At 41.3% G+C, this 60,948-nt stretch overlaps 1 protein-coding gene and 1 long non-coding RNA gene across 4 annotated transcripts; one reads left to right on the top strand and one right to left on the bottom strand.

Annotated features, from left to right (window-relative positions):
- Positions 1-750: 750 nt before the first annotated feature.
- Positions 751-23,352, bottom strand: LOC139475028 (uncharacterized). Its single transcript, XR_011654006.1, has 3 exons — positions 23,283-23,352; positions 7,860-7,986; positions 751-1,164 (listed from the first exon to the last, which is right to left on the bottom strand). It is a non-coding gene; the product is annotated as an uncharacterized lncRNA (long non-coding RNA).
- An 8,861-nt stretch (positions 23,353-32,213) lies between these two features.
- LOC139473826 (uncharacterized) lies at positions 32,214-48,813 on the top strand. Of its 3 annotated transcripts, none has more exons than XM_071256586.1 (7): positions 32,214-32,474; positions 35,871-36,000; positions 37,275-37,465; positions 40,534-40,652; positions 42,405-42,449; positions 44,882-44,992; positions 47,293-48,813. In XM_071256586.1, the coding sequence occupies exons 2-7, from the start codon at positions 35,879-35,881 to the stop codon at positions 47,386-47,388; spliced, it is 684 nt and encodes a 227-aa protein (XP_071112687.1). In that variant the 5' UTR covers positions 32,214-32,474; positions 35,871-35,878; the 3' UTR covers positions 47,389-48,813. The 3 variants fall into 3 exon arrangements, with proteins under 3 accessions (XP_071112687.1, XP_071112689.1, XP_071112688.1); XM_071256588.1 differs by having other exon boundaries at positions 32,214-32,479; XM_071256587.1 differs by having other exon boundaries at positions 32,214-32,530.
- Positions 48,814-60,948: the final 12,135 nt, after the last annotated feature.

Below are 60,948 nucleotides of genomic sequence, written 5' to 3'. Positions count from 1 at the left end.
GTGAAGTGTTTCAAAACATTTTATGATATTTCTAAAAAAAAGTGAAACGAACCTTTCAGTCAGATTACAACGATTTGAACAGTCTGTGATGTCTTCAGGAGAAGAAACATTTCAGCGTCATCAGCCATAAAGAAATCGAAGACGTTCAGTAGGCAAAGACGATTCAAAGTTCATCCGATTCCGTTAGTCGCCTTTTACGCAAGCTCAGTCGCTTCAACCCCATTGGTCCAGGACCCGTGAAGATTCCGGGGTAGAATAGGTCTTCAGCAACCCATGCTTGCCGTAAAAGGCGACTATGCTTGTCGTAAAAGGCGACTAACGGGATCGGGTGGTCATGCTCGCTGACTTGGTTGATGCATGTCATCGTATCCCAATTGCGTGGATCGATGTTCATGATATTAATCACTGGATTGTCTGGTCCAGACTCGATTATTTACAGACCGCCGTCATATAGCTGGAATATTCCTAAGTGAATCGTTAAACAACAAACAAACAAACAAACAAACAATGAGGCTGAATATATTAAGAAAATATAGTGTTGCGGCGTTAAACAACAAACCAACCAACCAACCAACCAACCAACCAACCAACGGTCCAGTGTCTCAGGAGCAGGTGGTATTTGGGCGGATCGCTGATAACGTAATGCAATGACATTATCCCATTCAGTCAGTTGAGCCATAAGGCAGTCACTCCTATGTGCATTTGAAATTGAATGAAAAGTGAAAGATTTTATAAAATACAATGTGGGTGGCATCTTTTATTTTCCATCAGACTGAATTGCTTAATACCATGACAATGAGACAGTAACTATCAAAAAAGGTGGTACGGGTCCAATCCGCCCGGAATTTGATGTATACGAAATGTACTTGCATGACAAAGACATATATCTATATATATATGAGCGTGGTTATTAGATACAGATTCACTTAGTTATAAAAGCAGAAGTAAAGTTAATGTCACACAACCGCGTCTCTCCAATCCTCCACCCGGCTGTAACGCTTTGCCTCGCTATACCGATCTCTGATCCACGTGGAAAGAGATCTTGTTCATGCAGAAGCATCGCTCGAAGGGGAAGGCACAGTATCCCTTCCTTAGGTTGATACAGGTGAGGTCGTCACAGCACTCGTCTTTCCAGGGGTTGCACTCGTTTATGTTGTTCAAACACTGAAACCAGAAAACAAATGTGTAGCATATTTTTCCGCTAAAAACGAATACTTAATTCAAACGTCAAAGCCAGAGGATATCTGAAGAAACGGAGGTAAGTGAGTGAGTATGGTTTAACGCCGCTTTTAGCACTATTCCAGCAGGGGCGGTCGGGTAGCCTAGTGGTTGAAGCGTTCGCTCGTCACGCCGAAGACCCGGGTTCGATTCCCGACATGGGTACAATGTGTGAAGCCCATTTCTGGTGTCCCCCGCCGTGATATTGCTGGAATATTGCTAAAAGCGGCGTAAAACCATACTCACTCACTCACTATTCCAGCAATATCACGGCGGTGTGAGTGAGTGTGAGTGAGTTGGGTTTAAAGCCGCTTTTAACAGCATTCCAGTTATATCGCGGTGTGTCAGCTTAATGTGGGAGGAAAGCCCGAAGTGATGCAGGTCTCAGACGTTTACCACTTCGGTGTAACCCACGAGCACGGGTATGGAAATCACGGCGGGGAACACCAGAAGATTCAATAGGCTTTAAAAGGAAAAATAGCGATGAAAATATATGATTGGATCACTGAAAATCAGTGATAACTCCAGGTGTTTTTGAACAGGGTTGTCCTGCTCTATGTTTTTTTTTCTTATTTAGTTTGTTTGTTGTTTAACGCCGGACTCCAGCTACCGGGACTTTTTCCAAAACATTTTGTGTTTACAATTCTGATAAACGTTATGCGTTCAGATTTACTTGTGTTAGTGATTATTCGATGCGGGGTAAATTTGACGTCTCTGAAACTACCAGCGTTATTTCTGAATGAAAATGCATCAAATACTCACTCACACCCGCAAATCTGAAACTGCAATGTGTAGCGACATCCCATCAAAAGTTTGGGTAAGCCCGTGGGGATTCAGAAGCATTATTAGTCCCGAATACACACATGCTTCACGGAGGGGTGGTCCTAAATACCCCATGCTGACAGACCACACAGAGGATAGGGTAGCTTTAAATACCCCATGTTTGACAGACGGCACAGAGGATAGGGTAGCCCTATATATCCCATGCTTGACAGACTATACAGAGGATAGGGTAGCCCTAAATACCCCATACTTGACAGACTATACAGAGGATAGGGTAGCCCTAAATACCCCATGCTTGACAGACTACACAGAGGATAGGGTAGCCCTAAATACCCCATGCTTGACAGACTACACAGAGGATAGGGTAGCCCTAAATATCCCATGCTTGACAGACGACACACAGAATAGGGTAGCCCTAAATATCCCATGCTTGACAGACTACACAGAGGATAGGGTAGCCCTAAATACCCCATGCTTGACAGACTACACAGAGGATAGGGTAGCCCTAAATACCCCATGCTTGACAGACTACACAGAGGATAGGGTAGTCCTAAATATCCCATGCTTGACAGACTATACAGAGGATAGGGTAGCCCTAAATATCCCATGCTTGACAGACGACACACAGAATAGGGTAGCCCTAAATATCCCATGCTTGACAGACTACACAGAGGATAGGGTAGCCCTAAATACCCCATGCTTGACAGACAACACAGGGGATAGGGTAGCCCTAAATACCCCATGCTTGACAGACTACACAGAGGATAGGGTAGCCCTAAATACCCCATGCTTGACAGACTACACAGAGGATAGGGTAGCCCTAAATATCCCATGCTTGACAGACGACACACAGAATAGGGTAGCCCTAAATATCCCATGCTTGACAGACTACACAGAGGATAGGGTAGCCCTAAATACCCCATGCTTGACAGACTACACAGAGGATAGGGTAGCCCTAAATACCCCATGCTTGACAGACTACACAGAGGATAGGGTAGTCCTAAATATCCCATGCTTGACAGACTATACAGAGGATAGGGTAGCCCTAAATACCCCATGCTTGACAGACGACACACAGAATAGGGTAGCCCTAAATATCCCATGCTTGACAGACTACACAGAGGATAGGGTAGCCCTAAATACCCCATGCTTGACAGACAACACAGGGGATAGGGTAGCCCTAAATACCCCATGCTTGACAGACTATACAGAGGATAGGGTAGCCCTAAATACCCCATGCTTGACAGACTATACAGAGGATAGGGTAGCCCTAAATACCCCATGCTTGACAGACTACACAGAGGATAGGGTAGCCCTAAGTACCCCATGCTTGACAGACTACACAGAGGATAGGGTAGCCCTAAATACCCCATGCTTGACAGACTACACAGAGGATAGGGTAGCCCTAAATACCCCATGCTTGACAGACTACACAGAGGATAGGGTAGCCCTAAATACCCCATGCTGACAGACTACACAGAGGATAGGGTAGCCATAAATACCCCATGCTTGACAGACTACACAGAGGATAGGGTAGCCCTAAATACCCCATGCTTGACAGACTACACAGAGGATAGGGTAGCCATAAATACCCCATGCTTGACAGACTACACAGAGGATAGGGTAGCCCTAAATACCCCATGCTTGACAGACTACACAGAGAATAGGGTAGCCCTAAATATCCTATGCTTGACAGACGACACACAGAATAGGGTAGCCCTAAATATCCCATGCTTGACAGACTAAACAGAGAATAGGGTAGCCCTAAATATCCCATGCTTGACCGACTTCACAGAAGATCGGGTAGTGACAATAGGCGACCTGGTTGAGTACAAACCTTAGAAATAAATATATGTATGAACTTTTTCAAAAACAGTATTTTTATGTCACAACATTCTTATGTCGCAACAAATAGCCTCCTAAAAGTATCATACAAATACAAATTCAAAGAACAAAACAGATATACACTCCCTATAAAAAGAAACGCACAGGTAGATTTTTAGTAAATTTATTGTATCTAATAAAGTCGATATATTTAATTTGATATCATAGATACAAATATGAAATTTTGGAGCTCTATAGTCACATGTTGTCGTTGAACAAAGGCATTGCAAACTGTTCATATAACATAAGGCTACAAGGTTGCGCTGAACTCAGTATCTCGTGTGACCGCCAGGGCAGCAATCACGGCTCTGAATCCCCTCGGCACTGACTGGATAAGTGTACGAATTCTGTCCTGCTGAATTCTGCACCATTCTGCTTGTAACGCGTTGTCAAGTTGTGGGAGTGTCTGCGGCGTGTTCTGACGTTGACGTACACGTCGATCGAGTTCAGAGGTGTTCGATCGGCTTGAGATCTGGAGATTGAGATGTGGAGAGATGTGGCAAGCCGTTGATGTTGGCCTTATGAAGGTAGTCTACCGTGACACGAACTGTCTGCGGTGGAGCGTTGTCCTGTTCAAACAGCTCCCTCTGGTTGTCAATGATTGGAAGAAGGTGAGGTTGAATTTGATTCATGTAGCGATTTGCTGTCAAATTTCCCTGAACCACAACCAAGGCAGATCTCGTGGTGTAGGATATGGCCCCGACACCATGACACTACCGCCAACGAAATTGTCGAATTTACGTACACAATGTGGGGCAAAACGCTCATTTCGATGACGATAAACACGTTGTCTTCCATCTCGACGGTGAAGAAGAAATCGTAACAACACTCGTCTCCAGTTTCTCAACTTCCAAGGCTGTAAGGTTGGCACCATAATTAACCAAAAGACTAGAGTCATCACATATTCGAATTTTCACAGCACCAAAGAAACGAGAAATGAAATAAAATGATTTCGTCTCAAACAACAACATTCGAGTAATTTCACTCTCTGCTGCTATTACGCGTAGAGAGGAAATAAAAAAGTCAGAATGGCATAAAAGCGAAACGAACACCTAATTCCCAAAGGATTAGCCTGGACTAAGCCGCTCAGAGGTACAGTGCGCTATGACCTTTATGTCAAATTGACAAGAAGGATGCCACGGTAACTGCAGGAAACTTCCAACGCAATACAACTTCCTCTTCGACGGAAATTGATCTTTCTCATTTATACGATATTATGTCTACTTTTATTTTTCGATTCTTCTGTGACCTTTCCTAGAAGACGACATCTACACACACAAGAGGGAAAAGACTACCTTATTTATCTGTCTATTCCTATTAGGCGTACCGTATTTGCGGCTGATGGGTTTTGTTCGTGTGGCTGCCGAGGGAGTGAGTGAGCATTGTACGCCGCTTTTAGCAATATTCCAGCAGTATCACGGTGGGGGGCACCAGAAATGGGCTTCACATGTGTCACCATGTGGGAAATCGAACCCGGGTCTTCGACGTGACGAGCAAACGTTTTAACCATTAGATTAACACACCGCCCTTGTGGATGTGGAAAGACTATGGGATGCACTTAACCGCAACGTGAAAACAATATTATCTTTGTATTTTATCATGTCTTGTTTTTTAAAAGCTTTCATGAAACCTCTATACTGAATGGTGCGATTTGTCCAGTATCCACGAAGCGGGTCTAGGTCGTGAGCTTTTACTTAACCTTTTTATGTAATGTCATGAAAAGTCAAATGTCCATAGAGGTTTTACTGAACATCTATATGTAATGTCATGATAAGACAAATGTCCATAGAGGTTTTACATAACCTCTATATGTAATGTCACGATGAGACAAATGTCCATAGAGGTTTTACTGAACCTCTATATGTAATGTCATGATAAGACAAATGTCCATAGAGGGTTTACTGAACCTATATATGTTATGTCATGATAAGACACATGTCCATAGAGATTTTACTGAACCTCTATATGTAATGTCACGATGAGACAAATGTCCATAGAGGTTTTACTGAAACTCTATATGTAATGTCATGATAAGACAAATGTCCATAGAGGTTTTACTGAACCTATATATGTAATATCATGATATGTTTGTATTGATAAGTCAAATGTCCATAGAGGTTTTACCTAACCTTTATATGTAATGTCACGATGAGACAAATGTCTATAGAGGTTTTACTGAACCTCATCATTTTGTAATGTCATGAAAAGTCAAATGTCCATAGAGGTTTTACTGAACATCTATATGTAATGTCATGATAAGACAAATGTCCATAGAGGTTTTACTGAACCTCTATATGTAATGTCACGATGAGACAAATGTCCATAGAGGTTTTACTGAAACTCTATATGTAATGTCATGATAAGACAAATGTCCATAGAGGTTTTACTGAACATCTATATGTAATGTCATGATAGGTCAAATGTCCATAGAGGTTTTACTGAACCTCTATATGTAATGTCACGATGAGACAAATGTCCATAGAGGTTTTACTGAAACTCTATATGTAATATCATGATGAGACAAATGTCCATAGAGGTTTTACTGAACATATATATGTAATGTCATGATAGGTCAAATGTCCATAGAGGTTTTACTGAGCCTCTATATGTAATGTCACGATGAGACAAATGTCCATAGAGGTTTTACTGAGCCTCTATATGTAATGTCACGATGAGACAAATGTCCATAGAGGTTTTACTGAGCCTCTATATGTAATGCCATGACAAGACAAATGTCCATAGAGGTTTTACTGAACCTCTATACGTAATGTCATGATCAGTCAAATGTCCATAGAGTACTTACTGAGTTTAGGATCTTTTCTTTCACCTTTTTACAGTGAGTGAGTGAGTGAGTGAGTGAGTGAGTGAGAGCGATTCAGATTTTGTATGGGCAATATTTGGGTTGATAAAGGACACTTGTCAGACTTTTGGTGAAGCTTGTGAACACAATTCCGATGGGGAAAGGGATGCTAAATTAAAAAAAAATAATTATTTAGGTATCAAATATTTACTCGTATGCATATGAAAGAAGTATAATCAGAAGTATAAAACAAATAATAGGTCGTGGGGGAATGAGCAATTCGCGACAATAGAGGATAATCAATATAAGGAACATCAGTAAGTACACGACCATTTGATATTCTGTCCCACAAAATAGGCTTGCAAAAAGTATGTATGTTTCAGGCTGTTGAAAAGAAAGAAATTATCGGCCAAAAAATACATTGTTGCAAGGTGTTTTAATAGAAACAATATATAGCCTCCTAGTTTTATTTTTACAAATATCTGATTGTGCAGGTGTAGTCACCATACAAAATTCCAGCCCCTTTAACGCCGTTTGAGTTTGTTTTTCTTCCGAATAGTTTTTATCAACAAATGTTCTTAAGGGCAATTTTTCTCAACCCTCTACACATTGTACACATCTACATACATAGATACACAGTATTTATTGTGAAACCAGGTGTAGAAGTACTACGTTTTTTGCATAAGCTATTGACATACAACAGAATTTTACAGCATTTATTTCAATTTAGAGAACGTAGTAATGTATCACTTCGTTTCTTAGCTTGTATCGGGAAGAAGTACTTTTGATCTAACATAGCCGGCGCTTATTAGAGATCCGGCGCTTATTGTGTTGCACGCTGCTTCGAACCCGGTGTTTATAGGGGCTGGCGGCTGATATAAACCTGGCGCTTAACCGAGGACATACGAGATATCCTGGCGTTGCAGCTAAATGATGGAGAAACGTCCAGATGGCTGCAATTCGAAGACGTTCACCGCATTGCCAAAACGCACTCGTATTTGTATGGTGCTGACAAACAAAGGAGGTGAGTCTGGTATACGACCCAACGATCACAGGATGCTGGCACACCCAAGGGACATAACTCTGCACAACGAATTGTGACAACTGGCGCTAAGAAATTGATATTAAAGGTATAATATGTTATTTTAATGCGTAGTCTCTGGTGTTGGCCTACCCGTTTCCCTTTGTTCCACTTCTGGGGGCGACACGTGACTGTGGCGACAAGCAACAGGGCTGATAAGACTATCAGTGTGAACTTCTTGGACTGCGCATGTCTGCCGAAACGGAACATCTTGTATTGTCTGGAAGAAGAGAGGAAATGGCATTTTCTGAAATAAATGCAACTAAGAGTGAGTGATTGACTGAAATCTAATTTCGTCATCGAATGTGCTTAGAAGAATGATAAAGACCTTCCTCTTCGTATATGCATTTTGAAGTCGAATAATGAACAAAAGCTCAAATATGTAGTCCTATCGCCTATTTCTTTTAAACTGTAGCATCTTCCAAGCGCCACGGAACAGCTAATAGGTGGGCATTATAGTAGTAGCAACATTAGTAGTAGTAGTGGTAGTGGTAGTGAAAGTAGTAGTAGTAGTAGTAGTAGTAGTAGTAGTAGTAGTAGTAGTAGTAGTAGTAGTAGTAGTAGTTTTGAAATTTAAAAAAAATTGCAGCAAAGAGTGTTTGGGTGATCCTGGCACAGTCAGTCTGGTTAGGTTCGTTATCGGCTCAGGGCCCTTACCCCCTCTACACGCAGCCCAGACAGCGAATGGGACTTCTCCCAGGAAGCGCTACCTTGTCACACCCATCCAGAACGTTTCGGAGAATGTGAAGACTCCCAAACACTGCAGCCTTCTGCATTACCCAGATTGTCAGAAGGGCTTTATTCCTGGTAGAAAACCCGGGTACTCTCCCAATGTCAGTCAACAGATTAGGAGGTACCAAACCCAAGGCACCGAGAACAATGGGGAGTCGGAAAACTTGGTACTTGGGATGCAGGCGTGACATTTCAAAAGCGAGGTCCGGATATTTGTCATGTTTTTCCTGAACCTTGTCAATCACATTAGTGTCCAAAAGGACAGAAAATTCAATGATATAAATGATTTCATTTGATTTGTCAAAAAGGACAAGATCAGGTTTGTTGCCCTGGATACGTCTGAGACTGTAAACGAGCCTATTCCAAAGAATTTTGTATTGATCATTTTCCATGACGCCCTCTACATATTCAGGGTCGTACCATGGATGGACCTCTGTGTCATAACCATAAGCATGGCAGAGACGGTAATAAAATGATCGAGCCACACCAACATGTCGCTAAAGATACTCTGTTTGTGTCAAAGCTGGGCATCCACTGACAATGTGTTGGACAGTCTCATTCAATTCATTGCATTGTCTACCTTTCATATTTACATTTTGATGCAAAATCACACATTGGCGGTTTCGAGTGGGAAGTGACTGGTCCTGGGCAGGAAACAGAAACCGTACAGACTTAAATAAAAAATGCAGCAAAAAGTAGGTTTGGGTGATCCTGGCACGGTCAGGCTGGTTAGGCTCATCATCAGCCCATGGCCCTTTCCCCCTCTACAGCCCAGACAGCGAATGGTACTTCTCCCAGGAAGAGCTGCCTAGTCAAACCCACTCAGAACTTCTCGGAGAATCTGAAACTCCCCAACACTGCAGCCTTCTGCATTACCAAGATTGTCAGAAGGGCTGTATTCCTGGTGGCAAACCCGGGTACACTCCCAATGTCAGTCAACAGATTAATATTATTAATAATTTTATTATTATTATTATTATTATTATTATTATTATTATTATTATTATTATTATTACGACTTATATTGTGGACCAGTGCTGGCATACCAGTGCGTAGCAACTTCTCCCAAGAAATGTCAAAGTGTAGTCACTGTGTAATGCTTCAGTGCAAATGAAACATTCCTTTCAACCATTCTGAGTACAGAAACTCGGTAAGAGCAAGGATACACGCCATTGCCAGCCATCCTACTTGATAAGCCTGCCATTGTTCCTGTACGCGGTTGTCTGAAATCCATACCTCCAGTTGGACACTCGCATTATTTATCAATATGTCTCCATTTTGAACACAGGATCAACATAACATCAACTGATCTGACCAGACGTGGTGTTTATCCCCCCCCCCCCCCCCCCCCCCCCCCACCTGCCCATAGATCACAATCCCGACCTGGTGTTGCTTGGGGGACGGGCAATCCGTGCTGATCAAAGCCATAGATCAAGGGGCCGGGCGCTGGGGAAATTGGTCTGAGATGTCGAGGTCTTGTTCTCCCCTCAGATTTAATGACAGCACTATCACACATATGCCTGGTCCTCTCCCTTCCAGCATCCGCAACCGTTATCAGTGAACCCGTTTGATTGCACTGTTTTATATGTCGGTCAAAAGTACAGTAAACTACGGTTATAACGAACACGCTTATAACGAACTGACGGATATAACGAACTTACTTTTTGGGTCCCGACTATTTGCTGTAGATATGCTGTATATATGCTTATAACGAACTACGGTTATAACGAATTAAAACTAAGCAGTCCCTTTATGTTCGTTATAACCGTAGTTTACTGTATAAATTATGCACATCATATTTTTTGCTCCAAATCAGGTCCAAGGCTCACGAGAACAAGATGTTTTGGTTCCCATAAAATGATTTTAAAATTAGGGAGGCTGTGTAGGTTTTATTTTGTTTAAGTGTTCATAATATGACATTGAGTATTTGCAGTAATACATTAGATTACAAAGGTTGGAGCTATCGGAATTATAGTAATCGTGTATCCAAGCCTTCGATTTGAAATGGGTTATTATTTCGATACGCTCTTTCGACTAGATCACTGTTTGTATTTCGAGATGCAATCTCAGCCTATTTTCATAATAGAAGCATGATCTTCATTGGATAGCAAATATAAAACGTCACCGCCAGACAAAAACCAGTCTCGATTATCTGACAAAACAGATTCCATTGGGCGTAAAACGCAAAATAGCGGTGAAAACTATATAAATGGATCGAGGCAAATCAGTGATGACACCGACCCGTGAAGATCCGGGGTAGAATAGGTCTTCAGCAACACATGCTTGTCGTAAAAGGCGACTATGCTTGTCGTAAAAGGCGACTAACGGGATCGGGTGGTCAGGCTCGCTGACTTGGTTGAAGCATGTCATCGATCCCAATTGCGTGGATCCATGTTCATGATATCAATCACTGGATTGTCTGGTCCAGACACGATTATTTACAGACCGCCGTCATATAGCTGCAATATTGCTGAGTGCGGAGTAAAACAACAAACCAAACCAAAAACTAGTGATGACACCAAGTGTTCGCGAAGAAAAGGCTACTCACTTTGCATAAAATAAAGTCCTCCCGTCATGCGAAGGCGGCATGTAAAAAACTGACAGCCAAGTTTGACAAGAAAAACTCTCTTTCAATTCAGAGAAGGAGAAAAAACGAAATAAAACCAAGAAAAAACATAGTATCTCACCCGATTGTCTTTTGATATCAAATATATCAACATGCGTCTTTTAATGTTTAAATATCCGAGGTTTCCAGATTACACATGCCTAGATGATAGTTGATATGTTTGACATCTAAAGACGCGGGTGAGATTATATTTATCATCAAAATGTAATTTTCCAACTATTTTAGTTTGTAAACAGTAATAATAGTTTCTTCAGCGCACAAAGTACAGCTAACCAGTCTCGGTGGCAGAGAGATTAGTGGTGTCATGGTAGTGATGTCTCCCGGGAGATATCGCTAAGCCTTGATCTCTTCCAGATATCTCCTGCTGAAGCCTATAAGATTGATCTGCCACCAGCGGACAAAATTCTCAAGGGCAACTGGCAACCTTCCTTATTTATTATATTGTTATAATTAGAAGTATGTTATTCGATATAAATTTCTTTGAAGATTTTTAATGCACGTATTTGAGATAGGGCTAAAGATAGACCCAATAATAGGGTTATAGCGTTCTGCAGATCATATACGTTTTGAATTATTATTTAAACAAATTCAAATTGTAATATATTTTTTTATGTTCATAGTAATTGTAAAACTATAGAGCCCTATATTTATCATACATTTTCACTTTTGGGCAACAATTAGCATCTCCCGGGACAAATATATCAAATTTCAAATTTCAAACTTCGTAAATGATTAATGATTCTATGTTTTTAAGATTCTGCTTTCCAACATTTGGATAAAAAACGACCAAATGATAAATCTGTTGAGACATATATGCATGAGATTCCTGGAAAGACCACACAATCATTATAACTTAATTATATCAATTCTCGACAAAGATAATCAGTTTTAAATTGAGGTCCCTCTCAACAAAGGCTTCCTGTTTTGTGTTTTTTCATCTTTATAAAATTCCCCATTAAGTCACGACTGAGACTGATGAAGTAGGAATCCTTTACACTGACCGATGACATTTAACCTAACGACATTACCGTATGACAAACAATCTATTAAGGACACATGTGCCGCCTTTGTGGGTTCCTTACATGACGTGTCATATTTCTCGCCAAGATCTATCTACATTATTAGACAAATACCTGTTATTATCCCCAGACATCTTAAACTCCACGGAGTTAAGTTACTCGATACAAGCATCATATTTTAATTTTTATTTATCAGCGAGGTGGTCTACAGTAGAGATTGTAATACTATAATATACGTGAATAAACTGTCGTGGCGCGGCGCATAAACATGGCTTCTGTGGAGACCACTAAGTGATGATACTTCGGATGAAGATGAGATGACATAATGAAATCTAACCCCAAGCGCCGCGGATACTGGTCGCGAGGGTTATATTACCCAAAGGAATTAGTGAATGACTTGCCAGATCAACCTGAAATGCTCAGTGACTTAAATGATTATTTAATCAGTACGTGTTACCGACTACGAATTATTCCGAGAATTCAGAAAGGGACCGTTTACATACTGACTGATGTATAACTGTACCTTTTTTTTAAAGAATGGAGAATTGATCCCAGGTCTTTGATATAAGTCGGAACTAAATTATTGGTCCCCATTAAATTAAAGCGACAAAAATATTTCCATAATCATACGAAATCCCTGTCAACAGTAGTCCAGTGTACGATTCCGTCTATATCATGGTGTGTTTGTTTGTTTGTTTGTGTGTTTCAGGCCGCACTCAGCAATATTCCGGCTATATGACGGCGGTCTGTAAATAATCGAGTCTGGACCAGACAATTCAGTGATTGACATCATGGGCATCTATCCACGCATTTGGGATCAATGACATGCATCAACCAAGTCAGCGAGCCTGACCACCCGATCCCGTAAGTCGCCTCGTACGACAAGTATAGTCGCCTTTTACGGCAAGCATGGGTTGCTGAAGACCTATTCTAGCCCGGAATCTTCACGGGTCGTCTATATCATGAGCATGTGTTAATGAATCACTATCATGCAAAGAGAGATGGTACTAGGTGTTCGCGATAAGGTTGTGAGAATCCTGCCCCACCGACGATGCCAGTCACAAACAAATGCAAAGTCAAGGTAATTGTTCACATGAAAAAACGAGAACAATTAGACCAAGCCAAAATCAATTCGTTGGTCAACAATTGGCGCCGAAAATACGCCGGCCCGTTTGTTATAATAAAGGGGTTTTTTTTTTGTTCAGTACTGTTAACCATTGACAATGTATTTTACTTGACCCTTGCTTCAAAAATTAAATATCAAATTATTAGCTTATTCATAAGATGATGTTGCCCTAGTTTAACATCAAGGTGAGGTGAGGTGAAATGGGGTTTAACGTCGCGTCCAAGATTATTGCACTTACATAGCGTCGTGCATGCACGTGTGTGTGTTTGTGTGGCTGCATGTACTAGTCCGGACTGATGCCGATTTATAGTGCTAGCCCACTAAGATACCATGCCGCAGTTTAACATGAATACCCCACTCAGACACAGTGTACTGACTCCGAGCCGACCAGCCCTTGTTTTAGCCCCTTAATGCCGAGCGCCACACAGAACAACGGCAAGTACCCTCTTTTAACGTCTTTTGGTATGACGCGGCCGGGGATCGAATCCTGGACCTTCCGCTCTCCGGGCGGACGCTCTACCACTAGACCACGGAGGCGGTCTTTAACATCAAGGAATGTGCTCTGTTCAAAGGCTGAAGTTACTATATCGTCACCGAAAGGAAGAACAACGACCGCATACGTCACTGATTTCAGACTGGCACAGAAGACCAACCCAGATCTGCAAGCCATAAGGGGCGGTGGGGTAGCCTAGTGGTTAAAGCGTTCGCTCGTCACACAGAAGACCCGGGTTTGATTCCCCACATGGGTACAATGTGTGAAGCCCATTTCTGGTGACCTCCGCCGTGATATTGCTGGAATATTGCTAAAAGCGGCGTAAAACCATACTCACTCACTGCAAACCATAAGTGACGTAGTAGCTCCACTGACGCCAATATTCCACTTATACTCACCGCTAAAAGAAACGCAAATACCATACATGTTGGTAAAGATATTTAGACGTACTCATATTCAAGAGATATTAGATTGTTCGGTAGACAAACGAACATACTGTTATGTTGTGTGATCCGATGCTCATAGATCCATAACTCGAGATGCAACATTTGTCTCGTGCGGGATTAGCGTGTAAAGTTTGGAAATCACGTGCAGCATATCGTGGTAAGAATAAAGACACTCAGTGGTAACACCTGGCTGGTTCTTAGTTTTGTCATTAATTGGTACACATTGGAAACATCTCTTCTTTACGTACATACTTCTCTATATGTTTCTATGGTTAGCGTTTCTTTTGGTGGTGAGTTTCCTGGTCGCCTGGAGATACTTTAGTCAAAACACGCCTGTGACAGAAAACATGACCACGTGGTGACTGAGTGAGTGATTTGGGTTTAACGCCGCTTTTAACAGTATTCCAGTCATATCACGGCGTGTCAGCTTAATGTGGGAGGAAAGCCCGAAGTGATGCAGGTCTCAGACGTTTACCACTTCGGTGAAACCCACGAGCACGGGTATGCTGCTGACAAACCTAGAAACATAATCGGGGCGAACCGGGATTCGAACCCATAATCATAGGTTCTGGCGTGCCCAAGGGACTCAACTCTGCACTGCGAATTGCGGCGCCTTAGACGACTGGGCTACCCGTGCCCCCACCACGTGGTGAGGGTACGATGACACGTAATAGGTGTAAAGTCACCGTGTTTGACAACCCGATCGAATTGTGTCGCTTCTTTCAAGGAAAGTGTTCTGGGCATCTGTTAGTTATGGAATACTAGAACGGACATTGTCGCGCTTTGGTTAATTTTGACACTTTTTCCTTGTTTTTGGAAGGGCGACAACGCGACAATGTCCCTTCTAGTATTCCATAGTTAGTATATTACAATTTAATACTTTAATATTAAACAAAGTTATAATTCAAATTTTAAGAAATATTTTAAACAAAATTCAGTGTTTGAGATTATGATAAAAATCATGGACCTTGTTCGAACAAGCGATCTTAGCGCTACGACGTCAGTCAGTGTTGTCATAAGACAGACCGCTTCTAATGGTAAAGCGTCCGCCCGGAGAGCGGATGGGCCGGGGTTCGATCCCCAGCCGCGTCATACCAAAAGACGTTCAAAGATGCTACTTGTTGTTACCCTGTCTGGCGCTCGGCATTAAGGAGCTAAAACAAGGACTGGTCGGCTCGGAGTCAGTATACTGTGTCTGAGTGGAGTAGTCATGTTAAACTGCGGCATGGTATCTCAGTGAGCTAGCACTATAAATCGGCATCAGTCCGGACTAGTACAAGCAGCCACACACACACACACGTGCATGCAGGTCGCTATTTATATAAGTGCAGTAATCTTGGACGCGACGTTAAACCCCATTTCACCTCACCTCACCTGTATCACAAAGGCTGTTTAGTGAAACGGGGGCCTGGGTTTACAGGTCCGTTTCTTGGAAGGGGCATCAACTGATGATTACTGTCCATACTGACTGCCGGAAATGTCGACTATCTCAAATAATTACAGTGACTTCCGCAAGCGAGAGTGTCCCATCTTATCTCTTTCCACTCCACGCTCGCGAGGTAATTAATAATAAGATAGCACGTGCCATAACTAACAGTGTTCTACACATTCGTCACCACTCGCCCCTTTCCGTAGCCTGCAAGAAGACTTGTCCCCTTATCGATGAATGTTATATGCGAAAATACGACAAACCAATCAAAATGCGCGTATAATGCAAGTTCTTCGTCAAAGAATCCCTCAGAAATAAGTTTTGATTTTGCATATGTCTTGCTTCTAAAAATATACCAAAGACACAGTGTGTTATTCAATCATACTGTATAATTACGCACGTCCAGATGTGCTTTAAATTGCCTCTAAAATATATATAATATATGGGGAAATATATGTGAACCATTACGACACGAGTTGACAATTGTTTTAGGTATGCCCGTTTGCGCTAAGACGGAACCCGGTCGCAAAAATGGCCATGAGCGGGACACGAGTAGCTATTCGGCTTGTCCCGCAATAACACGAGTTGGTCACGAATGTGTTTTAAATTCTCACGCGGGGATACAACCGGAAGCCGAGTTTCCATTTTGTAAAGACGATATTGCACCTTGTCACGTGTTCATGTCGTATTCACCCCACCTTACCTTTTAGCGTTGGTAACATATATTCTCGTCTCGTCACAATCGTCTATCTCTCGCTTCCATGAGATAAACATTTGAACGGAGGAGGCGTTGCACAGTACGTGGGAAGTACTGCCATACAACCTCAACCATATATTAGACATTCCGGAATGTTCGTTTGTTCAGGTTTCAAAAGTTTAATCGAGAACTGTGTCAACATATTTTTCAAGCGTAGTCTGAAATGGAAGTCCCCAGGTTGAAACGAGTGCCGTAAAGCTCGAGAAAGCTGCTCTCTAATTGGCTGATGTCGATTTCTTGTTAGTCATTTCAGTGGTCGTCTAAGGTCGTTCTGACATGATCCGTAATGGGATGTCTTCATATCTTTGTTTAGCGGCAGCGATTTTAATTGTGGAAGGCTGTGTGTTGCAATACCCACCAGCCATGGCAGATTAACTCAATCTCATTAAAATAAGATCTTAGTTCTCGCTACCGCTAAACAAAGATCTGAAGGCATCCCGTTAGGTTGGTTGGTTGGTTCGTTTCTTGTTGTTTAACGCCGCACTCAGCAATATTCCGGCTATATGACGGCGGTCTGTAAATAATCGAGTCTGGACCAGACAATCCAGTGATTAATATCATGAGCATCGATCCACGCAATTGGGATCGATGACATGCATCAACCAAGTCAGCGAGCCTGACCACCCGATCCCGTTAGTCGCCTTTTTACGACAAGCATAGTCATCCTTTACGGCAAGCATGGGTTGCCGAAGACCTATTCTACCCCGGAATCTTCACGGGTCGCATCCCATTAGGGGGCACGTCAGAACGACCTTTCATCCGTCGCTTACCAGATTATGAAAGTGACAGTCAGAATGTGATTTCTAATCATGCAATCTCGAAAACTTTAACATGGGATATAACAATAGTTACGGGTTTAACAACTGGATCCTTACAATCTAGACCATCTATTAGCCATTCCAGATGGGTTTTTTGTTCAGGTTTCAAATTTGTAATCGAGAATTTGTCAAAATATGTTTCGAAGCGTAGTCGCCAATTTGAATTTTGTGCCGTAAAGCACGAGAAAGCTGCCTTCTCATTGGTCATTCTATTGGTCGGTCAAAGTTCGCGCAATGGGATGTCCTCAGATCTTTGTTTAGTGGTAGCGAGATCTATTCTTACACTTCCTTTGAGTAGTATACAAAGTAAGGGGACTACAAAACGAGGCAAGTGTGTTCAAACATTACCACGCCCATATACATGTCGTGAACATTTAGGGCGGGACTTTTGTTATCATAAACTCTTTCTAATACAGTTCATATAGGGCAAAGAGATCTTATGCTTTCTGAAGATGCTACAAAACACAGATGTAAATTGAAATGTTTACCCAATTCATCTTTCATCCACTATACTAATCTTGGATATATTTTTCTTGTGAATTTTGTACAAGTAAATACAATATATGTTTTCTTCTTTTATAGATATATGTATTCAAAATGTAACTGAAGTCGCGGTGTATTTAAGATCAGTAAAGGAACGTCACCTGGGGCAATCTGAAGGAACTGTCTTCTATGACGTCCGTGCGTTAACGAAACTGGCTCGTCTGAGACCTCACATATTAAGCAGACAGACCGTGATTAACTGCAATACTGTTCAAAGCGGCGTTAAACCAAAACTCACTCACTGAGAGCATGACCTGTACGGGGAACTTTTTACAGCGTTTTTTATAAATACTGTTTTGTTTAAAATATTCACATTGAAAATTATTCTGTTGTAATGATGTTTGTGTGCCATATTTATTATTACCAATGAACGTAATAATCATTTCCTGGGTTCAGAACCAGAATAGCACGCCTTCTAACAATGAAACACGTTTTTACTTCCAATTTGGTGCCATCAATAGGTCATGCCTACGTAGAACGTCCGGTGAAACAATTGATGCAAGCGTGGTACTTCTCTAATTGTTCTCATTTCGAGAATCATAGACTTTGACACGAAAGTATGACGAAAAGAGACGAAATTAACGAGGCACTGGGGAGATTCTGGCAGAGAAAGGTGAAGCGGAATTAAAACGGAATATGTTCACAGCATCCACGCGTTACGAGGCTATGTATTGTAGAATGAAGGCACTTACATCTTGTTTCCTTAAGAAGATGCTCGAACAACTAGTTTATACTGAACGTTAGAAACAGTTCTCCTGTAACCATTTTCACAACAGTTAATCACCTGACAATGTCGAAATACGCCTTTCGGCGTAAAGTGAGTGCGTATTCTTTTATGCCGCGTTTAGCAATATTCCCACAATTCTACGGCCCTACAGCATTAAAGGGTCAATACGTCATGAGAACCCGTGGGGTTCGGTGGTAGTTAGGAATGGATCGGGCGGTCAGGTTCTGTGGCTTAGTTGATAACTTGTCACAACGTCCCGATGGTGTGGATCGGTGGCTTGTTTGGTCCAGACCCGATTATTTACAAACAAACGAAACATTTTGAGAAGTAGGGCTTCGAACAAAAGTGATACAATAGCAGTGGTATCTTAACTTATCAAAACTTATCAAATATAATATTTTCTTATTTATACCAATAGGCAACAAGGGTCTCTTATCATAGACACCTCAAAACTGAAACAAATTTACGCGCATTAAACTAAATAACGGTATTTAAGTTCGTTAATTAGAAAAAATGTTGAGCGATTTCAAAAAATCTATTTAATTTTTATTAATTTCCAGTGTTTATAAATGTTACCTTTTATATGTTTGTTTTCAGTTTCTTAAAATTTAACATTTAACATTTTAATTTTAAATCCTAGCTTTCCACGACTGGTGACAAAACATTAGTCACCCCGTCAACGGTTATTAATGAGTTGCGTTTAATATTTCTCTCGGGACAAAGAAACATGGTCTGGGTCTAGATTAGTTGAAATTAACTGATCTCGTGGGAAGAAGCCGACACATGAAGATTGTCTTCATTCTAAATGACACATTTATCTGGGTGAGACGTATTATGATCATGATCATTATATCATTACTCAGCCTACCTGAAGGAAGGGGGGGGGGGGGGGGGGGGGGGGGGGGGCTCATATAAATGCAATGTATCAAGACTGGCTGAAGAAAAGCCCTTAAAGACAAGGGGTATCCTAATGATTAAAGCGTTCGTCAAACCAAAGTCTCGGGTTCGTTTCCCGCATGGTGATAATGTGTGAAGCACACTACTGGTGATATTGCTGTAACATTGCGTTAAGCGGCGTAAAACCATACTCACTCACTCACTTAATTACCATAACTGGCTGTAGCCCTGGATGTTCTCCTCTGACCTTGACCTTGGATACATGTATGTGATGGTGTTCATGATTGGTTATGGTGTTAGTGAGTGAATGTTGGTTTACTCCAATATGGGCCAGGCAAACCAGTGGTTGATAGTATGAACAACGGACCACGCCTTCCTCATACATTGACACAGGGTGAGTCTGATCACATGGTGTGTCCGAGTCTCATTTCGGCGACTCGGGTCAAACGAGGTGTTGAGGGTCAGCTGTGCCCGGAGTGACACCTGATATGTCCACATGTGACGTTATAAACCTCTAGTGACGTCATCCTATTGTTCGCCAGTAGGGTTACATCTCATAAACAGGGATGTTATAATATCCCAGAGATTTTACATATTATGTCGGGGACTTTATGTTATATATCGGGGATGTTATTTAATAAAAGAGCGGTCGGGTGCCAGCAGTGATTCGATCAGTGGACCTTCCATATGCCAGCAGTGATTAGATCAGTGGACTGTCTATGTGCCAGCAGTGATTAGATCAATGGACCTTCTGTGTGCCAGCAATGATTAGATCAGTGGACCGTCTATGTGCCAGCAGTGATTAGATCAGTGGACCGTCTATGTGCCAGCACTGATTAGATCAGTAGACCTTCCATGTGCCAGCGCTGATAAGATCAGTGGACCTTCTATGTGCCAGCAGTGATTAGATCAGTGGACCTTCTATGTGCCAGCAGTGATTAGATCAGTGGACCTTCTGTGTGCCAGCAGTGATTAGATCAGTGGACCTTCCACGTGCCAGCAGTGATTAGATCAGTGGACCTTCCATGTGCCAGCAGTGATTAGATCAGTGGACCTTCCACGTGCCAGCAGTGATTAGATCAGTGGATCTCCTATGTGCCAGCAGTGATTAGATCAGTGGACCTTCCACGTGCCAGCAGTGATTAGATCAGTGGACCTTCCATGTGCCAGCAGTGATTAGATCAGTGGACCTTCCACGTGCCAGCAGTGATTAGATCAGTGGATCTCCTATGTGCCAGCAGTGATTAGATCAGTGGACCTTCCACGTGCCAGCAGTGATTAGATCAGTGGACGTTCCATGTGCCAGCAGTGATTAGAACAGTGGACCTTCCATGTGCCAGCGACCCGTGAAGATCCGGGGTAGAATAGGTCTTCAGCAACCCATGCTTGCCGTAAAAGGTGACTATGCTTGTCGTAAAAGGCGACTAACGGGATCGGGTGGTCAGGCTCGCTGACTTGGTTGATACATGTCATCGATCCCAATTGCGTGGATCGATGCTCATGATATTAATCACTGGATTGTCTGGTCCAGACTCGATTATTTACAGACCGCCGTTATATAGCTGGAATATTGCTGAGTGCGGCGTTAAACATCAAACCAACCAATCCATGTGCCAGCAATGATTAGATCAGTGGACCATCCATGTATCACCAATGAAAGCAGCAGTGGTACTGCTGAGTGGAGACCATGTTTGAACTTGCGTGCCGTTGTAGAAAACGATCCTAGCACTAAGGTGATCCTACCGCCCATGTCTGAAAGTAGTCTTACGACAGTCGGAGCGCTGAGACTGTTTTGCACAAAGGCACGCTGGCCGCCGTGTAATTAGGGTTCTCAATGTCCACCAGAATGACATATGCCATAAGTTTGACCAGCAGACACCACGGTGTCCGTGAGATTTGAATAAAACTTTCTAAGACTGCCAATCAGCACGAATGTTCTGCCCTTTAGTATCGTTTGGGAGAATAGAAATACGTGGCTTTCGGCAGTATTGCAACTATACACGAATGGTCATTAAATCAGATTGGAGGTCAGTATTTGGACTAACGAATGCTTTAACCGCCTGACTCCACCACCGTCTTGGCAGGTACGTTGGTTATCAATCGTCGTCGTAGTCGTGGAATACATTGTCGTAGATGAAGAGACAGCAATAATTCACAACATCGTTTATGGTTCTTAATTAATGTCGGAGAAAGCAAATTACCATCACAGTCCGTTCCATATTTCATTATGGTCATTATTAAATGCTTTTATATGTCCCCGCCACGCTAATTACATACAATTTCATTTACTGCTACAATACAACAGACAGTCTCGTGACCCCGAACATGAACAAAACACATTTTTGAGGGGTCTGTGTGATCAATTACCTCCGTTTCCCTTCCCCCTTTCCTTACGGTAATGGAAGTCTCTTTGATGGGGTCCATACTCTACGCGTACAATACACGACTAAATACAGACTGTATGAATGACGAATGTTTTTCCTTCATTTTCGGAAAACAATTAGAAACGCATTTTCTCTGCCGTGTCGTCTTTTAAACAACATGTATGCATCAAAGAACATGTATTCCTTCCTGAATGGTGGATGTATTGTTCACAAAGTTACTATCCGTATTTAAAGAAAGTGTACACCCGTTTTTTATGGTTATAATTAAATACAAGAAATGGTTATTCGATGGTGAAATTTTGTTTTGTTTGTTTGTTGTTTAACACCGCACCAGCAATATTCCAGCTATATGACAGCGGTCTGTGAATAATGGAGTCTAGACCAGAGAATCCAGTGATTGACATCATGCGCATCGATCCACGCAATTGGGGTGCGATGACATGCATCAACCAATTTAGCGAACCTTACCACCCAAACCCGTTAGTCGCCTCTTACGACAAGCAAAGTCGCCTTTTACGACAAGCATAGTCGCCTTTTACGGCAAGTATTGGTTACTGATAACCTATTCTTCCCCGGATCTTCGCGCGTCCGACGGTGATGTATTTGATACGGGTATCATAGTTGTGCTTTGGGCCTTGTTTGCATTGTTTCGGCGACTGTTTTCAGCCTGGTAACTTTTTGATAACGTTTGTAATTTTCTGGTCAAATCGTGTTTTCAAGTGTATGCTTTCTTTTACCCGGCAGATTATTTAGCAGAGAGCACCCTGACAAATGCATTTCTTATCATTTTCAGCACAAAATATAAATTTGTAATTAGTAACACAAACAAATAGTGTTTGTTTGTTTTGTTATTCGGGACAGCCAACCCGATGCAAAACAACCCTGATGTTTTGCAAAAAGAGTGATTGATAATATGAGCAACGACCCGTGCCGTCATGGCATACAATGGCATGCTGCTATCAATCAAGTATGTATATAATGATATATTATATGTTATAATTATGTTTTTCGTTTGCATATATGTTAAAAGTTTTATTTCAAGATTTGATTTTAGGAAATTATCTTTAATTGAACACTGGCAATATTTCATTATTATTAATTGGCGTTATAGATCTACTATTGTTTATCATAAAATAGAATAATACAATTAAACAAAAGTATGATAATATTATTTGCTGTGTTTAATCTTTCAATTTGAACATGGCTATGTTACGTTAACACATTGAAATGAACGCTACCAATGATGCTTTTTTTAAGTTTTTAAAATAAGAGACGAAAATATATAGTAGAGGGCAAAGGATATCGAATGGATAAAAAGCAAGTAAATATAAAACAGTTTCCCCTTAAACTCTTAATTTGATCAATAAACTATCTGTAAATTAACTGTGTTAGATCCAAGAAATATACATAAAGTTTTAAAACTGAATTCATATAAGATTAAACGAAACATGCACGATATGAAAAAAAACTACCAAATTCACACAGATATCAAACATAGAGACGAGAGGTGGACACGTACCTAACTGAAGGCGGATAACGAAGCCCGTGATATCTGCAAGGCGAAATCTCTGCGAGTGACTCTTGGAGGTGAATGGTACTTCCAGGAACCGCGTGCTGGCCGAGGGAGGGAGGTAAGTAGGAGACTCTGGAAGCATCGAATTGGTTCTCAGAGGGCGACGTCACAGACGTGTGACATTTACGTTGTCCTGACGATGTGGTTGTTTGGCGATCCCCACGTGAAGGAATTGCCATTTTCAGGACTGTTCACTACATTCACTGTTAAATACACTGTCCGCAAAGGCAAAATTAATTGTGATCATGTATAGATTATGCTTTAGAAGCAGAAAACTCTATTTCTGCAAAGTTATTAAAACAATTTGTTCTCTAAAATGTATGAGCAAATGCATGCATAATTTTAATTCAATGTGAAATTTCAAATTTTGCGTTTCGTATAAAATTGCAAAATATCCCTTTGTTTCCAATCCCCATTGAAGACTTACAAAACATTAGGAGAACGATGTTTTTATTTTACATCTTTTTTACCCCAATGCCTATTTACAAAAAGACATCCATCTGCGTTCGTCTGTCGGAATTGGTGGTCTCGTGCGTACACAGCTAGCTGCAAAGATGCAAAGGACTGATCACACATCGTGCATAGAATCACAATTATATTCTTGTTAGAATTGGTCTTCAGCAACCCATGCTTGTCGTAAGAGGCGACTAACGGGATTGGGTGGTCAAGTTCGCTGACGGGTGATGCATGTCATCGTATCCCATTTGCGTAGATCAACTCGATAATTTACAGACCAAAATAGCAAAACAAACAAAACAAAACGAAAAATTTAGCCGCGCTTGATTTTAAAGGCGAACCGCCCAGGACGCTGATAACAACACTTAATTATCAAATGTCGACCGCACTTGTCATATAGCAATACAATACTTCACCAACGACTCGCTCACCCTCCTCCGTTGAGTATAGCAAACAAGTCATTACAGACCATTATGCTAAAGAATAGGAACTATTCAAGGGCAGGGGCAGTTTATAGACCGTCAATTTACAGGCCGCCGTCGTATGGCAAGAGTGGGCGTTCGGCAACGAACAAACATGTTGGGCCAACTGTGTGAGTGGTTGCTGCTGCTGGTAGACCGGCACATGGTGGAGGGTGGATTAAAAAGTTGTTCCACCACCATGCAATCTTTGACAGATATGAACTCTCATTTACACAAAATCAACATCATAAAAATGTGCCCCACTAAGAAAGTACGCTGTCTGGATGTGACTCGATCTAGTAGTCCATCTCCGTGGTCTAGTGGTAGAGCGTCCGCCCGAAGAGCGGAAGGTCCGGAGTTCAATCCCCGGCCGCGTCATACCAAAAAGACGTTAAAGATGATAGGCTACTTGTTGTTACCCTGTCTGATGTTCGGCATTAAGTTGCTAAAACAAGGTATAACACTGTATGAGATTGAGAGAGAGAGTGCCTGAGAGATAGACATTGTATGACATATAGAGACACTGCATTAGATATCGAGAGGCAACAGATGAGATTTAGAGCGATACTGTGAGATTAGAGAGACACTGTCTCATTTCCGCGTGTTGAGATATATTGATAATAGCCCTTTGAGTAGATGGTGATTGTCGCGGCCTTTCTGACAGCTCCCAACAGCGACCTTCGGAGGCGCGACAACTGCGATGAGACGATATACAGAGACACTGTATGGGAAATCGATAGACACTGAGATATAGCGAAACCCTTTATGAGATATGGAGAGACAATGTATGAGACTTAGATAGACACTGAATGCGATTTAGAGAGACATTGTGTGAGATATAGGGAGATATTATTTTAGATATAGAGAGACACTGTATGAGATACTGAGATACACAATGTGAGATATAGAGAAATACTGTATGGCATCATTAAGACTGCATTAGAGATAACGAGATACGGTAGAAAGAGAGTGAGTCAATGTATAAGAGACACAATGAAAGTAGTGACTGTATAAAAGACATATCAGACATAACATATGACAGAGGAGCTTCTAAAGTGAGTGTGAGTGAGTTGGGTTTAACGCCGCTTTTAACAGTATTCCAGTCATATCACGGCGTGTCAGCTTAATGTGGGAGGAAAGCCCGAAGTGATGCAGATCTCAGACATTTACCACTTCGGTGAAACCCACGAGCATGGGTATGGTGCTGACAAACCTAGAAACATAATCGGGGCGAACCGGGATTCGAACCCACAATCAAAGGTTTCTGGCGTGCCCAAGGGACGCAACTCAGCACAGCGAATCGCGGCGCCCTAGACGACTGGGCCACCCGTGCCCCGAGCTTCTAAAGAGGTAGACACTTTGAAAAGTAGAGACAACAGGTTATGACGTCCAGAGGAAGCGAATCAGTGGCTACATGAAGGAGAGCCACACAAGTAGTCAAGAACATAAAAAGAATCGTATCGAAAGTCGTGTCAAAAGAAAATTTCAACAAAACAATATAAAGTGTTTCGATGGTGCATTCAATGTTATTTATTCATGTCTCTCGGAAGCGCGGCTTCTGAATGTGAACCGCTAGCTATTCCCACGCAACTAACATTCATGAACATATTTACTGTAAGAAAAAATTGATTATTCGTTAATTAGCCGTGAGGGTGAACGAGGACACTCAGAAACAGGTCATAGTTCACATTAGAAACCGACGGGAAACGGCATAATACTCATGAGGCTGTGACGAGAAGGAAATAAAAATTCTGTGATAAAAGCTTTTCACACAAACGCAACGCTTTGTCGCGTGTTCTTGGCCATCTCGACACGAAGACCAAAGACATTTGACACCTGACAGTTTTATGCCTTCCACTATCGAACTTGTAATGGCTTCTCGTTGTCAACTGACATACATTGGTTTCGCTGTGTGTAGCAGTTTGAAGTAATTTAATTTTCGGTTTTTTTACATTGAAATAATTGGAAGCTGTTAATCCTAATGTGAAATAAACGTTGAATGCCTTATTTGGATCCATTCATAAAATTGTCATCACCATTTTGCCTTTTACACCCTATGGACTGATTATTCTCTGGTTTGGGGCGTTTTGAATTTACTACCTTCGGCCTTGATAGCGACGTAGAAAAGCGGTGAGCAGTGGCTTGGAAAAGTTGCCAGAGCACGCTACAGGGGTACCAGGTGGGTTGAGATGGAAATATGAAACCTTTCGGCGCCAAAGGTGCACATGCATTATACCGGACACCAATACGACTTGTTTGTTTGATGCTTCTAATAAGGTATTTTGTATCTACTTGTTGTTATTAGTATTATTGTTGTTGTTGTTGTTGTCGTCGTCGTCGTCGTCGTCATCATCATCATCATTATCAGTATCATTATCATTTTTATCATTATTATTATATGAAAGATGCAATGCGGTCAGTACATTATGTGCCTCTCTAGTAGGAATGTGGCCCTTGCCACGGTCTATCGAAATATATCGATTTGCACGATCCGCAATATCGACACAGTAAATATCGTAAGAAAGCGTTCAAAATATGTGACCAAAGGTGAACAATAATGCCACATCTCTAAAAGCTATTTGGTATTCAAAAACGTCATATACACCTGCATCACGAGCAGTGAGTGACAACGAGGGTCTTTAAAGAGGTAGAAAAGAAGGCTGAAAACGATGTGTCGTGGATGTTGTCAGGTAGCCTAGTGGTTAAAGCGTTCGCTCGTCACGCCGAAGACCGGGGTTCGATTCCCGACATGGGCTTTATACAATGTGTGAAGCCCATTTCTGGTGTCCCCCGCCGTGATATTGTTGGAATATTGCTAAAAGCGGCGTAAAACCACATTCACTCACCCACTCTGAACATAACACATCTACAATCACGCTTCTCATGGTTCTCTGACCAAATTACCTGAAATGAAAAGATATTTATAATGTCAAGATATACATCCAACACGACGGAAACCGAGCATACAAGAATATTGTCCACCTACACTGAAAAGTTGGGAGCCATTTCCACAGTCCATTATAACTAGGTACACTCTGGTGTTCGTGTATTCCCCGCGGCGCCTAACAACAATCTGTTTTCGTCTCATCGCAGTTGTCGCGCCTCCGAAGGTCGCTGTTGGGAGCTGTCAGAAAGGCCGCGACAATCACCATGTACTCAAAGGGCTATTATCAATATATCTCAACACGCGGAAATGAATATTAGCCCACATTTCCGAGAGTCCATCGGGGCGAATATCGTGACCCTCAGCGTGTTATCTCAACAATAGACGACGATTTCTGGGATAAATGGGTATATTTGCGCAGTTGGGATGTAGGCGTATGAATATCTATCGAAAAGGGTCAGAGTTCACTAAGAATTGGCGATTTGATACGGATATAGATCAACGTCTCAAAGTGGTGACGGGGATTAATTTCGTGGGATATTATATTACATTCGGACTGAAATAGATGAAGTGAAATGGGGTTACAATCGCGTTCAAGATTGCACTTTATTTATAGAACGCGCGCGCCTGTATGGCTGCCTTCACTCGTCCGGACTGATGCCGATTTTATAGTTCTAGCCCCCTGAGATACCAGTTCAACATGGATACCCTACTCAAGACACAGAATACTGACTCCGAGCCGACCAATCTAGCGCCAGGCAGGGTAACAACAAATACCATATTCTAACGTCTTTGGGCACGATGCGCCCGGGAATCGAACCTCCCGGTCACCGGGCAGATGCTCTATTCACTAGACCACAGAGGCGGTCTTAGACTTAAATAAATTGGGAAAACATCAGTATGGATATACGGACGTATAGAAACAAATGCATTGTGTTAAGTCAATCTGCAACAGTAGGCAATCTCATTAAAATCAGACCTCAGTTCTCGCTACCGCTAAACAAAGATCTGAGGACATCACATTACGGGTAACGTCAGAACGACCTTTCATCCGACCAATCAGAGCATCGCTTACCAGATTATGAAAGTGACAGTCGGAATGTGATTTCTAATCATGCAACTTCGAAAACTTTAACTCCGAACGATAGTTACGGGTTTAACGACTAAATCCATACAATCTAGACCATCTAATAGCCATTCCGGAATGTTCTGTTCAGGTTTCAAATTTGTAATCGAGAATTTGTCAAAATATGTTTCGAAGCGTATTCGCCAATTTGAAATTAGTGCCGTAAAGCACGAGAAAACTGCCTTCTGATTGGTCATTCCATTGGTCGGTCAAAGTTCGCGCAAGGTCAGTCTGACGTGACCCGTAATGGGATGTGCTCAGATCTTTGTTTAGCGGTAGCGAGAACTAAGATCTGATTTTAATGAGATTGCAACAGTAGGCGTTGTGTGTGCGTGATATCTTTGTGACCACAACCTAGACAAATTAAATCTATTTGCAGACGGAGAAAAGTAAATGAGACAGAGCGTTTTTGCATAGTCAGACAAGCATCGTCGGTGCCTTCTGAAATCGCGGTGAAATCTTGTTTTAGAAAGATGATATCTGATTGGCTCAAGAACCCACGCATCCTTCATTTAGAGTATGGCGATCAAGGCTCAGAGTGACCCTTCCATTGAAGTGTTGTCAGATATCTAACTCCTTTCACGACTGTAATCTGTCTTGTCAGCCTGAAAATGTTGACACATATAGCGACCATATAAGTAAATGCCTTTTACTTGCAAGTTCCAAATGTATCCCTAAATGTGAATATAAACCTTATCTTAAACCATTCTGGAAACCGATGGACTAAATGATGCACATTACCGTATGAGGGCTGCTCGACCTGCATGGCTAAATAACGGTAAACCCAGGGACAAAAACTCAGATTCGCGCATCTCTTATAAAACAGAAAAGAGACACTTCAGGCGCCTCTATCGAAAATCGAAAAGGTCCATAAAAAAATACCCTAAGGGAAATTGAGAGGTCAGCTGAACTTGATATAAACTCTTTTTTATAAAACTGTTACAAGACGACGAGGGCGGGTGGTCGAGATACCTATACTTAACTATAAGGATGAATGTGGTTCTTCACCCTCAGCTATTTGCAGATTATGGGGTAAATATTTTTCAGATTTAGCCAAACCCTACCATTCCTAAGGATTTGATGATGTATTTAAAGAAGATATAACTAGTAAGGTACAGATATTTAAACAAGTACGAGAGAGGCCTGACGAGGAACGAGGATAAGAGAGGCCGTCAAATCCCTCAGCAGGAATAAATCCCCAGGTCCGGATAAGATTACAAATGAACATATTATCTATGCAGGAGAATATCTGATTTATTCCTTACGCATACTTTTTAATCATATGATGAAACTACAATATGTACCCTATGATTATAGACTTGGTATGGTCATACCAATATATAAGGGGAAGAATGAAAAATCTGATCCTCGAAATTATAGAGGTATTACTCTCGCATCATGTCTCTGTAAGCTCTTTGAAACAATACTGCTCAAACGTACAGAAGACAAACTATGAAGGCTTAACCCAGACTTTCCTGATATGCTACAGTTTGGTTTTAGAAAAGAACATGGAGCTATTATGTCAGTATTTACTTTGATTCAGTATTACATACAAAGGGACTCTCCAGTCTATGCGGCTTTCTTAGATAATGAAAAAGCATTCGATAGGATATGGCACGATGGATTATTTTACAAACTACATAAACTAGGCATTAGAGGTAGTGAGTGAGTGAGTGAGTTGGGTTTAACGCCACTTTTAACAGTATTTTGTAATAACATTTAATGGAGTAAATAATAGTGTATAGTGGTTGTGGTTATTCTTATAATGACTATGTGTTGTTATCATGTCATTTGGTCTTTTCCATAATTTAGTGTTTTTGGGTCAGAAAATGAGTACATTCAAATAGTTTAGAACAAACGTATCGAGGGCAGCCTTCTTGACCATCCTTACCGGGCTTCTTACGGATTTATTATGTACTTCAGTGTGAAAGAATGAGTTTTCTGACGTTGAGAAAAGTGATATCATCATTGCAGTGAGCTTAACACTTGATATTTCACTGCAGTGAACATAACACTTTGACGGAACTATTGTCACACAGGAGTTACCTCCCCTTAAATTGTCTCCCTTTGTCATAGGCGTCTCACGCTCCTTCCCAGAGCTTGACAAAATATAAGAGAGCTCCGTCAACGGAATGTCACTGTGAGGAGCTTGGCCCGTACACAAACTGTCATATTTACATAAGTTCCACATTGACGAGGCAAAATAATGACAGATGATCCTTTATAGAATCCATATATCACTTCTTGCCGTTTGTTATTCTCTCGAAAATATTTCGTTATAAACTAAATTTCTCATTTAACTCGTCAATCGAGACTGTATGTATGATAAATATTTTGTTGTACTTTTGTTTATATTCAATCTCATTAAAATCAGACCTCAGTTCTCGCTACCGCTAAACAAAGCTTTGTTTAGCTGTAGCGAGAACTAAGGTCTGATTTTAATGAGACTGGTTTATATTGTTTAAGATTTTGCAAACACGAACTACTTTTGTAAGTAAGAAAATACAAGTGGTGGTGAACCGTCCCTGTGTGTTACGTATGGAGAATTTACGTTTCAAAGTTTTACGTTTGTAATTAAATAATTTAATTTTCCGTGAGACAACTACATAAAAAGTATCGTAGCCACGAGTGAAAATAACTCCTTTTCCCTCGACACGAGAAACCCGTGAAGATCCGGGGTAGAGTATAGGTCTTCAGCAACCCATGCTTGCCGTAAAAGGCGACTATGCTTGTCGTAAGAGGCGACTAACGGGATCGGATGGTCAGGCTCGCTAACTTGGTTGATGCATGTCATCGTATCCAAATTGCGTGGATCGATGCTCATGATATCAATCACTGGGTTGTCTGGTCCAGGCTCGATTATTTACAGACCGCCGTCACATAGCTGGAATATTGCTGAGTGCGGCGTTAAACATCAAACCAACCAATCAACCAAACCCGACACGTTCAACCAGTACCAGTCGTCTAAGGCGCCGCGATTCGCTGTGCAGAGTTGCGTCCCTTGGGCACGCCAGAAACCTATGATTGTGGGTTCGAATCCCGGTTCGCCCCAATTATATTTCTAGGTTTGTCAGCACCATACCCGTGCTTGTGGGTTTCACCGAAGTGGTAAACGTCTTAGACCTGCATCACTTCTGGCTTTCCTCCCACATTAAGCTGACACGCCGTGATATAACTGGAATAATGTTAAGCGGCGTTAAACCCACCTCACTCACTCACTATTGTACGAAGTCAGATATTGGTATGTCTTAACACAGATATTTTTCGATCTTAAGTTTGCGATGAATATATTTTCAGCCGACCATTTTGTTTGGGTGTTTTTTGGTTAGAGACCGATGTTATCGAAAACGTTATAGGTATAAAAATGATATATTTTGGAATACATTGCCTATCAAACAGATCTAAGAGACAAATATACTTTATAGTGTCTAACCTGTAAATGTCTAAGTTGGTATATTTTATTATCTTCTATCTTACGCTAGATCAAAGCTAAACGCCAGTCTTGAGAAAGACAGTTCGCTCCAATTGTTTCAGTAAAGCTTGCCATGATGTATTCAGGATATATGACCTGAACATAAATAAATAAATAATAAATAATCAATAGATAATGCAATACACTACATTCTTCAGCTACAAGATTTCATTTAAGTATAAACGAAGCGCGCTTATAACTTTTTCGTAAATTAATTTGAGATAAAGGCAAGTATGGACAGAAAATAATCACAAGCTCCGAACATGGTATGCAAAACCTGTATGGAGTTTTACACAGCGGTACATGTCGCAAATAATGAAATGTGATTATCTTCTTTCACATAAGTAGTTTATATTTACATAGATACACATGTCATAAACGTCACATATTATGTACTTTACATGCCATTAGTGCAATCTAGATGATTTCATAACTATTTTGAATGGTTTGTTGTCTATTACGACATGCTGTACTCGGGCACGCCCTGTGAATGCGATCGTGGCAAAATTCGATTTGTTGTGTTTTATCAGCCAAAAATGTTCACAAACACAAGCAGGGATTGTGACACGTAATGATGAAAATTTCAGGTCCAAGCGCAATAATGACTCGATAGATAGCCTGAAAGCATGGCGCACCGACTGGACGAACAAGCATGCAGGAAGGCACTTGGGCCCAGTCATCTGTGAAATCTCAACGTATCACTGCGAAACGGACACCGTCCTTCACTTCAGTTTCTTGTGTATGGTAGAATGCATTCGTTGAATTAATGCATCACTTTTAACGTTACCCGAAAATGTATGAACAAATTTCTTCTCGTGATAGTTGTATTGTGTGTTTTGAAAATAACACAGTTGCGTAGATTAGACAAACGTGTTGGTCATTATCGTTAATCGGATTAGACCAGCTTGCAATCTGAGACTGATGTTAATCACTGTTTCCTATTGCATGGTTAGAATGATATCTCTGTTACAATATCGAACGATATACTCCCATGAAAATAGCAGCAAATGTGAGAAAGTTGAATAATGAAATATCCCTGTCTTAGCTTACAGGGTCTTGTAAAGCAACATTGACATCTGCTTGATTGGCATTGTAGTTGGTAAGTAAGGAAATGTACAGCTTTATAAATAAGGGGGCACGGGGGACCCTGATGTCTAAGGCGTCGTGATTCGCTGTGCAGAGTTGCATCCCTTTGGCACGCCAGAAACCTATGATTGTTGGTTCGAACCCCGGTTTGCCCCGATTATGTTTCTAGGTTTGTCAGAACCTTACCCATGCTTGTGGGTTTCACCGAACTGGTAAACGTCTGAGACCAGCCATCTTCCCGAGGCAAGTGAGTTAACTGACTTTAAAAGTCCAGTTTCCACCCTTGCCGAACTAGGCTGGTATTATGGAGTTACATTTTGTCTGGACTAACGAGTCTATGCATAGTCCAATCAAAATTGCGCACCGAAATCGAAATCTGGTTAGTAAACTGTTGTGCAGATTTTGGTCGATTGCAGGATTTGCAAAGCATGTGCACATGGTGCACCGCCAACTCGTTGTCAGCAGATATTTTCCAAATCCTTTTAAGCTTTTAATCAAGGTGCTCACGTGATTTGATGCATTTCGCGATGTAAGACCCGTTTTATCACAATATAGATTTTGATTATCGATCAGATCGTCCTGACTGGGCGCCACCATTTTGTGTGAAGCAAACACAAGTGACACGAGAGATGGAATCTGATTGGTCCACAAGAGAGGCTTAGAAGGGACATAACGATCGAGCCCAGTAATTCAAGCCTAGTTCGGCAAGGGTGGAAACTGGACTTTTAAAGTCAGTTAACTCTCTTGCCTCGGGAAGATGGAGAACTGCATCACTTCCGGCTTTCGTCACACATTAAGCTGACACGCCGTGATATAACTGGAATACTATTAAAAGTGATATCAAGCCCAACTCATTCACTCACTTTATGGTGAACAATTTCTGGTTTATTGCATAAAGCGACGTCTGATGTAGATTCTTACACTGGCATCAAGCTACAGTGACACCAACCAAGTGGTGACAGGAACATAAGTATGATATGTTGTGATAAGCAGCAGATTAACATTGACAACAAAAGGTAATAGATAACAAGTAGCACACAGATAATACAAGTCACCACAGTCACAGTTAATCTTATAGGAGTAGTCTATAAGATTACTTGTGACTGGTGACTCGTAAGTATACATTGGTGAAACCTGCCGGCAGATACCCACATCAAATAACATAACACTTCAATGGCCAAAGCAGAGAGCAAATCAGCCCTCTCAGACCACGAGCAAAAAATCCCTAGCCATCGAATTCAGTTTGACAAATAGCCCAAATCCTCTGAAACAGACATCAGGATTTATCCAAAAGAAAACTCTCAGAAGCTACAGAAATCTGCCGTCACAAACCTTTGATCAAAAGAGATCGAGGGTATTACATCTCCTCTGCTTATGAAAATCCAGTCAATCGAGAGACTGTTTTAATGAGTATCCAGTCAGCTTGTCACACCTGTTTAATCCTTACTGTACATTTGGCTTCGTCCAGTTGTCTGTAAGCATGATACGCTACCTGTTACCTGTTGTTGTCAATGTTATAGTCTGCTGTTATCACAATATGTCATTCATATATACCTCTTATCACTTGGTTGTCATTCTAGCTTGATAACGGTGTGAGAATCTTAATCGAAACATCGCTATCTGCAATAAACCAGAAGTTGTTATCCATAAAGTGGTATGTTTTCTTGCAAAATAAACAACAAGTATCATGTTTTAACGTCTTTTGGTGTGACATGGCTGAGGATTGAACCCAGAACGTGCCTCTCTGCGGGCGGATGCTCTGCCTTATAATACTATATTGTTTGTGGAGCAAACAGCCCGTAGTTCCTCTTATACTTGCCCTGCTTGCTAGGCACCTTGTTTCTTTGTTAATAGGTATATGATTTTTCAGTGGGCAAGGAACTCTCGAATGTCTGCTTAATGCCCAGTACCCACCTGCTGAAAGTTTCATTACTAGACAGGACCCTTTTTTATTTGTTTCTTCAAATTGCAATAGAGTAAATTTTATGGGAACTCAATTTTTGCCGAGTTGTGTGTCATACTGATCTCTCCAGATATGGTCTCTAGCCATTGAGTATTTACAAATAAGTTATCATTCACATTGGGTCGTGACTTTTGTTGGGTATTCAATATATTTATACTCCTTTGGGTCCTGTCTATTGTGTGTTTACCTGAGAAGATCAGATTTGAATAGGTCTTCAGCAGCCTATGCTTGTCGTAAGAGGCGACTATGCTTGTCGTAAAAGGCGACTAATAACATTGGGTGGTCAGGCTCGCTGACTTAACTGATGCATGTCATTGTATCCCAATCGTGTACATTGATGATCATGATGTCAATCACTGGATTGTCTGGTCCAGACTCGATTATTTACAGACCAGCATCATATTGCTGGAATATTGCTGAGTGCGGCGTTAACAAACTATTTGGTGTTATTACACCAGCGTCTGAACATATTAGCAATAGAAACTAACAATATTCGTCCTCCTTATAAGTTTCTACACGTCTTTATGATAACTTAACTATTGGGCAGTTTGGCAAGGACCTATGTCTTTGCTGAAATAAATCATTATAAGCTATGGATATAAAAGATAATTATTCAAGCATGTGTGAGCCAGTAATTTTACGGAACGAGTGTCAGAATTCTTGTATTTCCCGAGTGATAGAGATGGAATACATGAATTCTTAAACGTAAGATCATTATGTCACACTAGTGAGTGCAATATTTTCTTTTTCACCCATTATTTCTTAATCATTTTGATCTCCCCTTTAGAAAAATGCACTGATAACGATAGCCGTCTCAGAAAACCACAATTGTCGAATGACGTCAACAATCTTCCGCTATGACATAGTTTCTAGTGTGACATCATTCCAAACTTCACAATAAGATTCAAATGACGACAATGCCGTCTGGATGACGTGAACAATACTATGGTACGCGTAAAGTGATATTTGCACTGGTGCACATGCAATTTTTATGAACTCGGTTATTTCTAACCCTGTGGGTAATAAAGCTGGAATATTGAAGAGTGCTGCATAAGCCAATGACAAACCTGTGTGTTCCTGTTTCAGCTCCAGCCATGCCAGCAGACCGGCGTGCAGCTCTCCAGCTCGGACTGCTGCTGTTGGCAGTCCCTGCCCAATATTTTGTGTCCAAGTTTTTCTCCACCCCAGAAGCTCAACGTAGTCAAAGTGTAAAAATGTAAGCGGGAATCATTATCGATTATCATATTATTTTGAGCATTTAGTTTGTCTGCTTAAATGTATGTTTTTGCTCTCCTGAAAGTCAAGTGGGCTTACATCAAGCTCTGTTTGTCCAGCGTCTGCTTCCGTAAACATCTTCTTTTTAGACAGATCTTGACCAATAAAGCTGAAACTTTGCATACCATGTTCGACGTAATAAGCTCCCCGCTCTATTAAGCGCCCCGCTCTATTAAGGGCCCACAGCGTTATTTGCTAATATATTTGCTAGGGAACAAGCCCAGTTAGCACCCCTTCTGATTGATCAATGTACACAAGACTCATTTATTCGTGTATAATACGCACTCGTTTTTTCAATGCACCCTTCATTATGGGCAATTAAATTCTCGAAAATATATCAATCGTGTATAATACACACAGATTCTTCTTTTATATCATTTCAGGCTGTCAGCATAAACCACAAAATTTACAATCTTTCAACCTCGTTTTTAATCTCACCAAAATTATATTCTAATAAGAGCCCCCTATTTCTAATTTTGAGAGCGCCCTGGGCGTCAAATACGGTACTTGTCCCAACCGGTGATAACACCTGAAAATACCTGTGAAGATCCGGGGTAGAATAGGTCTTCAGCAACCCATGCTTGCTGTAACAGGCGACTATGCTTGTTGTAAGAGCGACTAAAGGGATCGGGTGGTCAGGCTCGCTGACTTGGTTGGTGCATGTCATCGATCCCAATTGCGTGGATAGATGGTCATGATGTCAATTATTGGATTTTCTGGTCCAGACTTGATTATTTACAGACTGGAGTCATACAGCTGGAATATTGCTGAGTGCGGCGTTAAACAACGAACAAACAAAACGAGCAAACCTGGAAACTGCAGAATGGTACCTCAGTGGGCTAGCACTAACTGTACAACCAGCGTTAGTTCATACCAGTACACTCCACCCCACCCCACCCCACCCCACCCCACCCCACCCCACCCCACCCTATGACACACACACACACACACACACGAGCGCGCGTGCGTCAGGTACAGAGCCTTGATGCTCTATTTTATAACTGTATTATTAATATATCTTTTAAATGTGTTTTGTTTTAAACAATTACAGTAAACTACTGTTGTTTCGAACTCACAGGGATCACTAATTTTAGTTCGTTATAAGCATATATACAGCAAATGGACAGGATCAAAAGAGATTTCTATATACCCATCAGTTTTTTATAAGCGTGTTTGTTATTAATGTAGCTTACAGTTTACTGTACTTCTTTTCAGATTGTTAAGTAATGCCCTTGGCTTCAAGAACAGATACTTATCCTGGAACTCATGGCAAAAATGGTGTTACGAACTTATAGGCAGTTTAAACAAGAAGAAGAATGTGTTGTTCACAGGCCAGGACAACCCACAGGGCGAGTCCCCGGCCGTGGAAGTCTTCAAGTATAGGGACCCTAAAGGCTATTTTTCTCGTAAGTATTCAGTGTTGTGAGAATGTATATTTTTAAAGTTCCTATCTCACATGATGCATATCTCTTCCTTCTTCAATCCTGGTGTGGAAACGCCTTAGAACAAAGTTTCCAACTTCAAAAAACACCTTACCCAAAAAAACATCCCTATTCATCACCATGGTCACTGCTTCTCCATCAGGGTCACGCACGTCCAATCAAAAACCTCAGCTTTGTTGACCGCTCAGTATACCTTCCCAAGCCATTCTCCGAGCGTAGAAAGCTGGAATGAGTGAGTATGGTTTTATGCCGCTTTTAGCAATATTCCAGCAATATCACGGCGGGGGACACCAGAAATGGGCTTCACACATTGTACCCATGCCGGGAATCGAACCCGGGTCTTCAGTGTGACGAGCGGATGCTTTAACCACTAGGCTACCCGACCGCCCCCGTAGAAGCTGAAGTAACTGTGCGTGGATGGTGGGAGGCGTACATTGTGTGAGACAGGATGAGTATATACCATATTCGACGTAATAAGCGCTCCCAAAATTAGAAATAGGGGTCTCTTATTAGAATATTATTTTGGTGAAAGATAAAATTTGTGGTTTATGCTGACAGCCTGAAATGTTTATATTAATATACAACATATATTTTTCCAAAATTTAATTGCCCATAATTAAGGGTGCATATAACAAATTAGTGCGTATTGCATATAACACATGAGTGCGTATTATACACGAATAAATAAGTCTTGTGTACATTGATCAATCGGAAGGGGTGCTAATTGGGATTGTTCACTAGCGAATATATTAGCAAATATCGCCTGGGGCACTTATCATGCTTTTTATGTCGAATACGGTAAATATACAATTTATTATAAAGTTGTCAATTGTGAAGTTATGATTCATTTGGAGGGGAATTAAGTGATTGAGTGCATTTAGTATAGTATTAGGACAGTGTTTTTAGCTCACCCTGTTTTTGTCCATGTGGCCTTTTGTCTTTGATCCTTCTGTCTGCCCAATCGAACGAGGCTCAGAAACTCTTCTTCAAAACTACACAATACTTGTGTTTCAGGTAAATCATCTTATCTGTTGTTTCACTTGCAATCCAAATGTTTTCATCACAGCTGGAAACATCTGTCAACATTGTCAAGAAATCCATATTTACTCAAATTAAGAAAGAACGCTTCCTACCGACTCATACTTGTTGGAATCTCATTAAAATCAGACCTTAGTTCTCGCTACCGCTAAACAAAGATCTGAGGACATTCCATTACGGGTCATGTCAGAACAACCTTTCATCCGACCAATCAGAGCATCATAAAAGTGACAGTCGGAATGTGATTTCCAAAGATGCAACTGCGCAAGGTCAGTCTGACATGACCCGTAATGGGATGTCCTCAGATCTTTGTTTAGCTGTAGCGAGAACAAAGACCTGATTTTAATGAGATTTTACCTGTTGGGTCAATGTTACCTGAAACACAACCAGTTTTCTATTTGGCCTTAGTGGCACAGATGGCCCAGTCATCTGAGGAACTGCAGTTCTCTAGGCAGAGTTGTGTCCCTTGGGCTGCCAGAAACCAATGCTCATGGGTTTAAATCCCAGATACAAACTGATTATGTTTCTAGGGTTGTTAACACCACACCCATGTTGGTGGAAACGCCTAAGACATCCATCACCATGGGTTTGCCGCCTACATGAGGCTGAACTTTCTAAACAGCCAAGCATCATCAAGGTTTCTAAATTCTCTGTGAGTGGGTGAATGTGCTGCTTTTAGCAATATTCCAGTTATCTCACGGCGTGGGACACCAGAAATGGGCTTCACACTTTGTACCCATGTGGGGAATCGAACCCAGGCCTTGTCGTGACGAGCCACCACTTTAACCCCTAGGCTACCCCGGTGCCTCCTGAATTCTCTGCATATTTGAGGGTAGCATTGAGGCAAGCACATCTGATTTCTGTACCTCGAAAACTAATATGATCGACTTCCAAATCCAAAAACATAAAGCCATACTATTACATTGTGCTGAATATTTTAGACATCTGGCGTTTCTGAGCACCATGACGTCTTCACCTAAAGATGCTAAAGAGAAGACTGTTCTATACTTTCGCTTTGAATGAAATTTCTGAATCAAGATGAAGAAAAATGAAGCGAAGTCCTTTCAGAAAGGTGATGTCTGATTCCATCAAGACCCCAGTCATCCTTCTTTTAGACTGGATGGGGCTCAGGGTTCACCTATAGGACAAAATGGTAAAGGACAAAATGGTTAAGGACAAAATGGCTACTGTTCAAACTCCTTGCCGAGTATATCATAAGATATATATCGATAAGAATGAATAGTTGACATGCTCCAGTCACCAGCTTGTTACTGGCAGAGAATGGGAGTAAAGAAGTGTACAGATGATTTGCAATGACTCCAGTCAGGTCTTCCCGCATCTGCAACAGAATGGAGACCCTTCTGAAGGATAGCGCACCCAGGATAGATTAATGGGAGATCTGGCGGAGTGGAATAGGAACTATTTAGAAGCATTGACGTTGATTGGCTGGTTAGTAAGTTCCCCTCATGCTACCTACTACATGTTCAATGGCGGTCAAGTGGTTAAAGTGTTCGCTCGTCACGCCCAACACCTGGGTTAGATTCCCCACATAGTTGTGAAGCAGGTGTCCCCTGCTGTGATATTGCTGGAATATTCCTGGAATATTGCTGGAATATTGCTAAAAGCGGCGTAAAACCATACTCTGACCCTCTACATGATCTATGGAGGTAACCTGCATGTTCTATGGAGCTGAGGGCGGTCGGGTAGCCTAGTGGTTAAAGCGTTGGATCATCACGCCGAAGACCCGGGTTCGATTCCCGACATTGGTACAATGTGTGAAGCCCATTTCTGGTGTCCCCCGCCGTGATATTGCTGGAATATTGCTATAAGCGGCGTAAAACCATACTCACTCACTCACTCTATGGAGCTGACCTGCATGTGCTATGGAGGCATTCACAGACCTTTCTCCAGATCTGTATGGAATCAGAGTAAGAGATCTGATTTTGATAAAATTGGGTTCATATGTCACGGTTATGTGTGTTTTGATACTTCAGAATCTACCGAGCCAAGGAGCCCGCGGCCTGCCAATGTCAAGTACAGAGTGGGACAGGTTATACGACACAAGATCTGGGGCTACAGGGGGATAATAGTAGGCTGGGACCATCAAGCTCGGGTCAGTATGTCAGAGTGTGGCGCCATTACTTTTAATTGGCACACTCTATTATTATTGGGCATGGTGGGTTAGCCTAGTTTTTAAAGTGTTCACTCAGAGATTTTCGAGGTCTTGTTTAAAGAAGCATTATTTTCATTATTTGATCTATGATGATTTTCTTAAGAGGTGCTTCTTTTTTGTTTTTCTCTTGAATTTCGACTAGTGCAAGAGAGAAAAAAGGCTTGTTGTCAACCATTTGAAAATGTCTAATAATTTCCGTGCCATTATTACAAGGTTTTATTCAACTTTAAAATTTAACATTTTTAAAGGGAAAAAAGCGCCACTATATGACCGTGTTCTTGCTGTTTTAAAAGGTTCATAATATGACCAGTGATGTAAGTGTAAGGACCAGTGATGTAAGTGTAAGGACCAGCGATGTAAGTGTTAGGACCAGTGTAAGGACCAGCGATGTAAGTGTAAGGACCAGGGTGCCGTTGTACAAAACAACTTTAGCGCTACGACTGTCGTAAGTCTGTGTTAAGGTATGGGAGTTGCGATCACTTAAGCGCTAATATTGCTTTGTACAACGGCACCCAGTGATGTAAGTGTACGGACCAGCGATGTAAGTGTAAGGACCCACGATGTAAGTGTAAGGACCAGCAATGTAAGTGTAAGGACCTGTGATGTAAGTGTAAGGACCAGCGATGTAAGTGTAAGGACCAGTTATGTAAGTGTAAGGACCAGCGATGTAAGTGTAAGGACCAGAGTAAGGACCAGCGATGTAAGTGTAAGGACCAGTGATGTCAGTGTAAGGACCAACGATGTAAGTGTAAGGACCAGTGATGTAAGTGTAAGGACCAGCGATGTAAGTGTAAGGACCAGTGATGTAAGTGTAAGGACCAGCGATGTAAGTGTAAGGACCAAAGTAAGGACCAGCGATGTAAGTGTAAGGACCAGCGATGTAAGTGTAAGGACCAGAGTAAGGACAGCGATGTAAGTGTAAGGACCAGAGTAAGGACCAGCGATGTAAGTGTAAGGACCAGCGATGTAAGTGTAAGGACCAGAGTAAGGACCAGCGATGTAAGTGTAAGGACCAGTGATGTAAGTGTAAGGACCTGTGATGTAAGTGTAAGGACCAGCGATGTAAGTGTAAGGACCAGCGATGTAAGTGTAAGGACCAGCGATGTAAGTGTAAGGACCAGCGATGTAAGTGTAAGGACCAGCGATATAAGTGTAAGGACCAGCGATGTAAGTGTAAGGACCTGCGATGTAAGTGTAAGGACCAGAGTAAGGACCAGCAATGTAAGTGTAAGGACCAGTGTAAGGACCAGCGATGTAAGTGTAAGGACCAGCGATGTAAGTGTAAGGACCAGCGATGTAAGTGTAAGGACCAGCGATGTAACTGTAAGGACCAGCGATGTAACTGTAAGGACCAGAGTAAGGACCAACTATGTAAGTGTAAGGACCAGCGATGTAAGTGTAAGGACCAGCGATGTAAGTGTAAGGACCAGCGATGTAAGTGTAAGGACCTGTGATGAAAATGCAAGGATCAGCGATGTAAGTGTAAGGACCAGAGTAAGGACCAGCGATGTAAGTGTAAGGACCAGCAATGTCAGTGTAAGGACCAGCGATGTAAGTGTAAGGACCATCGATGTAAGTGTAAGGACCAGCAATGTCAGTGTAAGGACCTGTGATGTAAATGTAAGGACCAGTGATGGAAGTGTAAGGATATTAATTCTATTGATGATGTCTTGAACATGTCTATGTTTTCAGGCTCCAGAGAGTTGGATAAAGCAGATGCATGGGAAGGGGAAAGGGGTGAGTGATGCATGGCAGTATGTCATTCCAAGTGTCTCCCTGTTGTGGTACCCAACTACTTGAGGGGCAACCTTTCACCTATCTACTGTGAACTTACACCTGAAGACGTTTACCACTTCGTTCAAACCCACGAGCATGGGTATGGAGCTGACAAACCTAGAAACATTAGCAGGATTTGAACCCACAATCATAGGTTTCTGGCGTGCCCAAGGTATGCAACTCCACAAGGCGAATCGCAGTGCCTTAGATGACTCTGCCACCCGTCCCCCAAGTCAGAGTTAACTGACTTTAAAAGTCCAGTTTCCACCCTTGCCCAACTTGGCTGGAATTTCTGGGCTCGATCGTAGCGCCACCAGTGGTTATTATGAGTTATGTCCCTTCTGAGCCTCTCCTATGGACCAATCAGATTCCATCACTTGCTTTTGTTTCAAACAAAATGGCAGCGCCCAGTCAAGATGATCTGATCGATAATCAAGATCTATATTGTGATAAAACAGGTCTTACATCGCGAAGTGCATCAAATCATGTGAGCACCTTAATTAAAAACATGAAAAGGTTTGGAAAATATCGGTTGGCAACAAGTTGGCGGTACACATGCTTTGCAAATCCTGCAATCGACAGAAATCTGCACGGCAGTTTACGAACCGGATTTCGATTCCGTTGGCGATTTTGTTTGGACTATGCATAGACTCGTTAGTCCAGCCAAAAAGTAACTCCATAATACCAGCCTAGCGGCAAGGGTGGGAACTGGACTTTTATAGTCAGTTGCCTCGGAAAGATGGTGGAGAGGAAGTGAACATGGATTGGAAAGACACTTCCTGTGATATTTAATCAACTGCTTGCTTTTCACTTTACAAATTTTTAGAAGAAACTTTAATGAACCTGTGACAGCATCATCAAAATTCATTCCTGTGGATGGTTGGGGGATTAGGTTTGGGGTATCTGTTGATACTAATGCTGATATCTCACTCCCCTATGAAAATCAGGATTAGAATCGATTTCATGCTTGTCGTCTGAGGTGTCAAACAGGATTGGGTGATCAGGTTCCCTGACTTGGTTGATGCATGTCATCACATCCCAGTTGCGTAGATAGATGCTCATGATGTCAGTCACTGGTTTGTGTGATGGATTGTTTACAGACAAAATGACCCCTCAGTCTAAGTGGTTTGTACACCAGCTTTGAACACTGGTTGTAACAGAATGAGGTGAGGTGAAATGGGGTTTAAAGTCATGTCCAAGATTATTGCACTTATATAGCGACGTGCATGTACGTGTGTGTGTTTGTGTGGCTGCTTGTACTAGTCCGGACTGATGCCGATTTATAGTGCTAGCTCACTGCAATACCATGCCACAGTTTAACATGAATACCCCACTCAGACACAATATACTGACTCCGAGCCCACCAGTCCTTGTTTTAACGCCTTAATGCTGAGCGCCAGACAGGGTAACAACAAATATCATGTTTTAACATCTTTTGGTGTGACGTGGCTGAGGATTGAACCCCGAACGTGCCTCTCTGCGGGCGGATGCTCTGCCATATAATACTCTATTGTTTGTGGAGCAAACAGCCCATAGTTCCTCTTATACTTGCTTGCTAGGCACAAGTATCATCTTTTAACAACAAGTATCATCTTTTGACGTCTTTTGGTATGACGCGGTCGGGAATCGAACCCTGGACCTTCCGCTCTCCAGGCGGACGCTCTACCACTAGACCATGGAGGCGGTAACAGAATGATAAATTGTCTGTTTTTTGTAGTCCAATTCCCGATCACACATTGTGATACTGTTACATGGTGATCTCTAACTTGAAGCCCAAGGGTTAACTCAGAAATGTCAGAAACAAAACAAAATATTAAATGACGATACAAGATCAATAAGTAAATAATTATGTTGAAACACACAGCCTATACATGTTTAGGTTTACAATCATGAAAGACAACACAAGTAAGTGGCAGCAGCACGTGGTCCTGTGTCTAGTACACAGGTCACAAATCAACGTTGGTTGTGGAGAAACCTTGGATGGGTGACCACGTTTCGGCAGCTTGGCTCCTGAGAGTTTCTAGAGCTTCGGTCCTGCCCCACACTGAAGCGCATGTACCACATGTGGTGTCTCCTTAGGCAAGTGACATTGTTGGAAATGTGCCTCTGTTCACCAAGCACTGAATGGGTACCCGGTAGGATGAGATGGCAATGTTGTTCACCTTCTAGTGCCTAACAGGCAGCTTGGGTTGTATACTCCCCAGGGAGCTGAGAATGATTCTTGAGTGCACACTGATCCAGTGACTGCAGTAATAATAGCGCTTTGAGCATGCATCTGAGTTGTGGAAATATGCGCAATATATATATCCTATTTATGAAAGTAACTTACAGATAAATAACTTGCTCTTTAAGTTTTAAGGCAATACTAACTGTGAGATGTTTTTTTTCTCCAGCACTATCGGACTCAGCCAAACTACTCCATTCTGGTCGACACTCGCGACCGTATTTCACCCCAGACCACGTACGTCCCTCAGGAAAACTTAGAAGTTATTGTACATATGCAGGTGAGATCTACAGACTTGTTAGATGTGTTAGATGAGGGGCACTTCAGATTTCTTCTGGGGGCAATGGGGTAACCTAGTGGTTAAACAGTTCGCTTCTCACTTCGAAAACTTGGGTTAATTTCCCCAAATGGGTATAATGTGTGAAGCCCATTTCTGGTGTCCCCCGTCGTGTTATTGCTGGAATATTGCTAAAAGCGGCATAAAACCATACTCACTCACTGGCGCAACCCGCTGTGTTATTGCTGGAATATTGCTAAAAGCGGCGTAAAACCATACTCACTCACTTACTGGCGCGACCCGCTGTGTTATTGCTGGAATATTGCTAAAAGCGGCGTAAAACCATACTCACTCACTGGCGCAACCCGCTGTGTTATTGCTGGAATATTGCTAAAAGCGGCGTAAAACCATACTCACCCACTTACTGGCGCAACCCGCCGTGTTAATGCTGGAATATTGCTAAAAGCGGCGTAAAACCATACTCACTCACTGGCGCAACCCGCTGTGTTATTGCTGGAATATTGCTAAAAGCAGCGTAAAACCAAACTCACCCACTTACTGGCGCGACCCGCTGTGTTATTGCTGGAATATTGCTAAAAGCGGCGTAAAACCATACTCACTCACTGGCGCAACCCGCTGTGTTATTGCTGGAATATTGCTAAAAGCGGCTTAAAACCATACTCACTCACTTACTGGCGCGACCCGCTGTGTTATTGCTGGAATATTGCTAAAAGCGGCGTAAAACCATACTCACTCACTTACTGGCGCGACCCGCTGTGTTATTGCTGGAATATTGCTAAAAGCGGCGTAAAACCATACTCACCCACTTACTGGCGCGACCCGCTGTGATATTGCTGGAATAATGCTAAATTTGAAGTCAAAACGTACTCACTCACTCATATTACCTCTCCAATTGAATCAGATATTGATGCATTGCGATAACGGTATCTGCGGGCTGATGTTTCGATGTGTAACAATGAGAAAAATCCCTATAATCACCAGCCCTAGGTAATATCATACCTCTCTGTTTAACAGAAGATATTCATTAGTTTCCATTAGGGCTAGGACGATACACCAACTGCGATCCAATACGTATCACGATATCTTGTAGACGATCCGATACGCATCACAATACTTGCATCTGTGGTGCGTAAGCCATCTTTTACATGTGGTTTTTCATAGACAGGGTAGTCAAATACCTGTCACTCAGACGTTTTGCAGTTAGCAGTGTCAAGTATAGCGCAGTGGATGAAAATATTTACTTTTTCACTATTAATTAGTGTTTGGTGTTACAGCCATTAAAGTGAATATTCAAGCTATGAATGGATATGTTTTACTTAGTGTGCAACTCATCTTCCATAAGCAAGGGAGTTAACTGACTATTAAAGTCCAGTTTCCACCCTTGCAAACTTGGCTGGAATTCCTGGGCTCGACCCTAGCGCCACCAGTGGTTATTACGAGTTATGTCTCTTCTAAGCCTCTCCTATGGACCAATCAGATTCCACCCCTCGTATCACTTGCATTTGTTTCAAACAAAATGGTGCCGCCAAGTCAAAACGATCTGATCGATAATCAAGATCTATATTGTGATAAAACGGGTCTTACATCGCGAAATGTATCAAATCACGTGAGCACCTTGATTAAAAACATGAAAAGACTTGGAAATTATTTGTTGACAATGAGTTAGCGGTGCACATGCTTTGCAAATCCTGCAATCGACAGAAATCTGCATGACATTTTACAAACCGGATTTCGATTTTGGTACGCGATTTTGATTGGACTATGCATAGACTCGTTAGCCCAGCCAAAATGTAACTCCATAATACCAGCCTAGTTCGGCAAGGGTGGAAACTAGACTTTTTTAATGTCAGTTAACTCACTTGCCTCGGGAAGAGGTGTGCAACTGTGATCGATACTTGAATCAGAAAGTAAAATATCGATGGATCAGGGAATCATCCCCCCACTAGTTTCCATGTGGACCACACAATGATAATAGTTACTTCTCTAAGTTTCCCTCGAACTCCCAAGATAACTACCAACCGAGGACTTGATAGGCTTGACACTATATAAGGATAGGAATCCTGCGTTGTCGTTGGTACTTTAAGGATTCTCAGAGTCCTATCACAACACTACTGTAATGGTATTATAACTCCTGCAACAGTGTCATAAAAGTGTTTTTTAACTATCGTGACACTATTGCCGGAATTCGCTGAAGGGGTACCATGTATCATACCTGGGTGCGCACTCTAATCAAGAAAATACTGTATCTAAAATTCTAATATTCTTCTCACTCTCCTTTTCAGGTAATCCATCCAGATATAGACAACTACTTTGAGAACTTTGATGGAGCGCAATATATTGCAAGGCCCTTCCTAAAGGCCATCTATCCCAATGACTAGCTCCTGCTGCCAAACAACCTAAAGTCTCCCAGAGTAACAAGAATGCAAGTTTAATTTCCTGGACTTAAAAATGTAGAAATGTTATTTATGTTTCATTGGGTTGGTACCTTGTAGTATGCAACAGATTTTGAGTATGTCCTGGATTGACACGCTGTGTACTCAAGCATTACTTACTGTTGAGATGTGTGGGAGTGAAATAACCTCGGGCGAAGAGTTTTGCCGAAACTAGGACTGTTTGTGAATACAGTAGAACATGGATATTACGAACCACAAGGGACCAGAGAAATCAGTTCGTAATATACGTTGTTCGATATATATGTTTTCACTGAGAAGTGTCCGCCATCTTGGATAAAACAAAACACAATATACGTAATTGCAGCATTGACTTGTATTACCAGTGATCACTTCATAGCATTCAATTGATAACATTTCATAACATTTTCTTAATAACATTAAATTCATAACATTTTTAAAACCTTGTTTATCAGATATGTATTCAGCATTTTACCATTTATATATGGGGAGATGTGTAGTGGGTCATTTTGCTCGGTTTGCTGACTGCATTCGTGAAACTGCAAAGCTTTAGTGTTTGTTTTTACAGACAAGATTAGTCCAATTACATCTACGGGTAAGATTAACATTAAGCAAGTTTAACAAGGTTGAATCGTCACCGCTGATTGCGTTGATTCGCCACGATTGTGTGTAGTCAGTTGTCAGTGACACTTGACACTGAGTTAGATTTCTAAGTTCGCTATACATGTCACTAATAAATGGTATTTGGTCTTGTCGAGGATCCGATAGCAGTTTGCTGTATACGTTAGTTCGCTGTAGAGAGTTCATTATGTACGTAAATTTTATTTGATAATATATAGGAGATAAATCGGGGATTTTGTAACAGTTTTGTATCCGTTCAGAGTTCCCCCTATCTGTGTTTGTATATCCATGTTCTGCTGTATGTCACTATTAGCTGTATGTTGTTCATATTGTGATGATGCTGATGTGTTGTTGTAGGGGTACAGAAGCTGATTGGGTCACCTGATCGCTTTATCATTAAAATGTACCATGGTACAAAATAAGGTATTGGGTATTCGTTTTATCGTTTTGTACCCAGACCTTATCTATGTGTCCCCCAATTTTGGAAATCTTCGGTAGCCTCTGTCATAAATTTATCCTTGATCAGTTTACGGCATTCAACAACATGGCTGCTACCCTCTCACCAAAATTGCTCAAGAAGAACATTCTGTGTATTTAAACATAGTTTTACAACGTTTTCATAGGATAAGTTATTGTGATTTTATGCACAGGAGACAATATACAATGTGGCACACGTCTACTGGTTTATTTATTATCAGTTATTTCTAAAAAATGTCTACAGCAAGATAAAATAAAATGTTATATATTACCTTGCTGCTATAGAAGAACAAAACTCAGATATGGTCTTGGTACAAAAGGATTCGGTAACGAAAATCTTGGTACATCGTGATGTATCATTTTGTACCCAGGCTACATTACAGAGTGATCAAGGACCCTATTAGCTGTAGTACAGGGCTGTACCCCAATTAACTGTACAGATATGTACCCATGTTGATACAGAAATGTACCCTCGCTGACCTATGCATGGCACAGAAGTGACTGGGCGAGTCAAATAAACATCTTAAACAGGATGCAAAAGCAGTTTTGGTTTCTTTGTAACATGGTAAAGCGTCACATTCTGAGAGAATAGATTGGTGTTAGAATATGTCGACCATGGTGTCAATATGTATGATATGAACTTGAAATTATCAGAACATAATTCTTTGACTCCAGATTTCACTGATTTACCTGAGGCTTGGCATAATGGAAGTCTAAAGAACTGTTCAATCTCATTAAAATCAGATCGTAGTTTTCACTACCGCTAAACAAAGATCTGAGGACATCCCATTACGGGTCACGTCAGAACGACCTCTCGCGAACTTTGACCGATCAGTGAAATGACTGACAAGAAATTGACATTAGCCAATCAGAAGGCAGCTTGCTCGAGCTTTACGACACTAGTTTCAAACTTGCGACTATGCTTGAAACATATTTTGACGTATTCTCGGTTAAAAAAATTTAAAACAGACAAAAAGAACATTCTGGAATGGCTTACAGATGGCCTAGATTGTATGGATATAATCATAAAACCCCTAACTGTCGTTCGGAATACCCTCTGTTAAATATTTCGAGATTCAGAAAACACATTCCGTCTGTCACTTTCATGATCTGGTAAGCGACACTCTGATTGGTTGGATGAAAGGTCATTCTGACGTGACCCATGATTTTAATGAGATTGAGGAACTGTTTTCGTTCACCATTAAATTAATCTCATTAAAATCAGATCCCTGTGCATGCTGCTACACTTAGATCTGAGGACATCCCATTACAGGTCACGTCACAACTTTTCATCCAACCAATCAAAGCATCAGTTACGAGATCGCCATGTGTAAGTCTAAAGGTTTTTCTCTAATCATACACTCATAAAGGTTAACAAGGGGTGTTCCAAACAACAGTTACGGGCTGTACGACTGATTCCGTCAAAATCATCATCTATCTCTTGCTTCAAAGGCATAAATAAGACTTTCCATTGACCATGGAAATCACTGACATAAAATATCAGTCCTCTATTAGACATTCCAGGATTTCCTTTTGTTAAGTTTTCAAATTTGTATCAAGAACTTTGTAGAAATATTTTTCAGGCGTAGTCTGGAGTGGAAGTCACCAGTTTGAAGCTGGTGTCTAGCTTGAGAAAGCTGCTTTCCGATTGGCAAATGTCGGCTTTCTTTCAGTCATTTAATTGGTCAGTCAAAAGTTCCTGCAAAATTATCCTGACGTGACCTGTAATGAGATGTCCTCGGATCTTTATGTGGTGGAAGTGAGCACTAAGATCTGATTTTAACTAGATTGCCCTTAAATGACCTCATCAAGCGGCTCCAGTGCTATTCAATGGCTAGCGTTGGATATATTTCTGTATTTTTTTTTTAATTCAAAATTGCTGGGGTAGCTTCCTGGAGTACCCGATGATACAAGGGCCCCTTCAGCAAAACTGAGGGAGTGAAAGTTGGTTGTATCTCGTTGGCTGCTGCTGCAGTTTACTGCATGCATTGTATATTGATGATGTTTCCAGAGTAGGATGGTGTCCTTGTTCTACTGTTCTCGATTCTTTATTTGTCTTCAAAGTTGGGAGTGGGTGCTTTTGCATGGATGTTTCTAGAGTTTCAAATCAATTGAATTTGCAGGATTTATCTAGGGTTTCAAACTAAGTGCCCTTGCAGGGATTTATCTAGGGTCTCAAACTAAGTGCTCTTGCATGGTGTATGTAGGGTTTCAATCTAAGCGCCCTTGCAGCGATTTATGAAGGGTTTCAAACTAAGTGCCCTAGCAGGGATTTATCTAGGGTCTCAAACTAAGTGCTCTTGCATGGTGTATGTAGGGTTTCAAACTAAGCGCCCTTACAGGCATGGGCGGATACAGAGGGGGGGTGCAGGGGTGCCCAATACTTAATACTAAGTGCTCTTGCATGGTGTATGTAGGATTTCTAACTAAGTGCCTTTGAGGGATTTATCTAGGGTTTCTAAACTTTTTTATGGCGGCCTGTAAATAATCGAGTCTGGACTAATCAGACCAAGGATTGATGTTACGAGCGACAGTCTGCACAGTCATGCTGTGTTGACACGTCATTCAACAAGTCATCGCCAAGCCTGACTACTCAATCAATTACATGACATCTTACGACAAGCACAAGACCACTTCTCACCCAGAATCCAAACAGGTTCCCAATTTTGTCTCCTCCTAAATCTAGCAATGGGTTGCTGTGGACACATCCCAGGGCCAGAGCATTATGAAGTGATAATACACCAGTCAATGACAAGTACTACCATAGCTGAGGAAGCTATTTGCAACAAAATACCACAGTCCCTACTGTTTTGGCTGAAGGTATCGAGTATGAAGTTTATTACATACTCCCTAGGGAGTTGAGAATGATAACTGGAATGTGAATGAATCCACTGGTCGGGGTGCAAATAAAACCGCATTTGAGCAGATACTAGTACCTTCTTGATGGTGCCCCCATTTTTGTACATCTGGACATCTACGCTTGTAGGAGGCAACTAACGGGTACAGGTGGTCAGGATCACTGACTTGGTTGATGCATGTCATCGTATCCCATTTGCGTGGCTTGACGCTCATGATGTCAATCACTGGATTGTCTGGTCCAGACTCGATTATTTACAGACCGCCATCATATAGCTGGAATATTGCTGAGTGCGGAGTTAAACAACAAACAAACAACCATCTGGACATCATGATTAGTGTGATACTTAATCATTTATTCAGTGTCATCAGACATAATTTGGATGAAATTTGAACACTGTTAAGCAGCTATACAGAGTGGTGTGTGGATGACTTGACTGCCAGTAGGTCTCAGTTTCTTGTGCCTCGTCTCTTTGTAAAATAATATGTGTGAAAGATAAATATAAGTTAATATATGAAATAGAAATTCTGTGAAGGTTTTCCTGACATGTGGATGTTATGTGTCTGTTATATTTATTTCCAAATGCTGTATTGAACTAGTTGTATGACAACTGTGGAATATGCCATCAAGATTACATGGCGGTGCTTAAAATAATCATGCAATCTCATTAAAATCTTAGTTCTCGCTGCCGCTAAACAAAGATCTGGGGACATCCCATTACGGGTCACGTCAGACCGACCTTTCGCAAACTCTGACGGACCAATAGAATTACTGACAAGAAGTTCATATCAGCCATTCAGAAGGCAGCTTTCTCGTGCTTTACGGCACTAATTTCAAATTGGCGACTACGCTTCGAAACATATTTTGACAAATTCTCGCTTTAAAATTTGAAACCTGAACAAAAGAACATTATCAAATGGCTAATATATGGTCTAGATTGTATAGATTCAGTCGTTAAGCCCGTAACTATCGTTCGGAATATCTCGTTTTAAAGTTTTTCGGGGCTGCATGATTAGAAATCACATTCCGACTGTCACTTTCATGATCTGGTAAGTGACGCTCTGATTGGTCGGATGAAAGGTCGTTCTGACGTGAACCCTAATGGGATGTCCTCAGATCATTGTTTAGCGGTAGCGAGAACTAAGATCTGATTTTAATGAGATTGATAATCATGTAATATTTGTTTTGGGTTGTTGTTTTCATCTTTTATTGTGTATATATTTTTGACAGAGTTGTCGGTTTATTTTTTTAAGTTGTATTTTGTGCTATTGTTTGATTTTTTTTAAAAGTAAATGACTTGTTTCTATTTGATTTTATCAGCAAATTAATGTTTTCCAGATAATGGCGTTTGTGTGAATAATTGTTACTTATTCTTATATGAAACTGATGTTTCATTTTGAATTATTTTGGGGGTATCAATACCTCTTAATTGAAGACACTACAAGGTTTTTTCCTGACTATTACTGCTCTGTTGCTCCTTGAGATTACAAATTAACCAGAGGTCCAACATGGCTTCTGGTTGTAATTCTATTCATATTCTTTGCATTTGCATTTATACTGAAACAGTCAGCTGAGGGTTCAAGCAATACTAGAGGTAGTACTGACGTTAGTTGAATTCTGTATTGTTCAGAGAATACAGCTGCCTGTTTGGAGTGTGTGTGTTTGGCCTCTCCTTTTAAATACTTGATTTTCAGATTGTTTTGTCTTTTCGCTGTGAAATAACAGCCTTTGTAAAAAGAAAAGACGAAATGAAAATGTTTTTTTAATGAAAACTTAAAAGTAGTCACAAACTACTTTTAAGAATTAATTGTGTGATTAAATTAAATTAATGAACTGAAAGGAAAAACAATTTGTTTGCAAGATGTTTATTTAATTCCTTGTTTGCAGACCTGTGAACCAAGTAATTTAAAATAAATTATTTGGCCATTGATTAATTTCTTCATTTTTTTGCCTAAGCATTGATGTGGATACAATCAGCTGATGTATGTATGTATGTAAGCATGTAATACCAACTTTGTGTCGTTGATCGATAGCAATGTTTGTTGGTTCTTACTGGTGAAGACCCGGACTAGAATAGGTCTTCAGCAACCCATGCCTGCCATAAAAGGCGACAATGCTTGTCGTAAGAGGGGACTAACGGAATAGGGTGGTCAGGCTCGCTGACTTGGTTGATGCATGTCATCGTATCCCAATTGCGTGGATCGCTATTTAGGATGAGCTATTTTTGGTATTAAGTAATGTCCGGGAACAAAGGTGGTCCAGTCACCAGGGTGCTGCAATCTTCTGTGCAGAGTTGCGTCCCTTGGGCATGACAGGAACCTATAATCAAGTGGTAAAATCCTGATCGTGTCGATTAGGTTTCAAGGGTTGTCAGCACTGTACCCGTTTTCTAAGGTTTCACCAAAGTTGTAAACATCTAAGACCTGCATCACCTTGTGCTTTGCTCCAACAGCAGGCTGCCATGCTGTGATTTTACTGACATATTGTTGAAAGTGGCATTAAATCCTGGTCACGAGTAGTGTAATGTCAGTGAAGATCTATAACCATGCCCTGTGTACTGGTATTATCCCCCGCCACAAAGTGGAAGGGGGATATAGGAATGGGTGCTGTCAGTCTGTCACTCCATCACTCCATCACTCCATCACGTTTCATTTCTGGAGCAGAACTCAGAAACAACAAGAGATATCTTAACCAAACTTGGCACATAGATAGGTCTAGTGGTGAACTGGGGCTTTTTGATAGTTTGGGTTTTTCCAAAAAAATATTGTTAGAGTTTCCACTGTGACGACTTTGACTTTTGACTGAAAATGGCTGTAATGCTCCTTTCTGGAGCAGATCTTGACAACCGTAAAATATTTCTTCACTAAACTTGGCACATAGATATGCCTAGTGGTAATTTGGTGCCTTTTGATAGTTTGAGATTTTTAAACAAATTATTTTTCCAGTTTCCATTGCAACGACCTTGACTTTGACTAAAAAGTGGCAGTAGTGCTCATTTCAGGAGGACTAATGCCTTGCACACAACTGGATATGCCATATTGGCGGGGGATATGAGTATTTCATGCTTGTTATATGTTAGTATTACAGTTCTAGATGTCCACTTCACTGGTGCTACCATCAGATGTATAAAGAAGATTCACTGTCAGATGCTATTTGTTGTTATTTCTATGCGAGGGTGGCACAGTGGTCTAAGGTGCCACATGGACCTATGCTGATTTGCATCCCCTAGCTGTGCCAGGATCCAATGGTCCTTAGGTTTTAATCTGAGATTCATCCTGATCATGATCATTGGTTTGGGAATATCATACAAACCTGTGGGAATAGTAATAATAACAATAACAATAATAATAATAATGATATATAATATATAATATATATTTTCCTTTATTACTGCTTGAGTGAGGAAGGTTCCTGGCATGCAGGTTTCTTCTGATAATTTTTTTTTTCTTTGTACAATTTTCAAATACTTGAAAAATAATGTTATACAGAATGATGGTGAGGTGAAATAGGGTTTAACGTTGCGTCCAAGATTATTGCACTTGTATAGCGACGTGCATGCACTTGTGTGTGTGTGTGTGTGTGTGTGTGTGTGTGTGTGTGTGTGTGTGTACTAGTCCGGACTGATGCCGATTTATAGTGCTAGCACATTGAGATACCATGCCGCAGTTTAACATGAATACCCCACTCAGACACAGTATACTGACTCCGAGCCGACCAGTCTTTGTTTTAGCCCCTTAATGCTGAGCGCCAGACAGGGTAACAATAAGTAGCATCTTTGAACGTCTTTTGGTTTGACGCGTCTGGGGATCGAACCCCGGACCTTCCGCTCTCCGGGCGGACGCTCTAACATTAGACCACGGAGGCGGTTCTATATACAGAATGGATTCTGCCCTGTGCGTTGATGCATTTACTGAGGGTAACATTCCATGTTTGTTGCCGCTGAGCCAAAATTAATTGACGTACGGTTCCTACTAGCTCGCATCTAAATTCATATCCTCAGGGAGTATATCTGGAGAGAATATGTCCCTATAGATGGCTCTGACCCCACGCTGGTCTTCGGGGCCGCCTTAAAGGATGGGTTGGTTGCAATGTTAACGTGGCTAGTATGTCATCGTTCCCGTTGGTGATATTACCTTTAACAACTAGTTTGCAGTACTTCACAGATATCAGGGTGTGTCTGTTTGATGAAGGAGGAAAGCCCGAAGTACAGGTCGTAGACAAATACTACTTTGGAGAAAACCACGAGCCCGGGATTCGAACCTACGATCGATTAAGGAATCATAGGTGCGGAGTAATATTGCTTTGAATGTATGTGGGCGTTACCAACAAGAAGAGGAAAGCGAGAATTCTGGACTCTAAATATAGGGTATCCGGACTAAAGAGATAGGCAGTATACCTTTATTCTTGCACTGTGAAGATGTATTAAGGATTATGTCAAGTGTGCTTCGGGCGACTGATCAAAAAGTACTGTCAGATAAAAGCAACATGACTATACGACAGAAAGGTAATCGTTATTAAACGCTATCTTTACCCACCCGTGGCCTTGAGGTGTGGAACGCGCATAATACATTTATATACTTCTGACAGCTGTATTCGTAAGGCTTCGTGAATTTGTAAGAATTGGAAGCGAAGTTTATCAAAGACATTCTAGTTTGGGATGAAAGATATAGTTAAATGTTTTACTATCTTCCAGGGGCTTGCTTTGTACCTCAAAGAGTCCCAATGTGATTACCTCCGAAAATATCATTCTTAGAGATTTTAGGGTTTTCAACGGCCAGACAAATTGGTTGCCTGGTACCATGTTAGACATTTCAAAGGAGCGTGTAATCTAGAGACCCTTGTGGCAAAATGTCTGGAAGTAATTGTTCCTGTAAGGAGTGAAACCACTTTCCCCCCTTAAACATAATTATATGCTGTATGATTTGACTGAGTGAGTATGCTTTTACGACACTTTCAGCAATATTCAAGCGGCGGAGAACCCAGAAATGGGCTTAACACATTGTACCCATGTGGGGAATCGAACCCGAGCCTTAGGCGTGACGAGCGAACACTTTAACCACTAGGCCATCCCACCGCCCCGATTCGTTTGAGAAACAAACTAACAAACCGACAGACCAAGATATTAAGTCCAGTTAACCAGTTCCCCATATGATTTTAAGACGGATAATGACAACGCACACTTTCAAAGGTACATGTATATAGGCGACTTCGCCAAGAATGTATTATTTGATCAGCAGCCTATGGGCTAGCGTTACGCCAATTCCTTGAAGATTTGGTAGCCGGATATGTTCCCATCACCACACGCTTGTTGCAAGAACCGAATTAAATGAGATCGTGTCGTCGTCGGGTGATGATAATTATTTATAAATTTTCGGATCAAGGGAACCACGCTCACCAAGACAAGCTGCTACCTATCACCCTTAGTAGTTTATCAGAGCCCTTTGACGAACCGACTCATTAACTGCACTTAATTAAACGATGGGTTCAGTCATTCATCTATTATCAAGGCGCCGTGGCCTTAGGATTTCATCGGTTCAGTAAATATTGGACATTTAGGATATTGCACCGTTGTTGTTGTTGTTGTTATTTACACAAATACGTTCTGTACACAAAAGTAACAAAAACAACTATTTATCACGTACAGGGTGATGAAATACTATGTTCGTCTAAAAAAAATCAATATCTTCACTTAATTAAATAACATTGCAATTGCGTGGATCGATGCTCATGATGTCAATCACTGGATTGTCTGGTCCAGACTCGATTATTTTACAGACCGCCGTCATATAGCTGGAATATTGCTGAGTGCGGCGTTAAACAAACAAACAAACAAAAACATTGCATGCCGGAACTACTTTCAGTACGCCTGGATTTATAAATTTTGTTTTAATATATAGAACGTGAGTTTTTGATTGCCTAAGAAAATGATAACCTCACCTTTAAACCTTAAACAGTCTACATCTTCATTGTACCAGGCTCCACGAATCTACGCCATTTAGCAACCTAACAATTCTCCGTATATGGGATTTCTGCCGATCCTTTACCCATACAAGGTCAGGAAAAACAAAGATAAATCCTTTAATCATCCGAGTATTTATTTGTAGTCATAGGAATCCTGATCGACATTGTAGGAATCCTTGAGCTGGCATACACAGATCTCTAGCGGGTACACACAGAATCCTTTCCGTAAGTTGGTGCAGGACAATCCGTCACAGCACTTGTTGGTCCACGGTACGCACCTGTTCATGTATGCCAGGCACTGAAAAGAAAACATCTCGGAGTGAGTGAATGAATCTTCAAGGGACTATAAAAGTCCATTTTCCACCCTTGCCGAACTAGGCTGGAATTAGGGAGTGATATTTTGGCTGGACTAACGAGTCTATGCACAGTCCAATCAAAATCGCGAACCGAAATCGACATCCGGTTTGTAAAAACGATCGTCAAACGATCATTTGATGATTAACTGTGGATCGATAACTTTCGCATGACACACGAAACATTTTATGTTCTTTGCAAGGAACTACAGCCGTATTTTCCTGCACAGGATACGTATGTGAGGAGACCATTGGAGCTGGATCACAAGGTGGCCATAACAATTTAATATGCTTACGTAAGCAAATAGAGAATCTGTTCACATGACCAGAAATACTCCAGGAGCATTTATACTTATGAGTAAATATACTTTTACTAGACCTCATCAGGTGTAGCAAACATACTTTCACTCATGTCTCTTTCTAATTGGGCAATATGAGTGACATGGAAAGGCCATAACTCGTAATAGCCACTGGTGGCGCTTCGATCGAACCCAGAATTTGCAGTCGGCAAGGATGGAAACTGGACTTTTTGCAGTCAGTTAACTGGCTTGCATCGAGAAGATGGAGTGAATGTTATTATACGCTAGAGTCAGGAACATTCCATATGGAATACTGTTAGGGACATTGTCGCGTTCTTTAGATAGTTTTACTCTGTACCAAAAGTCGAGAGTGCGGAAACGCCATAGTAACGGCCTCATGGGGCTGTAACTTGTAACAGATGCCGGGTGCACGGGTGGCCCAGTCGTCTAAGGCGCCGCGATTCGCTGTGCAGAGTTGCGTCCCTTGGGCTCGCCAGAAAAACCTATGATTGTGGTTCGCCCCGATTATGTTTCTAGGTTTGTCAGCACCATACCCGTGCTCGTGGGTTTCACCGAAGTGGTAAACGTCCGAGACCTGAATTACTTCGGACTTTCCTCCCACATAAAGCTGACACGCCGCGATATAACTGGAATACTGTTAAAAGCGACGTTAAACCCAACTCACTCACTCACTGTAACAGATGCCGTCTTACGTGACCCTATTGTCATCTGAGGGTGGGCACTGCTGGCGTTGGGGGTGGGGGGGGGGGGGGGGGGGGGGGGGTGGCGGATGGTACAAAGCAGGAAGAACTTACAACGGTTTCTGAGGGGTTCATCAGCGCCGACGGTTTCCAGTATCGGCCATACGTCACGTGACCAGTCAGGATAACCACAACAGCTAATAGCACCAAAAAAGGGGAGGTAATTGTCATATTGGTTGAGTCTGGTTTTGCAATGTCTGAAAAAGCAAAAAAATCATTGAGTTTATCATAATGTGTGAACACGTGACAACGTTTCAATGCCACAATGACTGTACTGAATTTGTAAATTGGAAATATGAGAAATTTCAAGACTCAGGGAGTGTTCGAATAATATCACTTTAAATGTCAGCAAAGCTGTTTACTTTATATTTTTTTCTAGTTTTTAAAGAACGGAGTCAAACAACAAACAGTTTACGTCTTATTAAAAGCCGCTGGACAATATATATTAATTACATTATTCAAAAGAAGTTAAAAAATAATCGAGTATTTCTATTTTTAATCTGTCATACGATAACATATTATGAAAGAGTGGGTGTTCTTTGACGCCTTTTAAGTAAAACAGATTTACTCGTCGTTGAATCAGAATAAGAGATGAACTATTTCTTACTAGTTCGTGCAGTTAACACGTTGGACAAGCGGTCATATCCTTCGTGGGAAATTAACCATAATTCCATGCGAACCCATCGACGTTATCACGTATTAAGGTCTCACGAGAGCTGTAAATTTCACGAGATTTGTGACTTGGTCTCAAGCCATAGCTTCTGATCGGCTAATCAGAGATTGATACAGATGAACGGTGGGATGGCATTGATCACTGACTGACATCAACAAATGTTCTTGACCTAATGGAGATCGTTCACGTGTTTCAGTGTGTTTTGTTTTAGACATTTTAAGTTGAGCGGATTGCGTGTTGTGTCCGATTATACAGGGAATGAATTTTCCAAACGAACATGAAATTGGAGGGAATGTATGACACATTTTTGTGAAAGTGACATTTTTGATATTTTAGTTTCTTTAAAAATGATACTTCATAACAATCTGCAGTCAGTTGGTGTGTTAACGGTGGCCTGAATACGATTGAGTGAGTTAACGCCGCTTTTAACATAATTTCAGTTATGGCAGGGTGTCAACTTTATGTGGGAGGATCGGGAATACGAAGTGTCAGCATCAACAGGATCCTATGCAAAAATGAAAATAACAAGAGTTTGCCACTAACGTGGCTATATCCCCCGCCCCTGTTACAGAATTTATGACATAATTAAATCTAAACAAACCCTAACCTTTTTAAACCGAGGTGGAACTTGTCATGGAAATTGTAAAAGAGTCCATCTTGTTGCCATGGAAACGTAAAAAAATAAAAACTTCTAAAATTTCTAAATAGCAAAAGGCACCAGTTCAACATGTACCTGACAGACCTGCAAAGTTTCATGAAAATATATTTAACGGTTTATGAGTCATGGTCCGGAAACGAAACGTGACGGAAGGATGGAGCCCGTTTCTATATCCCCCGCCAACTTTGTTGGGCGGGGGATAATTAGAATTCACGAGCTTTATGTCTGAGTGAGTTTGTGAATGACTTCGGTGTTACGCCAATTTTAGCAATATTTCAGCAATATCACGGTAGGGTCACCAGAAATGTTTTTTTCACATTGTACCTTTGTGGGGAATCGAACCCGGGTTTTTCGCCCCGTTTTACGTGTAGACGAATACTTTCGAGAATGGCAAATTTAAAAAATGAAAGAAAAAAAGGGATCACTGTATTCGTTTGAGGCATTTTTTCATGATTGGTAATTCTTTTTTAACTTTCTACCTTTCCCAAGTAAATGTCTCACTATTAAAATATAAAAAACCTATACAATTGTACATGTTTACTCCGATTAAGAAAGAATAGTATATGGTGTTTTCGGGAGATTATTTCTGTGACTTCAATGAGATTTTAAAATATAAACGTGGGAAATGTGTGTGTTTGGAAAATTAGTTGTAAAGCGTAGTGTGTCCACCACAGACCCGAAAGACTACATGACACCATGCAGACCTCACCTTGCATCTTTCCAGCACAAAGGAGTTAACTAACTAGAAAAGTCCAGTTTCCACCCTTGCCGAATAAGCCTGGAATTTCCAGCCTCGATCGTAGCGCAACCATTGGCTATTACGTGTTATGTCCCTTCTATGTCCCTCCTATTGACCAATCAGATTCC

The sequence above is a fragment of the Haliotis cracherodii genome, unplaced genomic scaffold, assembly GCF_022045235.1.
Source record: "Haliotis cracherodii isolate W230 unplaced genomic scaffold, xgHalCrac1.p SCAF_3, whole genome shotgun sequence".
Taxonomy (NCBI): Eukaryota; Metazoa; Mollusca; class Gastropoda; order Lepetellida; family Haliotidae; genus Haliotis; species Haliotis cracherodii.
This window is presented reverse-complemented; position numbering and strand designations above follow the sequence as displayed.

What these genes read in the sequence shown, in the direction of transcription:
- LOC139473826 (XM_071256586.1), top strand. Translation starts at nt 35,879, where the DNA reads ATGCCAGCAGACCGGCGTGCAGCTCTCCAGCTCGGACTGCTGCTGTTG. An exon ending in CGTAGTCAAAGTGTAAAAAT is followed by an intron (nt 36,001 to 37,274) that starts GTAAGCGGGAAT and finishes ACTTCTTTTCAG; the next exon opens with ATTGTTAAGTAATGCCCTTG. An exon ending in AAGTTATTGTACATATGCAG is followed by an intron (nt 44,993 to 47,292) that starts GTGAGATCTACA and finishes TCTCCTTTTCAG; the next exon opens with GTAATCCATCCAGATATAGA.